This window comes from Manis javanica, chromosome 5 (genome assembly GCF_040802235.1).
Source record: "Manis javanica isolate MJ-LG chromosome 5, MJ_LKY, whole genome shotgun sequence".
In the NCBI taxonomy this organism is placed as follows: domain Eukaryota; kingdom Metazoa; phylum Chordata; class Mammalia; order Pholidota; family Manidae; genus Manis; species Manis javanica.
Genome location: NC_133160.1, coordinates 146,360,917 through 146,433,005, shown reverse-complemented (window position 1 = coordinate 146,433,005; position 72,089 = coordinate 146,360,917). Strand labels below are relative to the sequence as shown.

Below are 72,089 nucleotides of genomic sequence, written 5' to 3'. Positions count from 1 at the left end.
TGATTTTTGTACTTGATTTATATGTTGATCCCACATTTCTCCCTTTATTATTATTATTTTTATTTTTAATAAAATGCTGAAGTGGTAGGTAGATGCAAGATAAAGGTAGAAAACATAGTTTAGTGCTGTAAGAAGGCAAATGTAGATGATCAGGTGTGTGCCTATGGACTAAGTATTAATCTAGGCTGGACAAGGGCAGCAAAACATCCACGGATGCAGAAGATTTCTCTCAAAGCAGGGGGGGTGAGGTTCTGAGCCTCACCTCTGTTGATCCCCAAATTCTCACCTGATGGCCCCCCTGCGACTGTGCCTGTCTTAAGTTGTTCCTCCCTTGAGGAATCTTACCCGTCTCTGGCTTACCAGTCATCTTCAGGGGCAATACAGGGAAATGTAAAGTTGGTAAGTGAGATAGAAGCCATATTGTTTGAAAAGGTTAGCTTTTTACTTCTTTGCAGATTTATGCCCTGTGGCTTCTATGCCCAGCACTTGTCTCGAGGTATCTTTACCACCTGGAGGAATTATGATACTCGGTAAATTCGATATGAGGCACGAATTCTATTTAAGGGTTGTAATTAGGAAGAAAGAAGAAAAGCTACAGATGTAGCATATGGAAGGAAACATGGGAGGATTGATTATTTCTTTGACATATCTTCTTGTAGAGTACCTTAAGTATGTATAGGTTTTAAACTACTAACTAATTTGCACACACATATTAACATAATAGGAATACGGTGACATAAACAAAGCAAATCTATAATTACCATCCATCTCCAGTGAAGCCAGGAAAACCATTTAGGCACCCTAGGCATTTGTGAAAATTTTTCTATGATATAATGGATATTGTCCAACTGTACTTGAACAGTCTGAGAGAAATCAGACAAATTAAAGCAGCTCATTTCTGGGATCTGTTCACATCCCATATGTTCTTTTAACCGTAGATAGTCTATAGTCATAAGATTTTGGAGTGCTACACCTTGCACCCCTCCCAACTCCTGGTTGAGTTCCAACAATACAGATCAGGTCAAATTCATTGTCTCACTGTATGCACATGCCAGCCTAGACATCTCCCTCCTCAATCCTATGGAAAGTCCAGGAGACGGTGGGCTGGATGCAGCCACAACAGCAGCATCGTCTGGATCCCTGTGGAGGCTTTTTGATGATCATCCCCCGGCACAAGTCCTCCAGAGAGTGCTGATGCCGGAAGCTCCTCCTCATATCATATCTTAGTTCATTTTCTGGGTATCCAAGCTAGGCCTTGATCTTCTGCATAGAAACAAACAGACCCTTTGCCCACACTTTGACATGCCCTCTATACCACTGTGCAGAACTCATTGGAGGTCAGCACACAGTAACTGCTTTTTTTTTTTTTTTTATTAAGAGAAAGGAATATTATCAGAAAAGAGTACCTCCATAGCTGATCATCTGACACCCTTTAAGTGATCAACATTAAAAATATTTAAAGCATGCGTTGATCTTTGATTTACCAATAGTTTTATCCTATCAAGGAGTAATCCCCCTTTTCTTTCTTTCTTTCTCTCTTTTTTTTTTAATTTTTAATCTACACTTACCTGAAGAATACTATGTTTACTATGCTCTCCCCTATATCAGGTCCCCCCTAACAACCACATTACGGTTACTGTCCATCAGCTTAGCAAAATGTTGTAGAGTCACTACTTGTCCTCTCTGTGTTGTGCAGCCCACCCTCCCTTTTCTCCCTCCCCCCCATGCATGCTAATCTTAATACCCCCCTTCTTCTTCACCCCCCTAATCCCTCCCTGCCCACCCATCCTCCCCAGTTCCTTTCCATTTGGTACCTGTTAGTCCATTTTTGGGTTCTGTATTTCCGCTGCTGTTTTGTTCCTTCAGTTTTTCCTTTGTTCCTATACTCCTCAGATGAGTGAAATCATTTGGTATTTCTCTTTCTCCACTTGGTTTATTTCACTGAGCATAATACACCCCAGCTCCATCCATGTTGCTGCAAATGGTTGGATTTTTCCACTTCTTATGGCTGAGTAGTATTCCATTGTGTATATGTACCACATCTTCTTTACCCATTCATCTACCGATGGACATTTAGGTTGCTTCCAATTCTTGGCTATTGTAAATAGTGCTGCGATAAACATAGGGTTGCATCTGTCTTTCTCAAACTTGATTGCTGCATCCTTAGGGTAAATTCCTAGGAGTGGAATTCCTGGGTCAAATGGTAAGTCTATTTTGAGCATTTTGAGGAACCTCCATACAGCTTTCCACAATGGTTGAACTAATATACATTCCCACCAGCAGTGTAGGAGGGTTCCCCTTTCTCCACAACCTCACCAACATTTGTTGTTGTTTGTCTTTTGGATGGTAGCCATCCTTACTGGTGTGAGGTGATATCTCATTGTGGTTTCAATTTGCATTTCTCTGATAATTAGCAATGTGGAGCATCTTTTCATGTGTCTGTTGGCCACCTGAATTTCTTTTTGGAGAATTGTCTGTTCAGTTCCTCTGCCCATTTTTTATTGGATTATTTGTTTTTTATTTGTTGAGGTGGATGAGCTCTTTGTATATTTTGGATGCCAAGCCTTTATTGAATCAGTCATTTACAAATATATTCTCCCATACTGTAGGGTACCTTTTTGTTCTATTGATGGTGTCTTTTGCTGTACAAAAGCTTTTCAGCTTAATATAGTCCCACTTGTTCATTTTTGCTTTTGTTTTCCTTGCCCTGGGAGATATGTTCAAGAAGACGTCACTCATGTTTATGTCTAAGAGATTTTTGCCTATGTTTTTTCATAGAGTTTTATGGTTTCATGACTTACATTCAGGTCTTTGATCCATTTTGAATTTACTTTTGTGTATGGGGTTAGACAATGGTCCAGTTTCATTCTCTTACATGTAGCTGTCCAGTTTTGCCAGCACCATCTGGTGAAGTGATTATCATTTCCCCATTGTATGTCTGTGGCTCCTTTATCAAATATTAATTTACCATATATGTTTGGATTAATGTCTGGAGTGTCTAATCTGTTCCACTAGTCTGTGGCTCTGTTCTTGTGCCAGTACCAAATTGTCTTGATTACTATGGCTTTGTAGTAGTGCTTTAAGTTGGGGAGTGAGATCCCCCCCCCCACTTTATTCTTCTTTCTCAGGATTGGTTAGGTTATTCGGGATCTTTGGTGTTTCCATATGAATTTTTGAAGTATTTGTTCCAGTTTGTTGAAGAATGTTGCTAGTAATTTCATAGGGATTGCATCAAATCTCTACAGTGCTTTGGGCAGGATGGCCATTTTGAGGATACTAATTCTTCCTAGCCATGAGCATGGGATGAGTTTCCATTTGTTAGTGTCCCCTTTAATTTCTCTCAAGAGTGTCTTATAGTTTTCAGGGTATAGGTCTTTCACTTCTTTGGGTAGGTTTATTCCTAGGTATTTTATTCTTTTTGATGCAATTTTGAATGGAGTTGTTTTCCTGATTTTTCTTTCTATTGGTTCATTGTTATTATGTAGGAAAGGCACAGATTTCTGTGTGTTAATTTTGTATCCTGCAACTTTGCTGTATTCTGATATCAGTTCTAGTAGTTTTGGATTGGATTCTTTAGGGTTTTTATGTACAATACCATGTCATCTGCAAATAGTGACAGTTTAACTTCTTCTTTACCAATCTGGATTCCTTGTATTTCTTTGTTTTGTCTAATTGCCATGGCTAGCACCTCCAGTACTATGTTAAATGACAGTGGGCATCCTGCCTTGTTCCCATCTCAGAGGAAAAGCTTTCAGCTTCTTGCTGTTCAGTATGATGTTGGCTGTGGGTTTATCATATATGGACTTTATTATGTTGAGGTACTTGCCCTCTATACCCATTTTGCTGAGAGTTTTTATCATGAATGGATGTTGAATTTGTCAAATGCTTTTTCAGCATTTATGGAGATGATCACATGGTTTATATCCTTCTTTTTGTTGATGTGGTGGATGATGTTGATGGATTTTCGAATGTTGTACCATCCTTGCATCTCTGGAATGAATCCCACTTGGTCATGGTGTATGATCCTTTTGATATATTTTTGAATTTGATTTGCTAATATTTTATTGATTATTTTTGCATCTACATTCATCAGCGATACTGGTCTGTAATTTTCTTTTTTGGTGGGTCTTTGCCTTGTTTTGGTATTAGGATGATATTGGCTTCATAGAATGAGTTTGGGTGTACTCCCTCCTCTTCTATTTTTTGGAAATCTTTAAGGCGAATAGGTATTATGTCTTCTCTGTGTGTCTGATAAAATTCCGGGGTAAATCCTTCTGGCCCAGGGGTTTTGTTCTTGGGTAGTTTTTTGAATACCGTTTCAATTTCTTTCTCATAATTGGTTTGTTTATCTTTTGTGTTTCTTCTTTGGTCAGTCTTGGAAGGTTGTATTTTTCTAGGAAGTTGTCAATTTCTTCTAGGCTTTCCAGCTTTTTGGCAGATAGGTTTTCATAGTAGTCTTTAATAATTCTTTGTATTTCTTTGGAATCTGTCATGATTTTTCCATTCTCATTTCTGATTCTGTTGATGTGTGTTGATCCTCTTTTTCTCTTAATAAGTTTGGCTAGAGGCTTATCTATTTTTTTTATTTTCTCAAAGAACCAGCTCTTGGTTTCATTGATTTTTTCTATTGCTTTATTCTTCTCAATGTTGTTTATTTCTTCTCTGATCTTTATTATGTCCCTCCTTCTGCTGACTTTAGGCCTCATTTGTTCTTCTTTTTCCAGTTTCCATAATTGTGGTGTTAGATTATTCATTTGGGATTGTTCTTCCTTCTTCAAGTGTGCCTGGATCACTATATACTTTCCTCTTAAGAATGCTTTCACTGCGTCCCACAGAAGTTGGGGCTTTGTGTTGTTGTTGTCATTTTTTTCTATATTTTCCCTGATCTCTATTTTGATTTGTTCATTGATCCATTGATTATTTAGGAGCAAGTTGCTAAGCCTCCATTTGTTTGTGAGCCTTTTTGCTTTCTTTGTACAATTTATTTCTAGTTTTATACCTTTGTGGTCTGAAAAGTTGGTTGGTAGAATTTCAGTCTTTTGGAATTTACTGAGGCTCTTTTTGTGGCTGAGCATGTGGTCTAATCTGGAGAATGTTCCATGTGCACTTGAGAAGAATGTATATCCTGTTGCTTTGAATGTGGAGTTCTACAGATATCTATTAGGTCCATTTGTTCTAGTGTGTTGTTCAGTGCCTCCGTGTCCTTACTTATTTTCTGTCTGGTGGATCTGTCCTTTGGAGTAAATGGTGTGTTGATGTCTCCTAAAATGAATGCATTTCATTCTATTTTCTCCTTTAGTTCTGTTAGTATTTGTTTCACATATGCTGGTGCTCCTGTGTTGGGTGCATATATATTTAGAATGGTTATATCCTCTTGTTGGACTGAGCCCTTTATCATTATGTAGTGTGCTTCTTTATCTCTTGTTACTTTCTTTGTTTTGAAGTCTATTTTGTCTGATATTAGTACTGCAACCCCTGCTTTCTTCTCACTGTTGTTTGCCTGAAGTATGTTTTACCATCCCTTGACTTTTAGTCATGCATGTCTTTGGGTTTGAGGTGAGTTTCTTGTAAGCAACATATAGATGGGTCTTGCTTTTTTATCCATACTATTACTCTGTGTCTTTTGATTGGGGCATTAAGTCCATTTACATTTAGGATGACTATTGAGAGATATGTACTTATTGCCATTGCAGGCTTTAGATTCGTGGTTACCAAAGGTTCAAGGTTAGCCTCTTTAGTATTTTACTGCCTAACTTAGCTCGCTTATTGAGCTGTTATATACACTGTCTGGAGATTCTTTTCTTCTCTCCCTTCTTATTCCTCCTCCTCCATTCTTTGTATGTTGTGTGTTTCATTCTGTGCTCTTTTTAGGAGTGCTCCCATCTAGAGCAGTCCCTGTAAGATGCCCTGTAGAGGTGGTTTGTGGGAAACAAATTCCCTCAGCTTTTGCTTGTCTGGGAATTGTTTAATCCCGCCATCATATTTAAATGATAGTCGTGTTGGATACAGTATCCTTGGTTCAAGGCCCTTCTGTTTCATTGCATTAAATATATCATGCCATTCTTTTCTGGCCTGTAAGTTTTCTGTAGAGAAGTCTGATGATAGCCTGATGGGTTTTCCTTTATAGGTGACCTTTTTCTCTCTAGCTGCCTTAAAACTCTTTCCTTGTCCTTGATCTTTACCATTTTAATTATTATGTGCCTTGGTGTTGTCCTCTGTGGCTCCTTTCTGTTGGGAGTCCTGTGTATTTCCGTGGTCTGTTTGATTATTTCCTCCCCCAGTTTGGGGAAGTTTTCAGCAATTATTTCTTCAAAGACACCTTCCATCCCTTTTTCTCTCTTCTTCTTCTTCTGGTGCCCCTATAATGTGGATAATTTTCCTTTTGGATTGGCCACACAGTTCTCTTAATATTGTTTCATTCCTGGAGATCCTTTTATCTCTCTCTGTGTGAACTTCTGTGTGTTCCTGTTCTCTGGTTTCTATTCCATCAGTGGCCTCTTGCATCTTATCCATTCTGCTTTTATCCTTCCAGAGTTTGTTTCACTTCTGTAACCTCCTTCTGGGTGTCTGTAATCTCCCTCCAGACGTCTATAATCTCCTTCTGGACTTCATCCCTTAGCTCTTATATATTTCTCTGCATCTCCGTCAGCATGTTTATGATTTTTATTTTGAATTCTTTTTCAGGAAGACTGGTTAGGTCTGTCTCTTTCTCAGGTGTTGTCTCTGTTATCTTTGTCTGCCTGAAATTTTGCCTTTTCATGGTGATAGAGATAGTTTGCAGAGCTGGAATGAGTGACTGCTGGAAGAACTTCTCTTCTTATTGTTTTGTGGCCTTCCTCTTCAGTGACCTCTAGTGGCTTGTGCTGGGAAGCTTCTCACAGACAGGGCTTCTGGTTCTTGTCTGGCCACTATGGAGTTTATCTCTGCTGTTATGTGGGCGTGGCCTGCCTCGGGCTGCCGCTCCAATATGGTGGAGCTGCGTTGGAGGGGGAACGGCCTGGAGGCTATTTATCTCTGTGAGGGGACTCCATGCTCCCTGCTGCCCAGGGTGTTAGAGTGCCACAACTTCTCCAGATTCCTTGCTGCTTGACCAAGTGTCCCAGTATGCTTCCATCCAGCAGTGGGTTCCCTGTCCCTTTATGTCTTTCAAAAAGCACTCACTTTTCTTTATCCCCAGGGCATCAGCTGCAGGGACCCACTCACAGGTCTTACTGTCCTGTTTCCCTAGTTTTCAGCATCCCACACATGCACTGTGTCTGCGCTCTGGTGTGGATGGCGAGGGCTGTGTCTTTAGCAGTCCTGGGCTCCCTCTCCCTCCCCACTCCGACTCCTCTCCTCCCGTCCGGAGCTGGGGTGTGGGGCGCTCAGGTCCTGCCAGTCTGGGGCTTGTATGTTACCCCCTTTGTGAGGTGCTGGGTTCTCTCAGGTGGGGATGTGGTCTGGCTGTTGTTCTGTGTCTTCTGGTCTCTCTCTTAGGAAGAGTTGTCTTTGTTGTATTTTCAAAAATATATGTGGTTTTGGGAGGAGATTTCCACTGCTCCACTCATGCCGTCATCTTGGCTCCACCTTGATTTTTCATTTTTATCTATGACATTTTTCTATTGGGAAAAAAAATCATTTCCTTACAATAACTTGTAAGATAATTTTTTGAATCCATTGATAATTCTATCTATTCATTTAAAAAATCAATTCATGTGTTTTTATGGAGCACAAGCTATGGTCATGATAATGTTATATTTTGTGGAATTAATAAGTGTAAAGAAAACATAGTCTCTGTTTCAAATGATTTATAGTCTAAACTAAACTAAACAAAATCAAAGACAAGGACAGAGGGACATCAAGGAAGAAACTGAGCTGCATTTTGGTGGAAGGTTGTATCTGTAGACAATTAAGACAAGTATCTCATAAAGTGAAAATTACTTTGGCATTTATTTGCAAGGCATGTTGGTCACTGTAGTATTAATTCTTAACTAAATCAACACAGCCACTTTTTCCTTATTATTTTTTCAGCTGAACACCAAATCAGTTGTTTTGCTTGTATTTGAGGGCCAAGAAGTAAGAAGATACAGTATCTTCAAAGGCTGCTCAATTTGGTTTGAGAGTGGACATGGGCACTGACATTGGCTGAGGGAATAGCAGGCTAACTTCTACCATATCATGTTCATTGGAAGACATCTACTCTCTGAGCAGAATGGCAAGTTGCATGTAGTATTTAAATTGTGCTCTCTAGCTCATTCTCTTTTTCTCTCTGCTTTTCTATTTCTTTTAATTGTTTCATAATTGAATTCCAATAGATGAAAAAAAATATATGCATGTTGCTTCAGTGTTATTGAAAAATAAATCTAAGACTTTCACCCAGAGTAGACAAGTCTGTATGCACCATAAGGACACATATGTAAATATTGGTTATAATTAGCTGAAATATAAATGATGTTTAGGATGAAAGCACCTGACCTCCAACATTTTCTACAAAACCCTGCAAGAATCACCATCAAATTTCACAAAATTATTTCTCTTATCCTTAGTACACATAAATCACTAATACTGATCATAGGGATGATTTCTGAGATAAAAATAACACAAAGCTTTTGTAACAATAAATATCAAAGAGGTTAAAAGGCATAAGTATATTTTCAAAACAATGTAAAAAGATTCCCCCTCTTTTTTATTTTTTAACTTGACACTTACTCATCTCACAAGTTTTCTGATATTGTGCCACACTATCTGTGGACTATCAGTGATCTGTGAAGGTCATCTCTTCAATCTCCTTCTGTTAGGAGAACCCCTAATTCAGACAAGGACATCCCCATACAAAGATGCAATGTAACCATAAGGCATAGTAATAGAGAAATCGCGAAGGAAGGGGAGCTGTAGGAGAAAAGAAATCATAAGAACTGGGGTTCACTGTCCTTTCGAAAATCAAGAGACTCCACTCAATCTGCTTAAAGTATACTTCACTTGTCCTGTGTTCTGGAATTTGTAGAAGGAAGAGGAGGAGGAGGAAAGGTAAGCAGGAGAAAGAGGAGGAGGAGGAGACCTGGATCACTTTGAGAAAATATTAAGTTCAGTAACTGCATTAAGTCTTGTCATAGCCAAAGACACCCCAAACCCCTGCAAAAAAGAAAAAAAATGAAACACAATCCACTACCTTACGACTAAAAACATGCATATGTATAGCACGATATTCACTTGAATAGAAGCTCTCCTTAGCATCTGTGCTAAGCTACTGGGATTAGAAATCTAATAATTAATGGCTAAGTGAAGATGATGCAGCTAAGATAAGCTTAATTAGAGTGACTTGATCCAGCATGTTCCTACTTTGAGTAATACAAGACTATTTTATTCAAAAGTCTAATCATATACAAATATATGCCTAGATATGTGGCTCAAACATTTTAATATCATTTAATAATATTTCTAGGCATATTAATAAATTCAACTTTGATAAAGTTTAAGAAGCCATGCTCAGTACCATAAAATAGAACATGAATAAATCAAGAATGGATTTCAAACTTTATGGCTATTAATTGAATATTCTCTTAATGTTATTTTAAAAAATCCAGGCTCAAATATCAGAGGAGTCAATTTCATGTTTTGGATATAACACTTATGAGAAGTTGAATCTTAGGGGAGTCACAGTACTTTTAATAGCATTAGTGTCTTTTACATGAAATGGGACATGGCACAGAGCTGTTATTGAGACAGTGAGGATCAAGTGTGAATGTTGAGAAACAATTAGGTGTTATTGAGAGGATAAGAATAATTCATAATGTTTTGCAAATGAAGTGTGAAATCCAGTTAATTCTATCATAAGTGAAATACTTGGCAGTAATCAAGTAAGCAATATTCTGTTACTAAATGTGTCTTTGTGGTTGCAGTCATAGTAACCTGAGCACTTTGAAAATATTAAAGATTCTTACTAACAAAATTAGTTAGTAATTCCTTTTGTTTGCTTAGAATCTTCTGTATGGGATTCAGTATTTAGGCTAAAGCCTAGTCTGTTAGTAGAACATAAAGTTCCCTGAACCTATTTAGTTGCTTAGCATATAATGGTTGTTCAGAAATTAGTTTTAATATATAATAAAACAATGAAATAAATAAGCTCAGGGTTTGATTACTTTAAGAAAAATAATTTTTAAAATTTCAATTTAAATATTCTCAAAATACTGATCAAATAAATAAAGAGGCAAACATGCCCAAATCATCAGATTATTCTTTGGCATAGTTCTCCACACAAACTATCTAATGGTACCCATTGGTTCTTCAATATATTTGGTAATATGAAAAGTGTTTCCGTGACTAATACCTTCTCATATAGACTGTTATCAAATTAGGGAAGTCCAGAAATTCTGAGTTACTGGATGCTATAGCACGTGCAAGTGGCAGCATTAATATTGTAACAAATAGAACATTTTTGTAACTTATTTCCGATGAAAGACACAATTGCTTCATAATTGAAACAATATTCCAAGACATGATTCTATTTCATAAAAGTCATAAGGAGCTTCTTACAAGTTCTTAGGACAAAACACCATCTTTCTTATCACTGTGTTCTTCACTTAATCTTCATTGATAGTATGGCTGTAAATGATCTGAAAGGTTCTCTTTGAGCATTCAGTTAATACTCAGTTTGGTGAAGCAATGGTATTATGTTGCAAATTCTTCAAATTCTTCCTGGAATGAATTTAGCTCCACCTTACTTGGAAATATCTCACACACGTACACATACGTGCACACACACACATACATACACATTCTTTCTATTGGGTGAAAATAAAACCAAAGAGAATTTAGCATCTTCTCTCTAATGGAATTAAAAACAATTTCCATACATCATGTATATGCATAAGTGACCCATGAATATATTCTGAATTAATACATCCAGTTTATTTCTAACCAATATTAATATATATACATGTATGTGTATATATCTGCACATATACATATATATGAAATTAATATAAACCTACTACTAAATTGTTAATTTTACTGCTTTTAATCTGAATATTTTATTAAATTTACTGAATCTAATATATACATGCAAGTATTTGTAGAAATACAAAGTAGAACACTTTAGAAAATGCCTATATCATAGGACTATTTTAATAGGCATTATATTATCACCAAACGTTCAAATCTAACATAAAATGAAGCATAGTAACAAAAAAAGTATTCCATTTTGATTTTTTCAGTTTAAATATAGGAGGAAGAGTGAAAAGATAGTTTCACCCTTAAGAATTATCAGTGAGCTTAGTTATTTTAAAAAATTTTACTATTATATAGGTTTTATTTTTGCATACAGAATAAAAGACTTACTAACTACAACAGAACTTGAGTAATGTCTCTTTTGGGAAAAGTAGTAGTGTAATACTTTTGACAGTTCCATGATTTCATTTTGGGTGACCCTGAATTGATAATGAGATCTTATGTTTAAAAAGGATCATCAATCTTGCAGCATCTCAGTGGCAACCTCATTGTCAATTTCTTTATCACATTGGATACGTACCTGAAGCTCTTGAATTTATGCTGAATTAAGAGATCCTGGTAGATTACACAAATAACCACTGGCACAGAACAAAGTCACTCATTCCTTAGAGAAATAGCCACAATTCATCTCAATATGTATAAAAATGTGACTGAAACTATTGGGGAAAATGTCATGGACTCAAAGTATTTATACATTTCATTTTATATCATAGAGAACTGGAATTTTTTTTATTCCATAAGCTAGTCATTTCTCAAAATCTGTTATAAATTTGTAACAATAATAACTATTATTTTTACTAAAGTGTCAAATTTAGAATTATGAATCACTAAATCGTAATTATAATATTGAAAAGGCTGTTGATTAGGATATTAATCGGGTTTTTTAAAAACTGGGCATTATGAATTTATCCCTAAATATTTCTAGAAATTTCAACTTACAGGTTTGAAAAATAAAATCCCTGAAAAGACTTCAGATTGTGTTCTATAATATTTTAAAAGTCACCTTCAATTTAGAGATACTATTTCTGATTTTGCTTTAAGCTAGCATGGGGTATATGCTCAAATCTTCCTTTAACTTTTATTCCATAATTTTCAGTTCATGTTGTCTCTCCAAATTATATCTTCAAACTAGAATTCTATGAACTCCAAACTTTAGACGCAACTGGCTGTTAATGTATCTTCTCTTTCTTTCCTCAAAACAAAATTTCTTTAGAGTTGATTTGTCTAGTGTTACTTTCCTCAAGTAAATGGAATGTCCATTCTTACAATTATATAAACCAAATACTTGGGAACCATTTTTTTTCACTCTTCCTCAGTTCTAAGACCAAGACTTTATCAACTTAGCTTCCAGGCATTTCCCAGGTCAGCTTGTGGTAGTCTGCAGTTTTTCTCCATGAGACATCTGTGTTTTTCAGGAGTCAAGACTGATAAAATAAACCAAACTATGATAGAATCACCCCTGCATTTACTGGGATATTTTTTGTTGTTCAAAAGAAAAAAAACACAATAATTACTTTATTTTTGATGCAAAGAAACTGTATTTACTAAATTCATTCATATCGTTAAATACATTACAGCTCTTGGTAGAAAACCATTCCATTAAAACATCAACAAGTGATATGGATTCAATCCTTAAAATATGAAGACAAATTAAAGTATTCTTATCAGGACTCCAGTTTATTTTCACAGCATACCCACAGAGGGAAACTCTGAATGAAAGTGAGTAATGGAAAGAGAGAAATATGCCTCTGTGCATTGGTCAGGGCCCTGCTCCTCAGTCACCCACATGCCTTCAGCTGGCCACTGCGCAGGTCAGGGAGCAGATGGCCACCCAACCCTGGGCTCCCAGACAGGGTCTGAGCCCTGATGAGCAGGGATATGTTCTCCCCAGGGGCCTTCTGAAAGTCAATCTGCCATCAGACTTGGACTTCTGAGGCTAAAGATAAAGTCCAGTTGCCAAAGTGAACAATTAAAGCATATGCACTCTGAGTTACTTTCCCAAGTCATCATGTGCCCCAGTTGTAATTCTTCAGAAGATTTCATCTGAAATCCATTCACCCAGAGTCATGCACATCCTGTCCAGGAGCTGAGCTTTGGTGCCCAGGTACTGCTTTCCAAATAAATAAGGAATAACCCAGTCCTTTGCCCCGACAGCTGATGGGACCTTTAAAAGAGTGTCTGCATGCCCCAGATGCCAGCTGCAATTGCATGACCTGCCTCATGATACTCCACTGTCTTCTTCTCCCTGGGCTGCAGATTCTGGGATTTTTTTACTCTAAGCCACCAATCACTCATTCAATTGCTTGTTCAAAGTGTTTCTGATTTATGGAATCTGAAAGTATCTCACCGCGATCAAAGCAGCTTCATTAGGAACATCAGCTCTTGAAAACCCTGGCATTGGAGATGTAAGTTTTCTTGACAGTTTCTCCTTCCCCAGGGCACTGTCCAGTTTTAGTGGTCTGAAATGAACTTGAAAAATAGAGGCTCTTCCTTTTATGCCCAGTGATCCATGAATATTTGCCTGTCAAAGCACCCTGGCCTCTTTAGTGCAGGATCTAGGATATTTGGGTGATTGGTGCCTGGCAAAATAAGGATGTTTTGTGCTGTGTTAAAACCATCTATTTCCACAAGCAGCTGGTTAAGTGTATTCTCCTGCTCTCTCTGGTCCCTAAAATTGCATCTTTCTCTCTTGCTTTCCACAGCATCAATTTCATCAGTGAAGAGAATGGGACGTTCTTACCAGAAAGAGGAAATAAGTTGCAGACTTCATCTGGACCCACATCAGCAAACATCTCCAAGAACTCGGATGCACTAACAGTGACGAAAGGGACGTTGGCTTCTCTGGCTGTGACCTTAGCTAGAAGTATTTTACCAGTGCTTGGAGGACCAGTGAGAATGGCACCCTTTAGGATTTTTTTGCTACTAGGTCTTGATACTGCTTTGGGTTTTTAAAGAAATTCACAAATTCCATTATCTCTAGCTTGGCCTCCTAGCAACCAACCGCATCTTTGAACTTCCTTTCTATCTTATACGGTAAGACCTTAGAAGTGGTTTCTCCAGCACTGAAGTGTCCACTCTTCCCTGGCCTGTTTGACAAATGCCTTTAGATCCTCTACATATGCTTTAGAGTAAGAAAGATGATGAGCACCATGGGCAACAGGCTCAGGAGAAACGAAGCATCATTTTCAGCATGGAGACAGCAAGAACCCGGTTCTCCCATTCCATGCAAAATTCCTGCTGTAAAATGTTCAGATTCCACTCAAATGTGTCCACATTGCCAATATTAAATTAATGGCATCAGTCATGGCCATCAGCCATAGGATGATATATATGTATATATATATATATTTTTTTTTCAATTATTATCTTGACTAGAGGGAGGCAGCACATTTCAGAGGTTATGTTTGGTCTTCCCCACTATGATAACTCATTCCAAGGAGCCCATGCTCAAGTTACCCTCCCTGAAACATAACCATCTGGTGGCTCTCTTGGCTTTACGTTATATACCACTACAACATGACCACTTCTTTTAGCCTCTTTATTCCTACCTCTCTTATCATCTGCCAGAACACTTTGGACAACTCTATGTCACGCAGTTGCTAAATGACACCTGGTAGTGAGTTTTCACCAACATCTAGGGCTTCTGTTTGGTAGATTGCCCCCAGGTCAACTAACTATTGATTATCCAGTTATATATTTCAGTCCCCTTGATCACACACTAAAAATCCAATCCCAGGATAACTGCCTTGCCCCCTGACAGTACATGTCTTCAGAACAGGAAACTGGTAAGGCTTACTAAGGAATGATGGGGGCATTTCTGCAATCTCTGAAGGCTCAAGGGACTCTGAAATCCAACATCTTCAGGGGTTCCATACGGATGATCCCCTTCCATGTGTGAGGAACCCATGTTTACCCAGCCAGGGCCCCTACTCTAATATAACAGATCTGCTTTGAATAAGCATTAAAATGCTTCTGAATAGCAGTGGTTCTTTCAGATTCTCAGTCTGATACATAACAATTTTTACTCTTGACCAAAGAGAACTTTGGCCGTCACAGTCAGCCTTTGACTGCTTGGTAACAACCATCAGGTTCTCATCTCATTATGTCTCTTTAATCGGTTAACTTAAGTTAGCAGTAACCAGTCAATATGGCTATCTTTGAGAAGTTGCCACCCTCTTCTCCAGTTATTTAAGATAATAGAATCATTGTACCTGCAAAGATGAAGCTTTCTCCCTTCCCTGAGGAAGCCACAGGGGAAACTTCAGCAGTAGGATGCCAGCTTGTATCATGTTCTATTGGTTCCCTTCCTGCCTTTCAGGAGTGCATCTTTTCTTCTGGGAAATAAATGACCAAGTCCAAAATCTTCATTTTGCCATCTGCTTTTTCAAATATCTTGTTACCATTTGCATTAGTTTAGGACCACCAAATGGCACACATCAAATCGGACTTAGACATTTAAGACGTCTACTGTAGGAGGAGCCCGCAGAGAAGAGCAGAGAAGAGTGGCCGAGACTTCTCCCACTACTTTTTTTTATGATTCACAATCTTAGAATGTCTGTACCTTCACACTAGTCTGATACCTGTGGATGGAAAGCAGGAAGGACAGAGGGTTGGGGTGGAAGGTTCTCGGAGGCAGCATGGTTCTAGTAAAGTTTGGTCAAACTAAAAAGGAGCCCTTAAACTATAGTCTCCTGTTGGGAAACATTTATATCTCATTGTAATATGGCTGCTTTAGTATCCATGCTGTGCTCAGTCATAGGCTCAGAGAAGCTGAGGAGAAACAACATAGCCTTAGTGGGAACATGGTGGTGCTCCAAAGGTGTGACAGCTGGAGCCTTTGGTACAGTCCCCCTGCAGATCTGAGTGGCACATTTCCACAGCCATCCGTATGTGCTTTCACATTCTGTATTTAATTTTTTCGACTCCCCATGTGGTCCTGCTTGAGGGTGTTAAGTAACTTTCATATTGAGACTGAGGCTGGAGAATGGCTATCAAGGCCGCAAGTCAAGAGGAGATGAAAATGTGCCGGGATGAAGGGGGAAGGAGAGGCAAGAACACATTTATTTTGCATCACAGTATTTCCTAGAATCAACCTTGCCTATATCTGAAAGTCATACACCTGTTTAAAATGTTACTCAAAGGAGTCATTTGTAACCCTGAAATATTTTATGTGAGAACTGGGAAAGAAAGACAACACAGTATGAAAAAGTCATTGAATTCAATCTCGCTGTGAGAAAGAACCTATGCATTCCTCCCTTAGGAGCCATGCAGCCTTCAGCCTTTTTTACTTTATCTTTGCTTGTCTTAGTTCAGTCTTCCAATGTGTACCCTTTATTTTAACTCTCTGTTTACTTCTTTTTTTCCCTTTTCCTTTTTTTTCCCTTGAAAACCTATCTTACTATTTTCTACATACCTTCAGCATGTTAACAAGAGCGGTGTGATATATTAATCCTGGCAAATAGAAGCAGAAGATTCAGGTAGTTAGAAATCTGTCCTGATGTTGATAAAACGCTAAGCTGGGACTGATTAATGACCTTCTGGATAGTGTCTATGTTCAGATATTCAGCATATAAATGATTGTGGAGATCAATCTCTTGAGATTCATTTTTATATTCTATGTTGAAATGCTGAAAAAAAAATTCTTAGTGCCAGAGGTTGCAAAATGCAAATATTAGTCTGATTCTCCTTTTGAGACATAGAAGTTGTTTTGTTTGGGATAATTTCTGACTTTGGAGAAAAACAAATTTTTGATCTTGTCACTATCTAGAAATAATAGAAACACATTGCCAAGGTTAAAATTCTTACATATATCAAGTTATATTCCAGTTGAGGCTAAAATTGTTCATTTCCACCAAGAATAGAGTTTAATGTGTGGATTTTAAAACAAAACTCTTTCTTACCAGAAATATATAGTGAATTTCATTGGTAAGAATAAAAAACAATAGCAAAAATGTTAGTTATATAGGAAGCTAGAGGCAATAGTTCAGGCCACAGAATCAGAGGTTAGAGCCAGCAGCTGTATGATAACCTGCATCTTCCTGCAAAGCTTATTCTGAGGCTGGCTGTATGAGTGAACTGGACTGGTTGTTAGCTGGTAGATTTAGTCCAAAAGTACAAATGGAAACATTTGAATACAAGGGATGAAAATAAGGACTGAATACAAGGGTTATCTGAGACCTATGGTGCAAAGGACTGTATTGAAAATACTGAGGAACCCTTTTGGTGTCAGTAGGGAATATATTCTGAATGAAAAAAGGCAAAATGAAATGATGAATCAGGATTGGACATAGCAGTCTGACTTTCTAAGGCCCGAAGAAAAATTGGACAAAGTTTACTCCATAATAGTTTTATTGTGTAGTTCAGCAAATTGGAAGCCTGAGGGGTTACTGGAAGGTGTCTAGAAATAGAGGCATCCAAATCAGAGAATTTGTCTCTGAGCTGAAAATGTCTTCTCTTTGCTTGCTGTGGAAGCTACACATTAGCTGTGCTCTTTTGTCTTACATATTTCTCTCATTAGAAGGAAGCTGTAGTGATGTTCACTGTAGCCTTTTTTCTAGGGCTTCCTTAGACCAGGATAATATGCCCTAAGCAACATGTGTAGTGTGCTTGCCAGAACTCCTGGAGGGATGCGGAGTTTGACTTGATTGCAATATACTGGCATTTATTTTAGTCTTGAGTTTGGTCCATTTAAAGGCTCTAAATATATTTTCCTTGCAATTTCCTCCATTTTCCATGCCAAGAAATTCTCTCAGATGTAGCAAAGACACATCATTGATTATTTCTACCTATGATAGTCTGATTTTGTAAAAGTTAACATGACCAAAATATAACTCCTAATTCTTTTTCTCTTTTCAAATCTATTTTATCCCCCTAATCTTTCCCATTCTGGAAAAAAGCACCCCATGTCCAGTTGATCAAGTCTTTATTTCCTATTCCCACATGCATTATCCTAGAAAGTCCTGTGGCTCTATTGTCAAAATAAATTTTATAATCTTTACTCCACCTCTGTCATCCCATTTCTACCATCATCTCCCATTTGTAATATAAAAGTAGCTACCTAGCTAATCCTTGTAGTTCTGGTGTTTCCCTGTCTCAGTCCATTCTCCAAATAGCAATAAGCTATTTAAAACACTGATCAGCCACATCCTTTCTTAATTAAGTACCTCTAATAGTTTCCCATTACTTTTAGAATTCTAAATTCTTTATTATGGCCAACATGAACCTGACTGATTTGCTTCTGTTTAGGCTTTTGACCTTATCTTCTAGTTTATCTCTCACTAAGTAAGTAAGATTCTGCCTCTCTGATCTTTCAACTCCTCCTGTTAAATTCCAGATTATTAACTATTTTGAAACTATTTGTCATTCCCTTTGCCTGGAATACTTTTGACCCAGCACTTCTAGTGGTTCATTCTTCCTCAGAAAGTAGCATTCTTCCCATATGTCACTCAGAAAGACTTTCCTATGTCATGAGGGATGTCTAGGAATGTCAGTAGGATGCTAATCTATCCTGGGGCAGTCTTTGGAGGCAAGAAATACAATTTAACTGATGGCTCCTGCCTAACTTGTGTCTTTCATTGGTCACAGACTAACAAGGCAGCAATTTTCCCACTCAGCCACTCTCCGACTGTGTTACCTGGTTATCTGGGCACCATTGGGAAGGCATAGTTCTATCAGGTATGATGTCACTATTGTACAGGTTTAGCAGTCTTTCTTTGTAAGTCACTGTGAGTGTGTAACTTGCTTAAATCTATACAGAGGTACCTGGATTTTATGAAGACAGAACAGTTGCTGTGAGAGTATAAGCAATTACTAGGGTCATCCCAGCCATTCCGGAAGCTAGCAAGTGCCTGAGGCATGGGGAGTTGGTGGAAACTAGCAGATCTGGGGAGATACAAATCTTAATTCCAATACAGTGAATATCTTTATTGTCTCTAGGTACATGTATACATTGAAAATTATTTTTTCAATATATTTTCTAAATAAAAACTAAAAGTAATATTCAACTAAATTGTAGCCAAACACTATAGATGTCAAAAAAAAATGAAATGAGGAAATTTCCATACAAAACTTTCTGATTTAATTAACATTAAGTGTTCTACATTTTAATTATTCCCTACATCTGAAAAATTTTAAAAGCATGTGATAATCATAAAACATTTTAAATCACATTTAATTAGATCTCTCCAACTTACATGTAGAGTTTTATATATTCAATGATTTTTAAATCATAATCACGAAAATTTAGGAGTATCATACAAATGAAAGTTCAGTCCAATATTCTTGAAGAAAAATTTAAATACACATCCAAGGGCACTTAATTAGATGATCATGCCCTGTTTCATGTTTTTGCAAGACAAGTAAATTTCCTTTTGTGATTAATATAAGTATATTGCAAATGAATATTTATGTACATACAATATAAAAATGATTAGGAAAATTCACTCTATTCTGGCCAGGTATACACTTTTATTTAGGTGCACTTCATGGAAGCTACGGCTGACAGTCTACCAACACAAGGTGTAACACAGGAAAGGCAATCTTATTGATGACTTGGCCTGCTTGACATCAGAGGTCTCTAACTTTTATATTTTATTAATAGAATTTAAACGAAGTAGCTTCCATCTCTGATGCAATTAATTTTTCTCTTCTCTGGTGAAGTTTTGCTGCATTTAAAAATATATAATTAATTTGATTTAGTGATTAATTGAGATAACTTTTGACTGAGAAGAAAGAAGGAATAGATATGTAATCTACCAGAAATAGACTTTAAAATTTATCTCATCTTCAAAAACATAGCAATATTAGCTAATTGGAGATTTTCTTTCTTTTTTTATTCCCCTTTCTCATACTGAAGATATTGTGATTTATAAAGTGGCCAAAAGTTAAGAATCTGATGGATAAATCATTGAATCAAAAATCTTGAGTACTTTGTGAGCCAAATAATGTATCATTAGAAAATTTCCATTTAAATCATGAAGAAACAGTACACAAAATATTTTGTTTTGTTTTGTTTTTTTAGTATGGATTTAATTAAACATTTAGTTAGTATTTGTTTTTACTATAAGCATTTAGTTTTATTTTCCTAAAGAAATCCAGAACCTTTAATTTCTTAATTTTCTCAAGTACATGCTTAAGTTTGACTTAAACAAGAACTTTTTCAGAGGATTCTAATATTTGGCCAAACATTATTTCTGGGTATAGCTAGGAGGGTGTTTCCAAATGAGATTAGCACTTGAATTGATAGTAAAGCAGATTTCTCTTGGCAACATGTGTGGGCAGCATCCAATCTGTTGAGAGGCTGAATAGAACAAAGGCAGAAGAAGGACTTCTGGAGCTGGAACATCCATTTGTCTTCCCCTGCACTCAGATCAAGACTTACACCTTTGGCTCCCGTTGTTATTGGCCCTGGACCTTTGCCTGAGATTTACATCATAAGCTCTGCTAGTTCTCAAGCCTTCCAGCTTGGTCTAGAAGTACACAACTGGCTTTCTTGGGCATCCAGCTTGCAACCTCCAAATTCTTATGAAACAATCTCTATCTATCTAGTTGGATAGACAAGTAGGTATTTAGATAGATAGACAAATAGATAGATGATAGATTACCAATAGAGAGAGAGATAAAGAAATACATAAATTGGTTCTGTTTCTTTGAAGAACCTTAACTAATACAAATTTGGGTACTGTGAGTAATCTAAAAGGACAGAACTTTAAGGAGTTTTCTGAATAGGTTCTTGGTTTCTGGAAGTGACAAACTGGTTAGACTTAAAGATGTTAAAGATTCCATTTCCAGTAATAGAGGAGCACAGATAGTCCATGATGTGAACTGGAATAGAGACACACATAAAATATCTGCATGGATATTCCTATCACTTACAAGGAGCATGAATTTGCTGACTGTGTATATGAAACTTTTGAAAATTGTTGGGCTTGGCTGATTGTTTGAAATGTTGCTGTACAAAGTTGTAAAAGAAAAGTATGAGTTCAGGATTCTAATTCGCAGCTCAAGATCCAGGTAAATGACCTTAACAGAGCTCCATGTCCTGAAGGAGACCCTTATATTCTGTAGCTGCAGGGCTGAGATTGCTGGAAATTAAACAGTCTCATCATTAAAATGTGAGTTGAACTCCCAGCCACCCAGGATGTCTAGTATTAAAGTGAGGACATTGATTGGAAAAGAATGGGCTCCTGTAAGTTAGGATGGAGTCCTGAGGGAGGATCTAAATATGGATGAGTCCTCTTTGCCAGTGGAAGTGGCCTCCCCAAGCCCAATAAATAGTACTGACCTTTTCATCCCCACTGAGGGGATTAACTCTGCATTGCCTGAGGACACTGTGATGTCCACCTGAAGCAGGTGAAAGAAATGCTGATTCTCCTTAGGAAGTGCCCCATCACCTCTTTTTACTTACAACTGGACTGAAATCTCATGGGGCCCCTAAAGGTGAGATGCAAAGTGCAACAACTGAGGATCTGTGCTACACTCCAACAGAACTAGTTTATACAGACAGAAATCTGGGTAATGCGTGGGAATGGACACTATGGAATAGCAGTGGAAGAAGCACGGGGTTAGATCAGGCTGCATCTGTTGATATGGGCTTACTAAGCAGAGTAAGTTTGCAGCTCAGGGAGTTAGGGTTCTGTTTGTTTGCTTGGCTGCAACATGGAGCAAAAGCTGGCCCGCAGAGAATGGATTGGAAATGTCAGACCTGCCACAGCACAACATGAAGGAAAGAATTCAAAAGCTTAAGAATGTCAAGAGTGGCTTTATCATGTGGGACCTACTCACCCACACAGGATAGGGCCAGATAATATAACTTTCACCAATATTGTGAGAAACACTTTTGAAAAGTTGTCCAGTCATCCTTGAAGAGGTCCATGATCACTCTTCTCTAAAGGCCAGACCTTGCAGGGGAGTAGCAGGCACTAAACTGGGAAACCTAAATGCAGTGGGAATGATTGGATCTGGGGGTGGCAGGGGCCAAATGAAGGCGCTCAACCACAAAGGTAAGGTGAGCATGGTTACTGCAATGGACAACGGAAACAGCAGCATTCAGAAGTCTGACTCTCACAGGTCTACGGTATGGCATTGCTAGCTGTTCACTGTGTACGTTTAAATGAAATAGATAGCAACCTACTAATTCTTACCCAATCTGTATAAGCTGAAAATTTCAAGAGAACAAAAGCCTAACCTGAATCATAAAAACAGAGAGTCATTCCCCTCAACCAATTTTAGACTTGAACTGATTTTCAGATTCAAAACCCTTCGAAGAAACAAAAATCTGTGTTCCCTTGAGGAAGGACTCTGGTACATTTCTAAAATTTTATAATGTTATTCCTTCTCCCAGCCTTCCCCAAAATGACCAATAACTTTTTACCAGAGTAAATGTACATTGAGGAAAAGGAAACAAGTCAGACCTTTCAAGGACTACTGGACACTGGCTCTGAACTGGTACTAATTCCATGAGACTCAAAATGTCATTGTGTCCACAATGAGTAGGGGGCTTATGCGGGTCTGGCAATGAAGGAAGTTTTTGCTCAGGTCCCTCTCACAATGGATCCAGTGCTTTCCTGAACTCCTCATATAATTTCCCAAGTTCCAAACAGTGTAATCATAATAGATACAGTCAGCAGCTGACAGAATCCCCACATTGGTTCCCTGACCTGTGGAATGAGGAAGATGATTGTGGGAAAGGCCAAGTAGAAGCCATTATAACTACCTGTACCTGGGAAAAGAGTGTACCAAAAGCAACACCACATTCCTGAAAGGATAGTAAAGATTAGTGTCATCATCAAGGACTTGAAAGATGCCTGGGTGGTGACTCCTATCACATCCCCACCTAACTGACCTGTTCGGTTTGGGTAGAAGGTGGATGATTTTGGAGAATGACAGTGGATTGTCACCAACTTAACCAGGTGGTGATTCCAATAGAAGCTTCAGTAGCAGATGTGGTTTCATTATTGAGTGAATTAACACAACCCCAGTACCTCAAATGAAGCTACTGATCTGGAAAATGCCATTTCTCCATTCCTGTCAGTAAAATCCAGAAGCAGGTTGCCTTCAGCTGGCAAGGCCAACGATATACCTTCACTGTCCTACCTCAGGGATATTTCAACCCTTCAGCCCTTTGCTATAATTCAGTTTTCAGAGATCTCGATCACCTTTCCCTTCCACAGAAATAACAGTGACCCATTACATTGATAATTTTATCATAACTGGGCCAAGGAGTAAGAGGTAGTGACTTCTCTAGATTTATTGGTAAGACATTTACACACCAGAGGGTTGGAAATAAATCCAGGAGACTTCTGCCTCAGTGATAATAGGGTTGAAGTAACATAGGTCATGTTTAGATATCCTTTGTTAGGTGAAAAATAAATTATTGTATCTGGGACTTCTTAAAACCGAAAGAGAGGTACAACTCCTATTGGATCTCTTTGGATTTTGGAGACAACCTGTTCATAATTTGGATATGTTATCACAGCCCATTTGCCTGGTGACCTTAGGAGCTGCTAAACATGAGTGGGGCCATGAATAAGAGAAGGTTCTGCAGTAGAGTCAGGGTCTCATGTAAGCTTCTCTGTGGCTTGAACCATAGTTGTAATCATGCTTGATGTGTCAGTGGCAGACAGAGATTCTCTCTGGAGCCTTTTACAGACTCCTACTCATGAATCACAGCACAGACAAAGCACTGCTCTCTTCCACAGATTACTATTCCCCTTTTGAGAAATACCTCTTAGCCCACTACTATGTCTTAGCAGACACTGAATGCTTAACCATGGGCTTCCAAGTCACCATGCAACCTTTGCTGTCCATCATGAACTGGGTGTTATCTGATCCATCAGGCCAAATATTGGGAATGTACAGCAACACTTCATCATGAAATGGAAGTTGTGTATCTGTGTTTGAGCCCAAACAGTTTCTGAAGGCACATGTAGGTTACATGAAGAAGTGACCCAATTGCCCATGGTGCCCACTCTTGCTACACTGCTTTTTCTTCCAGCTTGCACCTATGTCTTCAAAGAGATCAACTGAGAGGAAGAGAAAATCCAAGCCTGGTTTTTATAAGTTCTGCACAATATGCAGGCACCACCTGAAAGTGTAAAGATAAAGTATTTACAACCCCACTCTGGAACATCCATCTATACAATCAGGGCAATACCTATCAAAATCCTAATGACATTTTTCACAGAAATGGCAAAAACAATGCTGAAATTGGCACGAAACAACAAAAGACTCCAAATAGCCAGAATAATCATTAGAAGAGGAACAATGCCAGAGGCATCCCGTTTTCTAGGGGTGAAGTATTCAACAGAGCTATAGTAATCAAAACAGAATGGTACTAGCAAAAAATAGACACACCAAACAGTAGAAAAGAATAGAAATTTCTGAAATAAACAGCTACACATATAACCAACTAATATTTGACAAGGGACTCAAGAATACTCAATGGGAAAAGCATATTTCCCTCAATAAATGGTGTTGGGAAAACTGGATAATCACATTCAGAAGAATGAAACTGGACACACACCATTCACAAAAATTAACTTGAAATGGATTAAAGACTTAACCATAAGACCTGAGATATTAACACTCCTAGAAGAAAACAGAAGGAAAATCTTTGACAGTGGTCTTGGCAATGATTTTATTGGATAGGACACAAAAATTACAAGCAACAAAAGCAAAAATAAATAAATGGAAGTACATGAAATTATAAAGCTTCTGCACAACAAAAGAAACAATCAACAAAATGAAAAGTTCTAACAAACAGAATGGGAAAAAATATTTGCAAGCCATGTATTAGATAAGGGGTTAGTACCTGAAATATATGAAGAAGTCATGTAACTCAATGATAATAACAACAAAAAATCCTATTTGAAAGTGGGCAGAGGATCTGAATGAACTTTTTTTTCCAAAGGAGTCATTCAAATGGCCAACAAATATCTGAAAAGATGCTCAATATCACCAATCATCAGGGAAATGCAAACTGAAGCCATAATGAGATATTACCTCATACCTGCTATCATTAAGAGGATAAGAAATAACAAGCATTGCTGAGGATGTGAAGAAAACGGACTGTTTGTGTACTGTTGCTGAGAATGTAAATTGGCACAGCCACTATGGAAAACAATATGGAATTTCCTCAAAAACTTAAATATGGAACTACCATATGACCCAACAACACTACTTCTGGGTACATATTCAAGGAAGATGAGAACAGAGTATCAAAAAAATATATGCACTTCCCTGTTAATTGCAGCATTTATTCACAATGGTCAAGATCATGGAAACAAGTTAGTGTCCATCAATGGATGAATGGATAAAGAAGAGTGGTGTAAATGTATAAACAGTGGAATATTATTCAGCCATGACAAAAAAGAAATCCTGTCATTTGTGACATGGATGGATGGAACTTTAAATCACTTAGCTAGGTGAAAGCAAGAGAAAGACAGATAAATATTGTATGACCTCACATATATGGTATCTAAAAAAGCTGAACTCCTAGAAACAGAGAGTAGAATGGTCATTGTCATGAGCTTGCAGGGAGTGGGGGAAATGGGAAGATGTAACTCAAAGGGTACAAACTCCCATTTATAAGATAAAAAAGTTCTTGGAATTTAATGTACAGTATTGTGAATATAGTTAACAATATTGTATTATGTACTTGAATGTTCCTAAGAGAGTGGATCTAAAAGTTCTTACCACATTATGATAATTATATGAAGTGTTAACTAATCTTACTGTAATAATTGTTCCACAATATATAGATGTATCAAATCAACATGTTGTAAATCTTAAACTTACACCATGTTGTATGTCAATTATAATCTCAATAAAAATGGGGAAAAATGTAATGCATGTATTATTTGACCCAGTAATTCTAATTGTGATATATTCTTTGGAGGATCATTTATATATGCTAATCATGAAGTTTATACAAAAAAGAATATTACATGGAACAGTAGTTTGTATTAATAATGACAATAAAAAGTAAAAACAAAACAAAGCAAAAATATAAAAAAGATCCTAAATGCTATCAGTAATGATGTGGACAAATAAATGATATCCATTTGTGGCATATTATATAGTAGTTAAAAATATGTATGTTTTCAATGGACTAATATAGAAAATTTAAAAGATATAATAGCCAATGGAAAAAATCAAGTTATGAACAAAGTGTATAAAAACATGCCTTCTGTAAAACATGCAGTTCTATTATACATTATATACCTGCACATATATCTTAATCTGTGTCTATATCCATATCTTTCTATTAATTTATCTATTCACATATATTAATCTGGATGGATATAAACTGAAGTAATGACTATGGTTAATTCTGAGGAGAAACTGAAATTGAGGATGGTTGTGAAAGGGAAATTTACCTTTATGTACCATATTTAAATTTTCCTTTTCTTAAGTGGATAAAATATTCATGTATGATTTATATAATCAAAGTTAATTTTTAAATTAGAGAATATATAAGTGACTTGCCCAAGGTTAAAAAGCTAATTATTATACAAGTGAAGATTAAAGCGTAGGAATTCTGACACTTATGATATTCATGGATTTTCTTCTGCTGCATTCTAGCAAATGACCAACTTTCATTAAACATTTCAATGAAAAAAAAATTAAATATTAATTACATCCAAGTTAAAATGAGGTGAAAGCACTGTCTTCCATCTGTGGCATATTTTGTATTAATTACATGACTTTGCTAGTATTAAAGTTGGGTTTTGGAAGAGGGTTAATGAGGTATTCCCACAAATTTGTAATGAGCATGGGATAGGTAACTTCAATCTTCCTCTAGGCTAGAGGTTTTCAAGCATTAATACACGTAAAATCATTGAAGTGTTTTTTAAAATGAGAGGTTCCCATGTCCAATTTGAGTAATGTATAAAGTAGTTGATTTAGAGACTCCCAAGGGGGCCACACAACTATTAATCAGTGCAGATGATTCTGATATGATTAACTAAAAGCCCTACTCCCACATAGGCTCAGAACTCCTAAGAGCTACCACATCAATGGAAGGGAAAGGCTTCCCAGGGGAAACCAAACAGTATTACAGAAACAGGGAGCTGGAGGAAGCAGTGAAATTTCTCAAGAATGACTGAGTCCTACTCTTCCAAAATTATTTTTCAGAGATTATTACCTGTATAAGCCAGTATGATCTCAATTTATGAAATCACTTTCATGTTGGGACATTCTCACATTTGGTTAAAAACAAAAACAGAGAGGCGGGGCCAACATGGCGGCATGAGTAGGACAGTGGGAATCTCCTCACAAAAACATATATATTTTTGAAAATACAACAAATACAACTAATCCTAAAAGAGAGACCAGAAAACACAGGACAATAGCCAGACTACATCCACATGTGCGAGAGCCCAGCACCTGGTGCAAGGGATAAGATACAAACCCCAGCCTGGCGGGACCGGAGCACACCTCCCCACAGCTCCCGGCAGGAGGGAGAGGGAGCCCAGGACGGCTAAACACCCAGCCCCAGCCACCCGCACCAGAGTCCAGACACAGTGCATGCGTGGAGGGCTGGAAACTAGGGAAACAGGACAGCAAGACCTCTGAGAGGGTTCCAAAGCTGATGCCCCTGTGACAAAGAAAAACGAGTGCTTTTTGAAAGTCTTAAAGGGACAGGAACATAACAGCTGGATGGATACAACACAGGTCACAGCCCAGTGGCTGGAAATTACAGCCAAAACCGGGCACACTAAACCCCTGGGCAACAGCTCTGAGACCCCTCACGGAGGTAAACAGCCAAACAACTCCCCAGTCGATTACCCCTCCGGGCGCTGCGAAAGCAGAGAAACAGCCTAAGGCAGACCATGCCCACAGAAAGGGAAATTCCTCCACATCATCCAGGCAAGACACAGACCCAGTCTACACGCAGTTACCCAACACAAGCCACTAGGGGTCGCAGTTGTCCCAGTAAAGAAAGGTCAGCAGCAAGTAAAAAGTTTGGCCCTCCCACCTGACAGTCAACAGCACCTGTCAACATGAAAAGGCAAAAAAATATGATCCAGACAAGACTAACCCAGACAGCTTCGGCATCTGCTACATCTTCCCCTGAGAAGGAACCTGGGGAGATAGATTTAACCAGTCTTCCTGAAAAAGAATTCAAAACAAAAGTCATAACCATGCTGATGGACTTGCAGAGAAATATGCAAGAACTAAGGAAGGAGAATACAGAAATAAAACAAGCTCTGGAAGGACTTCAAAACAGAATGGACGAGATGCAAGAGACCATTAATGGACTAGAAAACAGAGAACAGGAATGCAGAGAAGCTGATGCAGGAGAGATAAAAGAATCTCCAGGAATGAAAGAATTCTAAGAGAGCTGAGTGACCAATTGAAATGGAACAATATCTGCATTATAGGGGTGCCAGAAGAAGAAGAGAGAAAAGGGGATAGAAAGTTTCTTTGAAGAAATAATTGCTGAAAACTTCCCCAAACTAGGGGAGGAAATGGCCTCTCAGACCACAGAGGTACACAGAACTCCCATGACAAGGGATCCAAGGAGGGCAACACCAAGACACATAATAATTAAAATGGCAAAGATCAAAGACAAGGACAAAGTATTAAAGGCAGCCAGAGAGAAAAAAAAGGTTAAATACAAAGGAAAACCCATCAGGCTATCATCAGACTTCTCAACAGAAACCCTACAGGCCGGAAGAGAATGGCATGATATACTTAATGCAATGAAACAGAAGGGCCTCGAACCAAGACTACTGTATCCAGCATGAATATTATTTAAATATGAGGGAGGGATTAAACAATTCCCAGACAAGCAAAAGTTGAGGGAATTTGCCTCCCACAAACCACCTCTACAGGGCATCTTACAGGGACTGCTCTAGATGGGAGCACTCCAAAAAGAGCACAGAACAAAACACCCAGCATAGGAAGAATGGAGGAGGAGGAATAAGAAGGGAGAGAAATAAAGAACCATGTTTATTATAGCTCAATAAGTGAGTTAAGTTAGACAGTAAGATAGTAAAGAAGCTAACCCTGAACCTTTGGTAACCACAAACTTAAAGCCTCAACAGCAATAAGTACGTACCTTTCAATAATCACCCTAAATGTAAATGGACTAAATGTGCCAATCAAAAGACACAGAGTTATAGAATGGATAAAAAAGCAAGATCCATCCATATGCTGTTTACAAGAGATTCACCTCAAACCCAAAGACATGCATAGACTAAAAGTCAAGGGATGGAAAAAGATATTTCATGCAAACAACAGAGAGAAGAAAGCAGGTGTTGCAATTCTGGTATCAGACAAAACAGACTTCACAATAAAGAAAGTAACAAAAGACAAAGAAGGACATTACATAATGATAAAGGGCTCAGTCCATAAAGAGGATATAACCATTATAAAAATATATGCACCCAATACAGGAGCACCAACATACCTGAAACAAATACTAACAGAACTAGAGGAAATAGAATGCGATGCATTCATTCTAGGAGACTTCAACACACTACTCACTCCAAAGGACAGATCCACCAGAAAGAAAATAAGTAAGGATACAGAGGCACTGAACAACACACTGGAACAGATGGACCTAATAGACATGTATAGAACTCTACATCCAAAAGCAACAGGATACACATTCTTCTCAAGTGCACATGGAACATTCTCCAGAATAGACCACATACTAGCCCACAAAAAGAGCATCAGTAAATTCCAAAAGAGTGGAATCCTACCAACCAACTTTTCAGTCCATAAAGGCATAAAACTAGAAATAAACTGTACAAAGAAAGCAAAAAGGCTCACAAACACATGGAGGCTTAACAACACACTCCTAAATAATCAATGGATCAATGACCAAATCAAAATGGAGATCCAGCAATATATGGAAACAAATGACAATAACCACACAAAGCCCCAACTACTGTGGGATACAGCAAAAGCAGTCTTAAGAGGAAAGTATATAGCAATCCAGGCATAGTTAAAGAAGGAAGAACAAACCCAAATGAATGGTCTAACATCACAATTATCGAAATTGGAAAAAGAAGAACAAATAAGGCCTAAGGTCAGCAGAAGGAGGGACATAATAAAGATCAGAGAATAAATAAATAAAATTGAGAAGAATAAAACAGTAGCAAAAATCAATGAAACGAAGAGCTGGTTCTTTGAGAAAATAAACAAAATAGATAAGCCTCTAGCCAGACTTATTAAGAGGAAAAGAGAGTCAACACACATCAACAGAATCAGAAACGAGAAAGGAAAAATCACGAAGGACCCCACAGAAATACAAAGAATTATTAGAGAGTACTATGAAAACCTATATGCTAACAAGTTGGGAAACCTAGGAGAAATGGACAACTAGCTAGAAAAATACAACCTTCCAAGACTGACCCAGAAAGAAACAGAAAATCTAAACAGAACAATTACCAGCAACGAAATTGAAGTGGTAATCAAAAAACTACCAAAGAACAGAACCCGCGGGACAGATGGATTCACCTCGGAATTTTATCAGACATACAGGGAAGACATAATACCCGTTCTCCTTAAAGTTGTCCTAAAAATAGAAGAGGAGGGGATACTCCCAAACTCATTCTATGAAGCCAACATCACCCTAATACTAAAACCAGGCAAAGACCCCACCAAAAAAGAAAACTACAGATCAATACCCCTGATGAACATAGATGCAAAAATACTCAACAAAATACTAGCAAACCGAATTCAAAATACATCAAAAGGATCGTACACCATGACCAATTGGGATTCATCCCAGGGATGCAAGGATGGTACAACATTCGAAAGTCCATCAACATCATCTACCACATCAACAAAAAGAAAGACAAAAACCACATGATCATCTCCATAGATGCTGAAAAAGCATTTGACAAAATTCAACATCCATTCATGATAAAAACTCTCAGCAAAATGGGAATAGAGGGCAAGTACCTCAACATAATAATGGCCATTTATGATAATCCCACAGCCAACATTATACTGAACAGCAAGAAGCTGAAAGCTTTTCCTCTGATATTGGGAACTAGACAGGGATGCCCACTCTCCCCACTGTTATTTAACATAGTACTGGAGGTCCTAGCCATGGCAATTAGACAAAACAAAGAAATACAAGGAATCCAGATTGGTAAAGAAGAAGTTAAACTGTCACTATTTGCAGATGACATGATACTATACATAAAAACCTTAAAGACACCACCCCAAAACTACTAGAACTGATATCGGAATACAGCAAAGTTGCAGGATACAAAATCAACACACAGACATCTGTGGCTTTCCTATACACTAACAATGAACCAACAGAAAGAGAAATCAGGAAAACAACTCTATTCACAATTGCATTAAGAAACATAAAATACCTAGGAATAAACCTAACCAAAGAAGTGAAAGACTTCTGAAAACTACAAGTCACTCTTAAGAGAAATTAAAGGGGACACTAACAGATGGAAACTCATCCCATGCTCGTGGCTAGGAAGAATTAATAACGTCAAAATGGCCATCTTGCCCAAAGCAATATACAGATATGATGCAATTCCTATCAAACTACCAGCAACATTCTTCAATGAACTGGAACAAATAATTCAAAAATTCATATGGAAACACCAAAGACCCCGAGTAGGCAAAGCAATCCTAAGAAAGAAGAATAAAGTGGGGGGGGATCTCACTCCCCAACTTCAATCTCTACTATAAAGCCATAGTAATCCAGACAATTTGGTACTGGCACAAGAACAGAGCCACAGATCAATAGAACAGACTAGAGAATCCAGACATTAACCCAGACATATATGGTCAATTAATATTTGATAAAGAAGCCATGGACATACAATGGCGAAATGACAGTCTCTTCAACAGATGGTCCTGCAAAACTGGACAGCTACATGTAGGAGAATGAAACTGGACCATTGTCTAACCCCATATACAAAAGTAAACTCAAAATGGATCAAAGACCTGAATGTAAGTCATGAAACCATTAAACTCTTGGAATAAAACAAAGGCAAAAACCTCTTAGACATAAACATGAGTGACCTCTTCATGAACATATCTCCCCAGGCAAGGAAAACAACAGCAAAAAAGAACAAGTGGGACTATATTAAGCTGAAAAGCTTCTGTACAGCAAAAGACACCATCAATAGAACAAAAAGGAACCCTACAGTATGGGAGAATATATTTGAAAATGACAGATTCGATAAAAGCTTGACATCCAGAATATATAAAGAGCTCACATGCCTCAACAAACAAAAAACAAATAACCCAATTAAAAAATGGACAGAGGAACTGAACATACAGTTCTCTAAAAAAGAAATACAGATGACCAACAGACACATGAAAAGATGCTCCACATCGCTAATTATCAGAGAAATGCAAATTAAAACTACGATGAGGTTTCACCTCACACCAGTAAGGGTGGCTGCCATCCAAAAGACAAACAACAACAAATGTTGGCGAGGCTGTGGAGAAAGGGGAACCCTCCTTCACTGCTGGTGGGAATGTAAGTTAGTTCAACCATTGTGGAAAGCAGTATGGAGGTTCATCAAAATGCTCAAAACAGACTTACCATTTGACCCAGGAATTTCACTGTTAGGAATTTACCCTAAGGATGCAGCAATCAAGTTTGAGAAAGACAGATGCACCCCTATGTTTATCGCAGCACTATTTACAATAGCCAAGAATTGGAAGCAACCTAAATGTCCATCGGTAGATGAATGGATAAAGAAGATGTGGTACATATACACAATGGAATACTACTCAGCCATAAGAAAAGGGCAAATCCTGACATTTGCAGCAACATGGATGGAACTGGAGGGTATTATGCTCAGCGAAATAAACCAAGCAGACAAAGACAAATACGAAATGATTTCACTCATCTGTGGAGTATAAGAACAAAGGAAAAACTGAAGGAACAAAACAGTAGCAGAATCACAGAACTCAAGGATGGACTAACAGGTACCAAAGGGAAAGGGACTGGGGAGGATGGGTGGGTAGGGAGAGATAAGGGGGTGGAGAAGAAGGGAGGTATTAAGATGAGCATGCATGGGGGGGTGGGAGAAAGGTGAGGGCTGTACAACACAGAAAAGACAAGTAGTGATTCTACAACATTTTGCTATGCTGATGGACAGTGACTGTAACGGGGTTTATAGGGGGGACCTGGTTATACAGAGGATCAAAGCCTAAGTTGACTACCCCAAAAATGAACTAAGATACGATATGAAAAAGAACTTCCAACATCAGCACTCTCTGGAAGACTCATGCCAGAAGATTATCATCAAAAAACCCCAACAAAGATCCACACGCTGCTACAGGTGTAGATGCACTCATCCCGCTGGTTCCTGGTATTGCCATGGGAATGAAGGAGATATCTAAGCTGGCCTGTGCATAAAGTAAAACAACAAATGTGACTGGATCTATACTGTTGGAACTCAACCAAGAATTAGGAGAAGTGCAAATTGTAGCTCTCCAAAATCTTACAGCTACAGACTATTTACTGTTAAAAGAACATATGGGATGTGAACAGTCCCCAGGAATGGGCTGTTTTAATTTGTCTGATTTCTCTCAGACTGTTCAAGTTCAGTTGGACAATATCCACCATATCATAGATAAGTTTTCACAAATGCCTAAGGTGCCTAACTGGTTTTCTTGGTTTCACTGGAGATGGCTGGTAATCATAGGTCTGCTTTGGTTATGTAGCTGTATTCCTATTATGTTAATGTGTGTGCACATTTTAATTAGTAGTTTAAAACCTATACATGCTGAAGTTACTCTACAAGAAGATATGTCAAAGAAATAATCAATCTTCCCATGTTTTCTTCTGCCTGCTTCTTCTACAGCTTTTCTTCTTCCTTCCTAATTACAACCCTAAAATAGAATTCGTGCCTCATATCGAATTTACCATGTATCATAATTCTTCCAAGTTGTAAAGATACCTCAAGACAAATGCTGGGCGTAGAAGCCACAGGGCATAAATCTGCAAAGAAGTAAAAAGCTAACCTTTTCAAACAATAAGGCTTCTCTCTCACTTAACAACTTTACATTTCCCTGTATGGCTCCGGAAGATGACTGGTTAGCCAGAGACGGGTAAGATTCCTCAAGGGAGGAACAACCTAAGACAGGCACAGTCACAGGGGGGCCATCAGGTGAGAAATTGGGGATCAACAGAGGTGAGGCTTAGAACGTTTCCCCCCCTGTTTTGAGAGAAATCTGCTGCATCCGTGGATGTTTTATTGCCCTTGTCTAGCTTGGATTAACACATAGTCTACAGGCACACACCTGATCATCTACATTTGCTCTCTTACAACACTAAACTATGTTTTCTACCTTTATCTTGCATCTACCTACCACTTCAGCATTTTATTAAAAATAATAATAATAAAGAGAGAAATGTGGTATCCACATATAAATCAAGTATAAAAATCAAACGAATATTCATATTTGGACTATTTTTTATAGTTCATAATGCATGATCAAAACCGAAAGTTTCTGTGATGACTACCCTTGTACTGGTCACCATGTAACTTATTCACTATGTAAGAATTTGTTCTCCATGTAAGAACTTGTTCGTTATGCTTCAGAACATTGGAGACTGATGAAAATTAGGCTTGGGTTGGATTAATGATTGTGCATTGAGCATTGACTCCCCTATACAGAATTTTATTGTTGTTAACAACCATTTGATCAATAAATAGGAGAGATGCCCTCACAAAAAAAAAAAAAAAAAAGTACAGACTTCCAATTGTAAAATAAATAAGTAACCGGGATGTAATGTATAGCATAAGGAATATAGTCAAAATATTGTAACAACTTGGTATGGTGATAGCTGGTACCTAGAATTATCATATATATAAATGTTGAATCACAGTGTTGTACACCTGAAACTAATGTAATACTGTGTGTCAACTACCCTTCAATAAAAAATAATTATCTACCAAAAAAAACAAAAACAAAAAACAAAAACAGAAACTTTGCTGAGTCACTCAAGTCTTATTTTTCCTTTTGTATTTGATTTTTTTCTCCTTTTTGTTAACAAATTTTTCAAAAGAATCATTTATTTGTCATTTCATAAATACCTTAAAGAAGAACAGGAAGTAAAATGAAACAGTAAGAGCTCCACTTCTTAGATTATAACTTTACCTGCCCCATCCACTCCTTTAAAATGTAATGATGCAAATCGAGGAAACTTTAAACGGATCTTTTCTTTTCCATCCATTGAGTATGTTCAATGGTCATTTCTTCTAAAAAGGGCTAGTCAGTGAAGAACTACTGTTTACTCCTTTCACCCTGTACCTTGGTGACTGAAATTATTTTATATATTCTTTTCCTCTTTGGAGTAAAGATTGATTACAACTCTTAGTCCTTTGAGATCGTACATAGATTGAAAGAGACAAAAAAGACGTAATAAGATTTTCCTAATTTATTTAAAGAAAAGGAGTAGAAGAAAGTGTTCCCCTAATTTTTGCATGATAAATGTAACTTTTTCATGAGCCATCTTTAATTCCATATACATCTTTTGCTCAGTTTTTGTGCAGTGGAATTATAGCTGTTCTTTGTAAATCCATTTAAAATCAATCATACGTCTGAATATGTTTTATTATAGTACAGATTACCATATTCCTCCCAAAGATTTACAGATTTTCCCCTCTTAAAAAGGCACTTTTCCAAAGCACTTGGCTATACTACTGCAATGCTGATTTAATTACATGCAGTGAAATCTATTGGCCACAGCCTGTTGCCGGCTTTTGTCAGCTCTGCGTGTGTGTGTCTGCAAGGCAAATGCAAAAAGGACAATTTTTATCACTGTCTGATTATGTTGCCATTATATGCAATTAAATATATTGCAGTATTCTGCACCAAAATAAAAGAAAATTTACAGTGGATTTATATAGAATGCAAAAACTGTAAGACACCTGAATGAGAGCTCAAACACATCTATGTATTTAGAAATACAAATACTAGAATATTCAAATATATTTTTCAATATTAATGTATACATGTTGAAAAGTATTACAGAGGTGTGGCAATTACAAAACTTTTCTTATTGGTTGTTTTCAAACTTTTCTTAAAGACTGTTAGTTCTTTGAGGATCTGCATCTTAATGTCATGCCTAATCCTTTATTTAAAATGCATTACTATATTTCCAGTTTTAGGCAGACTTTTATTTTTTATTATTGTTCACTGTATATAAAACACATGCATATATTGACTGTATATGCAGAATACATATACTCTGAATATATAAGTAGATGTAAATATATAGGTATGTATAAATACACATATACACACATGCATGTACATATAAATTTACATATCAGTGTACATATATATTGAATGGTATTCTGGATCCATTTGATTTTCAATTGGTAGTTCAAAACTGGTGATGGTAGGAGTATTTATATTATAGAAATCGCAAACATTAAAAATCAGGGTTTTGTGGGGCTTTAAAATTTTTCCTCTGAAAGTTGGTAGTTAAATATTACCAGCATGCCTCTGTATATATTGAATTGCATGTGTTTGAATTCATTTGAAATGAATATGTATATTCCTGATGATTCATATAAATTGTTGCATGAAATAATTTGGGAATTTATTACTTTCCTGATTTTAAACATTTAACAAGTAATGACTCCAGAACATGGGTTCAAAACTTACATTCTGTATCAGTAGATAGCATAACTTCTCACTCGCTGAGCTGCCTCCTATTGTATAGTAACATTAGACATTTCAACACACTTGTTGGGGATATTAGTTTTTTATTAGACATTCTTTCAGAGGAGTTATTATGTTACCACATATTTTAAACACCACAGAACTTATTCAAAGAATTAACCTTTTTTTTTTCTAATTAGGATGTTTGGCTCCTCACAGATAATTCTTGGCTCACAATTTTACCTTGTTTTCATGTCTTTATTTTTTTTTTTCAGGACAAATTAATGAATGTGCAAGGCAGTTTTAACCAGGGACAGGATCTTTCCAGATCACAATGCAGAGAAAACCTGAAGAACTGGCACATTCTTCTTTTCTACCTATTTTTCTTTCCTAAATCTCATAAGTATGGTTCAATGTGAATTTCTTGCTCACAAAATTCAGTCAGAGGTATTAAAAACATCAACCTTTCTGCCTCTAAGAAGCTCATGCTCTGTTGCAGAATTTGGTAGAATGTGGCTTCAGATAGAATTGAACATTTTTAAGTGTTTCTTGATATAGGAACAGGGATTCTCAATTACCAGTATTGAATTCTATCAAGTAAAAACAAATCCAGACTTAGGTATAAGGGAAGACTTTATCCCCAAAGATCATTGTAATAAGAGAAAGGGACTCTAGCATAAGGGAAGGGGCTTCTGAAATCAGGAAAAATCTCCAGTTTACACTCAGCTCTGCAGGGGTGTCAAAGGTAGGGTAGAAAAGATTTTTATTTGATGAGGAGGAGTCAACCAAGCTACAAAGAACCGGATGAGGGGGAATGGGAGTGGTGTGACTGGGCAGCTGATCAGAGAATATGTTTCTCTGTCGCCAGCAGATACTCAGGAAGGCAACTTTGGTAAGGGTTGTTGGAGTTCCATTGCAAGGATTTTTGTCCAAATCAGTCAAGTGGAGTCAAACAGTTGACTTAATCATTTATGAGACACAGAATAAATATTTAGAAGTATGTGTCTGGCCTTGTCGCAGGTGAACAAAGGGGACATTCACAAATTTCTTACTGAACTCACGTGGGGAGGAAACTCTTCATGGTAAAAATGTTTGTTGAGAAACAAAGATTGGGGAGGGGGCAGATTTGTTGATCATACTTACTGTGCTGGAGTACAGGTCCCAGGTAATGTTCAACAGTGTCAGTGTCATTTTTACCAATTTTAAGTCAAGTCAAAATTTTTGTTGTTAACTTGCAGACTTTGATACTTCAAACTTGATATAAAGCATCTCACATATCTCACATTTTTTCATGTCATCATTTGGCATAGGAATAGGTAGGTTCATGGAAATTCTGGAAGATGAGCAGATCAAAGACAATGCTTAAATTTAATGCAACTTATGATTCAAACCTTATTTTTTTTTTGGATTTATTTCTATGGCCTTATTGGCATATCTTGTTGAAAGTTAGCAACTATTAGTGTTCTCATTTCAGTTATCTGGTTATCTGTTGCTGAAAACAAATGGCCTCAGTGGTAGTGATTTAAAACAACAGTTAATTATTTGTACAGAAATCTTCAATTTGGGCACAGCACAGGGAAAGTCTTGTCTATTCCATGCAGCTGTGGCTGAGGCAACTTAATTGAGGATTGGAAGATCCACTTCCAAGATGGATTGCTCACAGAGCTGGCAGGTTGGTATTGCCTAGTTGCTGGGATCTCAGATGGGGCTGAAGGCTTGGAGCTTTGGTTCCAGTCCATGAAGTTTGGACTTTTTTGGAGTATGGTGGCTCTGTTCCAAGGAAAATTATCCCAAGAGAGGAAGATAGGTGGGAACTGTATTGGCTTTAATGACCTAACCTTGGAAGTATATAGTAACTTCTACCAGAATCTTACTGGGTTAATCCCAAAGGTAGACCCAGATTCAAGGGACAAGGACATATTTTGCCTCTTGACATTATGGAGTGGCAAGTTTCTAAAACATCATATGAAACTGAAAATACTTCTATGGCAAGTTTGATAAAATATGAATGAAACATAAATATGTTTCCAAAAATTTTGTAGGAGAAAATATGGTTAAGGAAGTAGAGAATCCATAATAAAAATAAATTTAGATGTGAAAGGCATAGGGTAGATGTGGGAACATCTTTATAAATATGTATTCTCTAGCATATTATTTATTTTGCTTCTGGAGAATAAGATACATAAATTCTCTGTGCCTAATTATGCAATCTGTACATTCCATACCATTTTGGCTTATTAATTAAGTTACATACAAGTCATAGTGGGTTGTCCCAAAATACACACATAGACACATACACAGGGATCCACATATCCCTGAACATAATAATTAGGGGATGTTATTGAAATGATTTCAATAATTTTAAGTCAGTAATATGCATGAAGAAGGTTATCATTGAATACCTCTGTTACTGTTTCTATCTTAAAATTCCATTCCATGAGGGATAAAACAAATTTTCTTTATCATTATCTTTAGGGAGCAGGAACAAAATGTTTCCCATCCTTAAGTTGGAGCTTTTACTTGCTTTCTACTTATCTCATCATCTTCCCTACAATTTCCTAAGCTGAAAAATGAAACCCTCCCAGAAATAAAACACAGCTGTGGTGATTACATTCAAAAAGTCCAAAATAGATATTACCACATTTATTTACTGTAAAGACTCAGTAATGTTTCCAAGAAATCTTTGAGTAGAAGAGAAAATAGAACTAGTGTTAAAATGATTAAAAGTCTGAGTTATAGAACATTATTGATATATGTACATTAATAAAAGAAATGCTAATAATGTGTTTCTGTCTTTATAGTAAGTTAAATATCAAGAATGGGTTAGTGAATATTACTTAGTTATCGACTAGATTCTTAATTTATAACATTAATTTATTACTGAGCACCTATTATGTGTAAGTCACAGTTGAATTGAGTTGACTTTACTGAATAAAAATTTAGGAGACATTTTTAGACCACTACAGATATACTGAAAAGATAGCACAAAGACCATTAAAGGAAGATGAGTACTTTCAAACCTTCAGGAGAAGATATTTTTCTGTTTTTTTCCAACTCTTTTAGGATAGAAAAGAAAAACAGCTTTTCGACTCATCAAGTTAGATTAACTCTGATGCCAAAACTTGCTAAACATAAAAAAAAAATACTATGGGCCAATAAAGTGCATGAGATAATGGTACTTTTTCCTTCATTCTCTCCTGTAATGCACTAATTAATATGTGTTTTTAATAATACAATAGTTTTATAATCAGGAAAACAAATGTAAAGCTACTTGGAAGTTGAGAATAAAATAAAATCAGAACAAACATGGGAAAATTTGGAGTCCTTCAAAACTAACAATGAAGGGAATAAAGGTTATTTAGGCAACTGACAATTTTGTAATATAATATGGAGAAATTCAAAATACATTGCTTTATATTTTTATTTTATTAATATTTATCTATAGAGCTTTGCTATCTACTTACCAGTTAAACTTGGTAACTATATTAGTATTGTTTTAGTAACATTTTCTCAAGTTTTCAATTCAAAAAAATTATAATGTAGTTACATAATTCTTAATCAATTTGCAATAAATTAATAAAGTATAAAGTTATTTTTTCCTAAAATTAGAAAATAAAAAAGTATCCTAAATCCATATAAAAAGGCCTTAATTTAAAATCATAAATGCTACATAACAAAAAGTTTATGGAGCTGGAAATAATTAGTGTGCAATAGGAAACTAGAATTAATTGGGATTTATTTTGCTGTGAGTGACTAATTAAGATAGTAAAATTAATTTAGTGTAAACTAATAAGTAATAAATAACTTACTACAAATTTACATTGAATTGATATTCCTACATAAATAATATGAAGGGGAAATAATTTTAAATAAGGATAGGATTTTAAAGGTCGTGTATGTATCAGTGAGTATTAACTGAATTTTAGCACCAGGATTTAGAGAAATTTGGTACTTGTACTTATAATTCTTGGAATCATCTAATGATAGGCTCATGTAACAATGTCTTCAAATAATAGCTTGTGATGTTTTTTCAATAAAAATGTTAACTTATGTTGTTGCAAGAGGATAGATGAAAACAAGATAGATGAACTCTTTCCTCTGGTAGGAGAGAAGGAAAAAAAAACCCTTTAAAACATAATAAACACTATTTCTGGCCATGATGAAATTGTTGGTATCAGCTATATTCCATATATATAAATAATTGTAACACCGAGCAAAACATACAAAGCTACTATTTTTAGGACAGTGCCAAAATTGGCTGTGAATATTGAACAGAGGAAATATTCAGCATGGATCAGAATAAATATGAGGAGATAATAATCGTTTAGCTATTTTTTCTAAAAGATGTAAACCCACAGATCCAAAAGGTTCATTACAATCCCAAAAGTATAAATATGGAGATCACACCTGGGCAAACAGTTAAATGGATAAGAAAGGTAAAGGAAAAAAAATCTTGTTTTAAAATCATTTCCAAAAAATAATTGATACTATAATCAAGGAAAAAAATGTAATGAGTAATAACTCCCACCTAATTGAAAACAATGGGGGCCAAAAGACAACAAATGTCATGCTTAATGTGTCTAAAGAAAAAACAAATCATCTTAGAAATCTATATTCAGTCAAAATCTCCTTCAAAATTTAGAAGGAAATAAATACATGTTTTTGACAAATAAGAGTTGAGACACTAAGTAAATTTTTTAAGGATATAGGAAAAATTTTAAGTTTCAGGTTTAAAGAGAAATGATTAAGGTAGAAGTTGAGATCGTAAGAAAAATAATGAAAATAACCCTAAATAGGAGGTATTCCTTCAATTAGCATTATATATTGAAAAAATATGCTCTAGTATATAATATACATATATTAAAATATATGAAAACAACAGCACAGAATTGTATGAGAGGAATGTTATAAAAAGAATCAAAGGTAGTCCTAATTTTGCAAGTTGAAACCTTGCAAAGTGTCTAAAAATAAATGGGAAAACTCACAGTTGTTCTTTGACCTCTAAATATTTTATGAAAACATTCAAACTTTTAGTGTCAGTTTTAAAAATATAAGGAAAAGGAATAAAAACTCTAGTATCTATTTAGCACATTGTGATGTACCTAGTGATTTAAAACAGTATGTATTTATTTGTAAAAAAAAAGTACAAATACCCACTCTTCCCACTTTTTTTCAATATAGTTCTGGAGGTCCTAGCCACAGTGATCAGACTACACAAAGAAATAAAAGGCATCCAGATTGGTAAAGAAAAAGTTAAACTCTCCCTGCTTTTAGATGACATGATATTGTACATAAAAACCCTAAAGAATCCACTCCAAAACTACTAGATCTAATATCTGAATTTAGCAATGTTGCAGAATACCAAATTAATATGCAGAAATTTGCTGCATTTCTATACACTAACAATGAACTAGCAGAAAGAGAAATCAGGAAAACAATCTTATTCACAACTGCATCAAAAAAAAATAAAATACCTAGGAATAAACCTAACCAAGGAAGTGAAAGACTTATACTCTGAAAACTACAAGACACTCATGAGAGAAATTAAAGAAGATACCAATAAATGGGAACACATCCCATGCTCATGGATAGGAAGGATTAATATTGTCAAAATGGCCAGCCTGCCTAAAACAATCTATAGATTCAAAGCAATCCCTATCAAAATACCAACAACATTCTTCAACAAATTAGAGAAAATTGTTCTAAAATTCATATGGAACCACAAAAGACTCTGAATAGCCAAAGCAATCCTGAGAAGGAAGAATAAAGCTGGGAGGATTACGCTTCCTGACTTCAAGCTCTACTACAAAGCCACAGTAATGTAGACAATTTGGTACTGGTGCAAGAACAGATCCATAGACCAATGGAACAGATTAGAGAGCCCAGATATAAACCCAAGCATGTATGGTCAATTAATATACAATGAAGGAGCCATGGACATACAATGTGGAAATGGCAGCCTCTTCAATAGCTGGTGTTGGCAAAACTGGACAGCTACATGCAAGAGAATGAAACCGGATTATTGTCTAATCCCGTACCCAAAAGTAAACTCAAAATGGATCAAAGGCCTGAATTTAAGTCGTGAAACCATAAAACTCTTGGAAGAAAACATAGGCAAAAATCTCTTGAATATAAACATAAGCAACTTTTTCCTGAATGCATCTCCTCAAGCAAGAGAAACAAAATAAGAAATGAACAAATGGGACTACATCAAGCTAAAAAACATTCTGTACAACAACAGACACCATCAGCAGAACAGAGGCATCTCAAAGTATGGGAGAATATATTTCTAAATGACATATCCGACAAGGAGTTAACATACAAAATATATAAAGAACTTACATGCCTCAACACCCATAAAGCAAATAACTGTATGAAAAATGGGTGGAGGATATAAACAGATGCTTCTCCAAAGAATAAGCTGAGATGGCCAACAGGCACATGAAAAGATGCTCCACATCGCTAATTATCAGGGAAATGCAAATTAAAATGACAATGAGGTATCACCTCATACTAGTTAGTATGGCCAACATAGAAAAGACTAGGAACAACAAATGCCAGCAAGATGTGGAGAAAGGGGAACCCTCCTACACTGACAGTGGGAATGTAAACTAATTCAACCACTGTGGAAAGCAGTATGGAGGTTCTTCAAAAAACTAAAAATAGAAATACCATTTGACCCAGGAATTCTGCTCCTAGAAATTCACCCTAAGAAGGCAGGATCCCAGTTTCAAAAGTATATGCACCCCTATGTTTATTGCAGCACTATTTACAATAGCCATGGTATGGAAGCAACCTAAGTGCCCATCAGTAGATGAATGGATAAAGAAGAGGTGGTGCATATACCCAATGGAAAACTATTCAGTCATAAGAAAGAAACAAATCCTACCATTTGCAACAGCATGGATGGAGCTAGAGGGTATTATGCTCAGTGAAATCAGTCAGGCAGAGAAAGACAGTTACCAAAAGATTTCCCTCATTTGTGGATTATAACAATGAAGCAAAACTGAAAGAACAAAATATCAGCACACTAACAGACTCTAAGAAGGGACTAGCGGTTACCAAAGGGGAGGGGTGGGGAAGGGCAGGTGGGGGAGGGAGGGAGAAGGGGATTGTATGGTATCATGATTGGTGCACACGGTGTGCAGGAGGGTCACTTGGAAGACAGTGTAGCTCAGAGGAGACAAATAGGGACTCTGTGGCATCTTACTACACTGATGGACAGTGACTCCAATGGGGTATGGGGGGGACTCTATAATAAAGGTGAATGTAGTAGCCACATTGTTTTTCTTGTGAAACCTTTGTAAGAGTGTATATCAATGATACCTTAATCAAAAAAAAGATTGTAATAAAAAAAAGTGCAAATATAGTTGGAACAACTCTTCCAGTTACCTTCTTCTAGTCATATGAATGAGGATATGGAGTAAGCAACTTTCTATGTCTTGGTGGATTGTCAGAATTCTTTCCATGCATGAATTAGTTATCTGTTTTACCCTTTGCTCTTAAGTGTTAGTACTTTTGCGAGTTCCTTTAATGTCAAGTATTTGCCTGAGTCACTCAGTCTGGGATGTTTCTATCCTTTCTGCCATAACGCTTTTCCTCTGTTATGTCAATAATTCATCTTCACTAAATTTCTCAGCAAACTGAGCTATGACACAGATGGTGGCACTGTCAGCATCCCTATGGTCAGCCATTTTTTTCTCAACCTTCATGTCTGTCTTATTCAAATTTAATTGCAATACTATAGCTTTTAATTTTTTATTGCACTTTCAACTTTATTAGTTAATTCTGTCTTTCAGTCATCCACTCTGCAAAATGACACATGGCTTTATCAGCAGAAGACAAGGAAGTAGCCCAGCTACATGCTTTCCTCTTTGTGCATGAACTGAAAAGCAGATGTGCTGTGCTTACTTTTCATGAAGCACATCGGTTATTTACATAGTGTTTTTTGGACTGAAATGTTGGCTAAGTTTATTGTTTACTCACAGCTAGTATGCTGCGGTACATGAAATTTAAACTGTGAGTCCAAGTCTCATGTTACTTAAGTCACAGTATCAGAATTCTTACATATCAGAGTTGTGCAAAGTAAGATGACCTGTATGCTCCACTTTCTCATATTCTTAGAAATCTTACATGATTCCTATATTGCCCACAGACTGACATCAGATTAATTTATGATACACCGTGATATGTAGAGTCTGCATTATAATCCTTTCAGCAGCCACTATGTAATATAGAGATGTATAGTTAAAAATCTCATTTGCAAGTTAAAATAGAATACTAAAAAATAAATTGAAAATATACTTGATTAATTCAAGTGAAGACAGGAAAGATAAAAGTGTGGAAAGTACATATAGAAAATAATTTGAAAAATGATAGTCTTAATATCAATCATGTCACTAAATAAATTAAATTAAGATGCACTAAATGTTACCTTTAAAAGACATGGATTGCCTGAATGTATATAAAAACAACATATAACCATACAGTGCTTACAAGAGATGACATTGTTTTATAAGAGCCCAGAGGAATTGACAGTGACGACTGGAATCAGGCTCAGGTGACTCACTGTGAAACAAATCTGCCCCAGTCATAGGTACATCTATAAGCAAATAAAGAATATACTTTTATTTTGGTAAGTCACTGAGATCTGAGGTGGCTCATTATTCGGTAATATTATAGCAATAACTCTCTAATATAAATGACAATGAGGCATGGTAGTAAATTGTAATGAAGAGTAGGAATTTTACTATGATTATATAACATCAGATGATACTTTAATATACTATATACTATAATATAAACTGTGGTGCTAGACTTTGATAAACATAAGAATCTCCTTGGAAACATATTAAAAACTACATTTAATGGCTTATGCCCCAGAAACTATAAATCATTTGATGTGGTTGGAAGATTAGTAATCTTTTTTTAAATTTTTAAAATAATAACTACATTGATCCTGATGCAACTGTTTATCTAAACACGTTTGTACTAAGTAAGCAAAATATCAAAGTGCATTTAAAAATCATACTATTTGTCTCCATAGTCTTAAAATATTTTATTTCTTAGGCAAACATATGTTAGAAGTGAATATACACTTGGTTCCACTTTCATTTTTGTTTAGGTAAGCATTTGGTGTCACAAAAATGAACATAATATATTATGATTACTTTGGAATAACGACGGGCAACTTCATTTAGCATATTGTTTGACCTTAGTCATCTCTGATCATGCTTGCCTAATAAAATTTCCACGACTGGAATGTAGACTTGAAATGGTATCCTAGCAGGTGTTCTCTTTTGTTCTTTTGGGACTGGGTTAAATCATCTGGCCAACATCATTTACTCCAGATTTGAAAGTCTTACTGTTTAGTCTCATGTAATCTATATTCTTATTTATGAAGCAAATTTTTGCCTAAAATGTGTTCTTGGAAGTTTAACCGGTATTATTTAGAAATGCAAAAAATTTGCCACTTTTTTTCTTTTCATATAAAAAGCTTCTAAGTTTGTGTGATAATTTTTTAAAAATATTCCCATTCTTCCATTTTCTGAGAAGCAACAGGAGTCCCCATTGCTTAATTTTTGTAACAAAAGCCCTTGACTCTCAAATTTGAATTTTGGGAAGTTAGTCACTGGTAGCAAGCTTTTTGTTTCCTATTTTACTAATTCTCTCTTTTTATTTATTACATCATTCTACAATATAGGATGCATATATGAGTTATGTATTAACATACAAAACTGTATCATAGTTTGTTTTCATTGTCTTCTAGTATTTACAACATTTAGTGATTCTGAGTAATGATAGCCAACAGCAGACAAAGTAATGAGTAGAAAGTCAGAGACAGGAATTGCAGTTTGCTTTACAATCACTGTGCCTCTCTTTGCTATTTGACAGTTAATTGACTAAAGCATTTATCACACCCTTTTCTTTATCCATAGCAGTGGTTGAGGATAATAAAAAACATCATCGGGGGCCAGACATTTGAGTCCACAGTGTGAAATATAATGCCAAAGTATTCTGGGTAATAGAATGTGATTATCAAATTCGTTTGAGCTTGGAAAGGATGCTTCATACCTGACCATCTGTTAATAAGCATTAGCCTTTTCAATACTGTAATTCTTAAGAATGATATGCAATCAAGGTAAGGTGCTTGAGATCCTGAAATGCAAATGCTATTTTTAAAATACTGTTTCATTATTTCATTAGTTTTTCTTATTACTACTATAGCATGTGGCCATTTAAAATATTTTCATATGGATGAACATCATTAATCAAGGAAATATATTATATATCAATAGGTTTTGACTGTATTTCCCTTCTATCTTACCCTAATTATTGCTTGTCCCTGGATGTGCATGTGTTTACTTTAGTATCTTCAGGAGTAAAAGAGGTCATCTACTATTCTGTCTGAATTTCACATTAAAGATATTTAACCTAGAAGAACTATAACTGAAGAAAAAAGTCTAGTGTTCTAGCACACTTCTCCGGTAATGATTACAGTATACACTGTATTGAGGTCTGTAACTATCAAGAAGCCCAGACATTAATTCAGACTGAATGCTTTAGACACCAAATGCTTTAGATAAACACCTACTTCACGTCTATAATAGTCGTATTTCCTTTAGAGATAAAGAAGGACTTACACTTCAGAGCAAGGAAATCAAGTTAAAAATTAGTGTGGCCAAGATAGTCTCTCTTGGAAGGGGACTAATTAATTAGTTGCATTCCATGTAGGAAGATAAGAGGAAGTAAAAGCCTATATATATATATATACCCTCCATGAGGTAGAGTATCACAGAAATTCTTCCATATTTACTCTAATCCCTTAGTTACTCCTCCCCAGAAAAGGAGTGAATTATCAGCCTTCTCAAATAACAGCCTTCTCAGTTCAGTATCTATGATCCCATTTATTTTCAAGATAAATATACTTTCATGTTTTATATACATCCACTACTGTTGGGGAACCTATATATTTTCAATCTGTCTCAAAATCCAAAAGGATATAAGAGGATGTGTTTTACTGATTTTTAAAAATCCCAACATTGGTGTCTGGTATCCCACATTAAATGACTCAGTCTGATGGAAAATATTCTTCTATATGTAGGAAATGAAAGGAATTTAACGGACTCATCAAAAGCTAAATCAAGAATTTGCAATTAGGCAATTTATCAATGCCTCAAATGCTAATCACAGATTTTTCCCCAGTTATTTCACACAAAAATTTGTATTCTCAAAAACAGGTGTCTATAGACAAAAGTGGATTATTTTTGTATGCCTGAACTATATCATCACAGATTGCAAAACTTTGCTCTTCTAAACTTATAGTGCTGAGGGCTTTAAGGGGTCATTGATCTTGTCCTCCAGGATTCTGAAGACAGAATTTTTAATCATTTACAACTACACATCCAAATTTGTCATTTTTTTAGTTTTTTAGTATGAAGAAAGTAAGGTAGAAATATCAAATTCTGGAGCCAGATTTAATGAATTTCTCTGTTATTATCTAGCTCATTAACTTTTGGAAGTCATGTTTTGGCAAATGGCCTCATCTGTAAAATGGCTATGATGATAATTATTTTTAATCTTTTTTCTTGTGACTGTTGAATGCATACAAATGTGGAAAGCTCTAATAGCAGCACCTAGCACAAAATATTTGCTCAATAAATGTTAGTTATGATTATCATACACTGAAAGATTTTAGAGATCTCAGAATCAATGCTGGACATTCTTTCAAATGAACAAAAACCCACATGGCATATGAAGGCAGTTTATGTTTTTCCACTTCATCCATAGATAGGCTTGTCACAATATTCATTCTTTAACTAAATAATGAAAAAAAATATTTATTTGAAATAGTTTAAGCCATGTTGAACTGGAAAGTCACATGGTTCCTATTTTAGTTCAACTATTTAGAATGTGATAATTCAAACACCCTTATTTTCCCAGGATTCATTCATGCTTCCTTAATAAGGGCAATTAAAAATTTATCATTTATTAATAACTTCTCAGTAAGCTGTCCCAATATTGTAATTTGAGAAAATGCAATTTCCCCAGAATTTTCCATGAAGATTTAGGAATCATCTGGTTATATTCTATATAGTTCAAAATGAACCATATCCACTCATTATACATGGGGAGGCAAACAATGATACTTGGCCTTAAATGTCCTATCCCATTTCTTCTACTACTTTGCTATTAAATAATTTCCAAGATCAAAATTCCCATGTTTTAATTTGGAGGATCACATGGTGAATTTTTTAACAGAAGAAATAAAAGTATATATATAGATTTCTATTCCATTTGTATCTTTCTGTAATTAATGACATAAAGAAGCTCTATATTTGAGATATCTAGTACCTGCCTGATAAAAACATTAGTGCTTGGAAAGGTGGTGGTTCCTTCCAACCACTGCCAACTTTTCTGGCACATATCTAGGGCCTGGATATTCAGCATCATAATTATCTTCTTAGCTAGTGATAGTACCAGTCTATTACCTCTGAGCTCCAAGTCTGTACTTCATTGTCTGATCTGTAATAATTGAGCTAAATGTAATCATTTTTGCCGGGTGGCATGATGTTAACTTGTCGATAGAGGGCACTGGAGGAACGCTGTGAATGAAGGGCTTGTTTTCATGGATCCAGTATCCTCCCCTGCGCATGTTCCTGCACTGCAGGGCAGCCAGTAGTATGTGGTAGCAAGCAGTCTAAGTCTGCTCCAGATACATGCTATCTACCTGCAGGCAGTTTCTCCCAGTACCCTAGACGGAACCTTCCAAGCTATTCCCACTATGTAGCATCTGAAGGAACTTCTGTATTCTCTGATGAGCCATAATTAAAACTTCTGCAAGGACGTCTGCATCTCAGTTATGGAAAGGTAGAGGAGACTTCCAGATCTTTCCCTTCTAAGATACTCTGCCTCAGCCTTAAAGGATATGGCTGCTCACTCCAAATGTGATTCTGAATTCTTTAGAGTTCTCTTTTCCCCATAGTAACTAATCCCCTATAGACTCTTTCTGTCGAAGTTAGTATGTGCTTTCTGTCTCTTGATTGGATACTGATAGATACAAAAGCAGTATGAGGAAGTGGGATGATCCTTGGAGATAGATCTGAAGAGATGGAATTTGGGAATTGGTTTAGTTCTACTTTGGGCTTCAGCATACTGTGGAAACTCTCACCAAAGGGAAAGAAGGTACTAGTAATCTGTGACATGTAGCAGCATAGCAATTAGTCAAGACATCACCTGCAGTGGATTGTGATTAAGTGACAAGTGAATCAAGTCCCTGGGAACCCACTGGCTGCTGCACTTCAGTGTATGGCAAATAATAGTGACTACAAAGATTGTGGTGGGATTTCTTGAGTTCATTGGAACACTTAAAGTGAGAAGTGACAAGCTGAGCAACTTTAAATCCAGCTCAAGACATAGTCTAAGAAGAGAGCTTCCATGACAACTCTAAAATTATTTCTTTGAGCCAAAAAATAAAAATTCCAAAATCAAATGCAAAATTTAATTGTAAGGGTTACTGAATTCCAAAATCTACATTATCCCATCCCTGAAGGTCAAGCTATAAGTATTGATTATGAAGTAGCATTCAATTGGTTGGCCGGTCCACTTTCATTTGATTTCCTGTTATATTTCTCTATATTTCTAAATATCATTCAGTTTCCCTTTATCTCTCCTCCTTTCCCACTCTTTAAAAGATAATATTAATGGCAATGAAAATGATAATTTATTCCATAGATTATACAATGTCAAGAGGAGAGTATAATTGGAGAGGAACGAATGTCACCCAGAAATAGATGTAGGGCTTGAGTGTTCTGTTCTTTGCTTTTAAGAGAGGATGAGCATTGTTTTTATTAGAAAAGCTGTGTTGTATTAGCAAGGAGAATTTTTGTTTTGTTTTGTTTTGCTCTGGCTGTTTGGAGGTTTGGGTATGGGAAGGAAAGTGTGTGAGTGAGGATATGTTGGGTTGGCTTGCTCAACAACTATTTCAAACTGATTACTGTGTGCTTTCTTACATTTCAGAGGCTAAAAAGCTGAAACAAAACAGAAATAGCTTCCCAGACTCCCTTGAAGCATCAAGATTTGATTTTGGGTTGTTGAACCCAAACATTAGCTGCTTCTGAGAAAAGCAGAAACAGGAGACAATGTATCTGGCCATGTGGTAGTAGCTCTGATTGGGCCGGCAACTTCCTGGCAACTTCCTGACAGTTGCAGAAACTGGGGTTACCTTGGGGGCTCAGGTGTACATTGTGGGCCTTGGAAGTCATTACTAAAAGCTCAGGCTAAGGTCATTCCTTAGCCATCTCAAATATTCTGACAGCTTATTAATATCTGATAAGAAATCCCCCTCTGCTTAACCATCCTGAGCTGGAGGTCAGAATACGTTCTCTGTAAGTTACTTGGATACAATAGATGTGACTTGTGACTATATGCCTGGTATATAACCTGACTCTCCACTCATGTTCTAGGGTATTCTTAACATAGTCTAGGCAGCCTTTTGATGCTTTCTCTGCTTGTCTCGACATCAATCATCATCTAATGCCTAATCACTTTCACGCCTAATTTGATTCTTCATTCATCTGGATTGCTGGGCGTTCGCTCTGTAAACTTTGTCAAATAATCTGGGTATCACGAACCGTGTGCCATATTACTTTGGAGAACATGATTCTTATTCCTTCTATCTTCAAATCCTGGTATTTTCAAATCAGAATGTTTGCTTTCACAATTGTTTATGATATGGGCTTTGAGGCACTGTTTGAAGTCAACAATATATAATAAAATGCAGAAATCATAAATGCTCAGTTTGATGAATTTTAACAATTGCACACAATGGGTAAACACCAATAAAAAGATAAAAACATTGTCATCATTCCATAATTTTTCCCCATGTCTTTTGTATTCACCCCTCCTCCTCCTCCCATCACCATAATCACTGTTTTAATTTCTATCATTATAGTTTAGTTTTGCTTTTTCTTGAATTCAGTGTAAACGTCATCCTACAGTATGACATATACTTTTGTGTATGGCTTCTTCTGTTCAGCATGATATTTTTGAGGTTTATCCATGTGGTAGCATATGTCATTTGTTTCTTTTTTATTGCTGAGTACTATTCTGTGGTATGAATATGCCTGATTTCTTTATCCCACTCTGCTATTGGTGGGCATGCTGCTAACACTATAGGTGGTATAACCAGTTTTGTGGACAGTTCTATAAATACCTAGTAGACACATTAAACAAGTCCCTCTGAAATGCTTTGGGGTTTCGTCTGGAGAAAGGTAATGGCTGCTACAGGCTGGTCAGGATAACAAGGAGGAGAGAGACTGAAGCCCCAAAAGCTGCAAGTAGAGCCAGAGAGAAAAGGGATCTCCCCACCCTACAAGCTGGCGTCCTGGCTATAAATCACAAAGAGTTTCCTGAATCTCATGCTCATGACCCCAGCTCTGCTGAAGGGGAAGTCCCAATTCCACCTTCAAAATACTGGACTAAATCCAAAGAGAAGAAGAGTGGAAATAAAATGAAAGTTCTCTCAGCTTTTCTGCTTGGACTCAGTGAAGACCCAGATGCCTTGTAAGGTCTGTAAGCTCTCCTGCTTTGGTCCAGACTTTAACGGCTGTCCTCTTGGAAGGAAAGACCAGACTCCCTCAGAGGAATTTCTCTTCTCCCGCCTGCTATTCGCCCAGCCTTCAGCAAACACTGCTTTGAACTCAGTCCGAGGCCATTGTGCCTGCGGAGCCTCCTCTCAGCCCTCGTGCCACACTCCCAATATCTTGCGACAGCGGCCTTGCATCCTTTCAAGGTTCCATTATCTGGGTGGCATTTCTCTGTTCTCTCCTGCCTGCCCCTAAGATTTCAGTAGGCCACCGCTTTCCGCTTGGAGGTCATGCAACCTCAGCAGTCTTTCCCCAAGTCCAGCATTTTGCTCACTGCTCCCACCCGCCTGTGAAGGCCAGGCCTGTGAGAAAGTCTGCAGGGTATGCGGTTTCTCCCGGGGTCACGGCCCCTTAGGTTTCTGAACCTTCCCCTCTGCCCACACAGGGTTGCTGAAGGTTTGTGAATGGCTGGTTTCTCCATCACCTGTTTATATTGGGCTTTTTCTCCTCCTGCAGCTCAGCCAGGAATGAAAGCCTCGGAGACTGTTCTTTCTCCTAAAGAGTGTGTGTCACTCTCTGGATTTGTTTTCATTTAGGTTTTATTTTGTTTTTGTGGTTGTTATACCTTCAGCTTCCTGGTTGGGTAAATATATATAAAAAAAATACATGACTTTGTATCTTACTGTTTATTGCTCTGAGTAATATGCTGGGAGTAAGAATGGTTTCTGGTGACTTTCCACATTCCCATCAGAAGTGAGTGTCTCCTATCTATATATTATTTAATATTTCTGGAATAGTTCCTTGTGAATAACAGACTAATTGCTTAGTAACAATACTACCACATGGTAGGTATTCAATAAAATGATTTGGAATGGCAAATTAGTACTTTTAGTCAATTCCTAATGGTCATATTTTTAAAAATAATTCTATCATTCCACCATGAAAATAATTTTTCTGAATATTATTCTATCTATAAGAAACATTTTAAGTCAGTTTTAGGTCCAATGGCATTCTGGAACATTGAACTTCAAGAGTAAAGAGAGTGGCATCTCTTTATTATTTCCTCCATTCTGAATTATAATTCATTTTTTTCTGTAAATTCTTTCTTTTTTCCCATTATTCTAGTTCAGTTAAAATTTCAACTCAACCTTTTTGAGGAATATTCCATCCCTGGCTTTTCCTATAACCTCTTAAGAAAACAAAATGGATACTATCAAGAATTTTCTTTTTAAAATCTCTCTTTCCTTAAGAAGGTTGTAATAAGAATAAAACGATTATTATCTGAAGTTCTCTTTAGCCTTAGAAAAAAAACTTAGTGACCTATTCTCAGATCTTAAGCTCCCCAATTCACTGGGCTCTTGCCTCTGCTGAAAACTTTATTATCATTGAATCTTTTAAATGAGATCTATTGTTATTTAAGTATCATTAAAATATCACTAATAATAGGTGTATTATCACTGAATATCATTAAATGTGATAATATAAAAAAAGCTAGAAATTTCTGGTATAATAAGTGTGCCAGAAGTTTTTATTTTACATATAAACTCATTTAATTCTCACAAACATCTTATGATACAGATACTATCATTATTGAGAGTTTACAAATGCAGGATGTTAATTAATTTGATCAAGGTTTCAGGTCGTTTCAATCAGGACAGGTGGAACCAAGGCAGTAGGGTTTTAGGAACCATAATCTAAAATTCTGTATTTATTTTCCATTTTTATTAATAATATACCCTTATACTCAAAAAAGAAATTGCACTTAACTCTTTGTCAGAAATAATGACTTACCTCCTCATTCAATTGGACTGTAGAAGACTCTTTCCTTGATGTTCTCCATGTATCTTGTCTCAACATGAACAAAATCAAGCTTAATACACCTTTCTTTATTCCAAAGTTTGCAAAAAATTCTGTAAAGGTCAACATTTTAGCACTGTGGACCATGTAGTCATATTACCAGTGCTGGAGCTAATCACTGTGAGAAGAAAGCACGGTAGGTAATATGCAAATGAGTGGACCATGTCTGCTTTAATTATACTTTATTTACAAAAATAGATTGTGGTCAGATATGACACCAAGGCTTCAGTTTTCTTGTGCTTGCTTTATTGCAAACTCAGTTTAAAAAGACACATTAGCTCCAGTCTTTCTTGACTATTTCTCATGCTTTTCGTATCTATTTACCCTATTTCATGGATTCTGTTTATAAATGTCTTTTAACTATAATGGTTTAACAACTATTGAATAAAGCCTTCACCTATTTCTTGTAGCACAGTCATAGGAAAAGAGTCACTTGGCAGACAAATCACAAATGGAGGGTCCAGAACTTGAGTCCATATATGTCTCTCACCAAAATCCATGTTCCCAGATATTACATTGTATTGCCTAGCTTACTTTTTGCTTCATTAATTATAATTCAATACTTAATTTCAGAGGCAAGATATGCTTTTATTTATTTATACAGATACAGGTATATAAAAATAAATGAACATCATGGAAAATGAAATAATAAAGTAATTATTAATATTTACTGAATTACCATTTCCTTGCTAAGTATTTCCTATATTATCTCAATTAACAATAACAGTATTCTTATCTGGTAGGTATTATTATTTTCCTTATGAGGAGGAGTGAGACTCTGAGAAGCCAAGTCCTTTGAATAATGTAACTTAGATACCAAGTAGAACTGCTACAATTGCAACTTTGACTGTTATCCTGTGTTACGAATATTGTTTCTACATAACAAAAAATCCCGGCAGTTTTAAGGGGGTTATGTTTGGAAAAGGAGGTACATAATATACTGAGTCAGATTATCCATGAGATTGTTTGTTTCTGTCATGCCTATTCCCTTTACTATGGGAAGAAGCAATAAATGTTTATGGGTGTAAATTATTTATAATTCATTCCACAATTGCTTGCATACAAGACACAATTGATGTTATTCTCTATTCAATATTCAGCTGGGTATAAATAAATGAAGGGGAAATACATGAGAATGTTGCACAGAAGGGTCAGTAAACAGTGGCAGAATTTCCAATACCTTACTCAGGGGTCTTTCAAGAAGAGGCACAGAGACTGGACGATAACAGCAGAAGCAGGAGAAAGAGTAGAATGAAAGGTTAGAGAGACTCAAAGTCAAGAACTCGGTTAAATTGCATCAGATGCTGTATCTGAAAGGATAACATGTTAACAATACCACTAATGTGGCATAAAGTCAAAAAACGTTTGGTTTCTTACACTTATAAGATGGTCCAGTTTACAACAAAGCCTGATTGTATGGCTGCTGGAAATTTATGTGCCCACTTAAGTTTTTAGTTGTCTAACAAAAGATCCTAATCAAAGGCAGTAAGAAGTTTTCAACTCTTTGAAACTAGGAAGATATTTCTAGAAATGCTGAAATATAGTAGTAAAAAATAAGAAACCAGTTTGGCTATCAATTCTTTAATACTATGCAAGTAACTGCATACATGCTTCAGAATTTCCATTAAAATGTTAATATGACCCTTGGTATGTCCATCACCTTTTCTGAACAGCATTTTGTTATCTGTGAAATGCAGCATATGTATTAAATGCTATCTAACATTACTATACTTTCTCACATTCCATTATACTATTTCTTCATCCTTCTGTAATTAAGTGTTTTCCCTCAATTACTAAATATAACATGATGAAAGCTACAGGCATATGACCTAGATTTTATAACTTTAAAGATCAGATCTCAAAAGCTAGCTATATATATTTGTTAAACTGCATAAAGCCATACAAGTATTTTTCTGTCCTTCACAAAGTTAGAAATAGCAATAAATTGGAAATGACCAAGGAATATGTATCATTCTTACCTGTCACTCCTTTCCTAGTATTTATATATTTTTGACATCTAAGTTCATATATAAACGTATATTCAAATGTTTCTCCTATCAGTTTACATACATTAAGAAAAGTCTATTGGTTTGCATTAAGATCATTTAAATAAAATCATCCAATCTGTATACTCATGTGTCTTAATGAATTTATTTACTTCAGTGCAGATACTTTTCCAAATCCTACTAAATAATTGTTGTGGTGCATCTTCTTACATGTGATTGAAAGCTGCTCTGTAAAAAGCAAAGACATTGAATGCAAGTTTTAAATCTTCAAGCAATAAGTGAGTACTCCTTGGTTCATAAATTATGACCTCTTAATGATTAAATGTTGATATTATTATATTAGCATACAAGGTAGTATTAGGTCCTGAAAGACATAAATGTCAGCACAATTTATTCATGTTTGTATGATATCAATAGCAAATGTATTATAGCTTAATACCCTCCAGGCACTATTTCAAGCATGTTTCAAGATTAATCTTCACAACACTCTATGTGACTGGTCCTATTATTTATTTCCATTTTACAGATGAGGTAATTGAGGAACAGGGCATGAGACAATTCATCTAATATCAGACAGTGACTGCATGATGGGTCCAAAATTTAAATACCCTTAGGGTACTCCACAGTCTTATTCTGAACCATTCCATAATCTATTGTTTATATATATATATATATATATATATATATCTTTTATAAGCTACATACACAGTAGCTTTTTGAATGACATTTAGGTTTCTTTAATGTAAAATATGGATAAATGTGAGTAACAGGAAGATATTTTAGCATTTCTGTGTTTAATTTTAGGGTATGATATCATGGTTCTTATAACAAATAATTATTTATTATTGTAGTTTCTCCTAATGTCAAAAACAAAAATAAATGTGATATTTCTTAGAAATATGTCATGTGAACTATAGTAGTAGTTACAACAATAATAACAGTAATAAATTGATTAAATGAACTATCTACCTTCCAACAGTAATTACTAGGTATATTAAATTTGAATAAGAGTTCTTTCTGTTGTTTAAAAACCACCATAGTGCACCATTCCCAGGGGTAGGGGATGGTATGCCAAAATATGTTAAACCCTTGGCAAAACCATGCTACTTTTTCTTAATACATAAATGTTCCCATAATATTTATGGACTTTACATTGTGTGTGAGTGGAAGGAATCACACTGTGTGTAAAAGGAATCCCCAAAAATCATGAGGTAGAATTTAGATTTTAATTACATTTAGTGTAAAAAGCAGGAGATGGCCAATATCCTCTACATTTTGTGAGGTCACCGCAGATCCACATTCACATCACCAGCTTCACTCCATTTGCAGAAATGCTCTGTTATCTCTGAGGTTTCAGTGGAAAAGTTTGTAAGTTAAGTAACGGGAAGCCTTTTTGTATAGAGGCTTGTTCAAGGATTTGCTCGCTGCCAGGGCATGTTGCACAGCCAGCACTAGATTCAACAATCTTTCTTTTCTTTTCCTTCTGATTCTCTTTCTACCTTACTATTTGTCTCCTATTAATGTATCTATTCAGGGTAGTAGTCCTGAATGTTCATGTGTTCATTCCTTTATTCAGTGACTGCCATCTAAAACTCAGGAGATTGCTGTTGTCATTCCTATCACCGTTCCTCATTCCTATCACCGTTCCTGCTGCCAGAGCCACCCTGTTCCATCAAAAATGCTGACTACAGAGTGAAACATAAGGTCTGACCTTTGCAAACATTCATGCTGTGGAAATCTGCTCATTAGATACCATTGGTACAGCAAGAAGATCAACCTCCTTTGTGCCTTTCTTCTAAGTGCCTCTCTTTGGCTAATCCTATATTGCATCAAGAAACCTAGAAGCAAGGGTGTTAAGGAAATGTCCTTTCTATCCTTTAAATCCTGCAATATGGCAGGGGACAACATAGGAAAGGATAAAAATGGCTGTCATATGGACATTATCTGGCATGGCAAAAGTAAGAAACAAGATAAAAATAATTTAAAATAATCTAAACTAGTCCTGAGATTAACAATAAAAATAGATATGGGAGCAAGCACAATTCTGTATATATCATCAACGATATGCTAAAATCATCACTGAGCAATAGCCAAAACACAGAATGTGTACAAAAACAGTGTGTAAATGGTTAGAAGGGTTTTGATGATCTAACTATAAACTATGAAATAAGGTGGAGAAAAATAATAGCATATGATATCAAAGATTTGGCTAAACAAACAATTATGAAAAACTAAATCAGGGATTTTCTCTTCATTACATAGTTTAAGAGTTATCAGCAGTTGCTCTGTGAGGAGTAATATATATGCATAATCTAGAAGATATAGTGCCTTTCTTAACAAAGACTTGCTTTATAACAAGCTTAAATAATGGCATGTAACCCACACTACATGGAGAATTTTAGGGAAGAAAAAATTTCCTTGCCCTTCAAGGTTCTTCTAGCTGGTCTAGGGACTAAACTGACATGGGACAGACTTAACAGGAGAAGAAAACCAAAGTTTAGTTACATGTGTACAAAGGCCCAATAATGAAATTGGGACCTAAGGAAATGACCAACGCAGGAATTTTTTATGCTTTTTAGACAGAGAGACAATAATACATTTATGAGAATGGCAGGACAAAGGGAACATTCACAGGACCTTCAAATTAGTAAGGAATTCTAAACAGAATTTGGTAGTAGATTAGTAAAAGTAATAGGGTTTGTTTGTGTTGCACTCTCAGTTCTCAATTTCCTATTTCCAATGAGAAGGCTGTCTCTTTACCCCCTGATGCAGGGAGGGTAGCTTTCACATGAGAGGTTCATTTCCTGCTTTCAGGAGAATAAAGAGAGGTCAGACTGTTCTTGCAGTGGTTGTGCCTTAAGTAACTTTTAATTTAAAATAATCATTATGCCAAAGTGGCATATTTTGGGATGGCCTGCCTTGGGCTCCTACAGGAGGAAGAGGGCACTGCTGATTTATCACTGGAGTTTTGGGTGTTAGAAGTGTGCAGACTCACACACACCTATTGTCATATTTTGCTAATGAAATCATTCTTGAACTTATTTTTCACCAATAAAAGAAGTTGTCAGTTCACATTCTTTAGTGATAGATAGAGGTTCAGAGGAGGTACTTCACTGTTATCTCCTACTCTTGAACTTGAGGTATACAGCCTGGCCATTGTGTGCTTTTAATAAAAAATAGTGCATAAAGAGACATAAGATGAGGCAAAATTGTATTTGGATACTACTTACTTGACTATGTTAATTTTCTGGGCAGCAAAATATTAGTCCAACAATCATGGAGGAAAGACTCAGACTACGTATCTATACTTAATGGAAATTTAAATAATTATTTGATTAAACATAATTTTTACTATTTTTTAACTGTCAAGGAAAAAATATAGTAAAAGCAGCAATTCTGTCTACTTATCTATCTAGACTTCTCTAAATGTATTGATGCATCTCTTCATAGCTTTTACTCCAAAAAATATTAGTTACTAGATCTCTTGCAAGCAAAAAAAAAATTCGTTTGCTTTGAGAGATCTTAAATCAATTTCCCGTCAGAAAACTCATTAGAACAACGATGAAATGATATCCTGTTCTGTCATTAAGCATACACACATACATATGCACACACATTATGAAAATGGGAGAAAAACAATAAAAATTATTGAGATGGGAAACAAGGAGATAATCAGTACTGACTTAGCATAACGAACAATTTTGAAACATAAGCCCTTTGAGTAGGTAGCCAAGGTGCAACTTGATTTCTTATATAGAAGCCTACAAAGTTTCAAAGCTTTGCAGTGTTAAGTTCAGATTCACATTGCTTATTTGAATTCCTTGGCAACAGACGAATTTCAAAATGTAAAACTTAATTTTGGGTTTTGGAAATGTCAAAAGGTGCATATACCATAGAAAATGCAATATACACCAGTTAATATTGCAATGAAACATACAAATATACATAGTGAGAATAAAATAAAGATAATATATATAGTCTGGTAAGATTATGCTTTGTTCCAGGCTAATTACGAAAGCAAATGAAGGAAATAAATGAAAAACCTGAAGCATTTGGAAAAGGAGATAAGGTGTGGGCAGCTTTTGTCTCTGCAGTATAGAAGTGTGGTGCTCAACCAAGGGCTGACCAAAGCATTTTAAAAGAGTAAGAATGCGTGATTTCCTGCAAAACTGCTTTTCACCTCTTTGAAGCAGACTAAAACTTTTAAAGAGGATACATTAGACACATTTTGTATGGGGAACACTGGAAATAACTGAGATTGGGGGAGTTGCATTGATAATTGGAACTTAGTGAGAAATTGAAAGACAATCTATGCACTTAAAATTCAAAAGGGAGATTATTTCCAACTAGAATACTACACCTACTTAAACTGTCAATGTAACAAGGAGAGAATAAAGTCATTTTCATACATGTTAGATGTCGTAACACTTTCTATTTTCAGGAAGTTGCAGGAGGATAGGTACAATAAAATGAGACAATATAAAAGAAACCACATAGGTTACAGAATCAGGGAATGAAATATAAGAGTTCAGTTGAAATAACTCCCAGGTTGATGATAAAGGGAGTTAAGAGCATGACCACTGGGTAACAAACCTAGGGAGCAACCTATTCAGCAGGTTATAAGTTTCTAGAGTTATGTACAAGGTTATAAAAGTAATATTCTTGATGGTTTTGAATATGTTGCTTATACTTACATTGAACCAGAGGTGTATGACTTGGTGCTACTGGTGGAAGAAAGGAAATGTTATCCCAGTGTAGTTTATGTCTCTTTGAACAATCATAATATAATGAATTTGTGTAAAATCACAAGTTGTGATACAGCTATTTTTGTGGAAATGGATGAGCAGAAGTACGTTGAGTAATGATGGGAATGGAATAAGGGTGTTAAAGGAGTGATAAATCACTATTTTTCAAGGCATAAAAGTGAAAAAAATAATCATGTTATGAAAAAATAGAGATACAATAAAAAGAATAGAGTTAAAATTGTTCAAAGTGGTTACATACTACTGGTGAGTAAGAGGCTAGGGAAGATCACAAGAGATGTTTTTCCCATTAAATCTCTGTAGAATTACTTAATTCTTTAAAATGTGTGCATCTGTACTACTGTTAAAAACATATCCTACATTTTTAAAAAGAAGAGGTGATGTTAAGTAAAGAAAAGAGGGCATGAAGGTACTGCTAAGGCCTGATCGAGTCCCATGCTGTTAGGCAGACACAAGGTTTATTAGAGGGATAATAGGAGAAAACCTGAGGAAGAGAGTTTAGGGATCAGTCTGTGAAATGCATGTCAAAGTTAAATTCCACAGGCAACAGGAACCACTGAGCAACTTTATATGGAATGTATTTTAACTTCCCAGACCTCCCATTCTGCTCTCTCTGAAGAGAAGCAGTACTGTTCTCCCACACTGGCAAGAACTGATTAAGCAGCATGATTTTCTATTTATGCATCAAGTCTTTCTGGTTACTAATGATTCTAGGGGATGAGGGATAGATGAAAATAAAACAATATTACAGAAGAATTTTATGTTTACCAAAATATTTATCTGAAGTCTTTGGAAATTCTTTTGGGAAATACCACCTTCCCCTGGGTCATGGTGTCTCCATTCAGATCTTTAGTCTTTGATTATGCAAGTGCTTGAAGTACTATAAGCATAGAATCAATTATCACTCTGTTAAATTGAGTGTGTTCTGCAAATTACAGCTGCCTACTTAAATTAAAGCCCCTCTCTGGACTTGCAAAAAAAATGGCTGGATGATGCCCCTGAATATTCTCTTTAACTAGAGTTTTTCAAACATTAAAGCACATTAAAATCAATTGGGAATCTTATTTGAAATGCAAATTACAGTGTCCCATCTCAAGAGATTCTGATTCAGTATTTCTGCTCTGATACTCATGAATCAATCAGTTTCTCTCTTTCTCTCCTTCAAAAGCTACTGTACTTTTTCAGGTACATTGAAGATAATATTTTTTTGGAAAACACAACACTAGGTCTCTGTTATGTTTTTGTCCTTTTTATCGCAGCTGCATTGTCTCTGGCAAATTTTGTTCTCTTGCAGTGATAATAGGAGGAATACTTTGAACATCTTTTGGTAGACAGATTCTTTGACTCTGAATTGGAGCTGGCTATCCTATTGGTGAGAACAGCGTCGTAGCTCTGGGCCAAGGGGGTTCCCAACTCCAGGCAAGTTCACTATGGATTCGGTGAGGCCAAATAATGACAACAGAGCACTGTGGGTAAAAAAGGAGATCATACCAAACTTTATTCTCGTGGCAGTCCCCTGGCTGTCTATAAATGGCAAGCTCATCTTGGTCTCTGCCTCTGGCTCCAGCCTCTGCTCAGGCGCTGCCTCTGCTCCAGGCTCCCCATTCTGCCCTCTTATCTAGACTCCACTCTACTGCATCCCTCTGCCGCTAGCACTGGGCAGAACTCTTCTTATATCAATACTGGCAGTAATGGCTTATTGCCAACAGGTATGCAAGTATGCACCTGTGCAGTAGGCTAAGTAGTACATCATCATGCATATGCAATTGGCAAGATGAGAATCAGATGAGATACCTGGTCATGGAATTTCTAGTTTTCATACAAGTGTCTAAAATAGCACTTCATTTGCTTACATGGTTAAACAGCCTCACAGGAGCAGCTGCAAATGGCCCATACAGCTCAATGATTCCCTACCCAATATTATCTGAATTACAATTATATGTCAATGTCCTGCCTTTGAAGACAAATTTTTAAAAATGTACAGAATTTCGGGGGAGTGATGAGTTTTATAACATCCTGCTAAATAAAAGACAAACAAATAGAGCCCAGCCTTGAAAATTCCCTGAGTAGACAAAAGCCAGTTTAGTCATCCAAACAAAGCTTAATTTAGCTTATTTTGCAAGACTAATTTGACCTGGATCATTTCTTGCTTGTGCCTCTGAAAATCATAAGCAAAACTTAATATCCTAAGGTTGATATAAAGTGGCCACTGACTAATTTCCTATCACTTAGAGAAGTTATAATATAATCTAATAACTGTGAAGAATAAACGGTTACTGCTTTCTCAGTAGATAAGCTGCTTTATAACAATATACTCATATGTCTCATTTTGTGTTTTGGTTTGAGTCCTCCTGGTTTACAAAACTCTCTTATTGGTGTGTGCACAATAAACGTGCACTAATTACTACTGTGGTGACACACTGGTTTTACTGCTGTTATTTCCCAACTTTTGACAATCCTGAATCATATTATTCCTTCATAGTATACAATCCTTGTGGTATATCTAAAAGAGAGAACTCATTATTTATGGTATTATCCATATAGTTTGAACAATCTCAATAATCCCAGCACTCTCAAAGAAAAACTTTTCATGAACAGGTTCTTTTCCTTTTGCAAAATAATTTATGTTACAAAGACAAAATTAGAATGTTTCTGAAGTATGTTAAAGGAAAATTCAACTTGAGAAGAAATTAAGAGAATATGAGAAACAAATCTATAGTAAAAATAAAAATAAAAGTAAAAACAAAAGGCTAAGAAAAGTGCTTCTTTGAAAGTACAATGAGACATTTAAAAAGAAGGCAAAAATAAAAATAAAACAGTCATTGAACAATGTAGAGTTTTCCAGATAATTTTGGGTCAGCTAATTAGTTTGATAATTAGTAACTTCTTACCAAATTTCAGTCCCACCTTGGCTTTGTTTCTTAGCAGCTGACTAAAAAATAGTCTCCCAGAAATGACCACAATGCAGAGCATAGTTGTGGGGAATTCTTTCCAAAATTTTTCATTGTGGTAATACAGCTTGTTGAGCAAAGGAGATATGATTAGTCCAAACTGGAATGTGCTTGAAGTATAAAACACCCACAGGCTTTGAAAGATCTATTATATTTTAAAAAGGTATATAATGTTATTATTCATTTTTATTACATACTTACAAGTAACATTTTAGATATATTATATTAAATAAAATACATTCTTAAAATTAATATATTCCATTTCTTCAATTTTTAAAATATAGCTACTAGACAACAAACGTGAAGTTACATGGCTTGTACCGTATTCCTGTTGAGCAGTGGCTTTGTAAGGATCAAACAGAAATGAGCTCCTTTTCCCTCCAGATACGTTTCTTCATTCTTCCAATCACTTTATCCTGACAGTGAGGTTTTGAGAGAAGACATTAGCTACAACAGAAATGCAGGTACCTACAGCTATTTTCTGTCCTTCCCTGCCTGCCTGTCTTGCTCTTTGGCTTTGGGTCAGTCCTCTGCTCTGCCCTTTCCCTCTACATCTGGCTTCTCTGTGTCTGCCCTTCGAAATGGTGCCTCTGTCCTGGCTTCTGTTCTCCAATGACTCTTCTTTCTGGGTTTTCTGTAATAGTTGTTTCTATAACCTTTTAGTAAAAAAAAAAAAAATTGGTTAACTCAGTTTTATTTTTTACCCTGTGCAAGATTCAAATTAAAAGGCAAGAAAGATGCCAGCTATTCTTAAGTGCAACAAATTGATAATTAGTTTGCATATCTTTATTTGTCTTATATGTCAGTATCAGGCTTAACCAAAATGGTAGAATATTTGGAATTCCTAATTGCAGCGATAAGGATTTTAAAAGACTGAGAAGAGATTTTTTTTTTTTTTTGCTTAGGAGGAAGTAGTTTGCTAAGCAAATTAATAATGTAAAAGTTTTTCAGAGCTAATTACAATTCTTACTTGATTATTAAAGCAGTTTCCCTCTGCTAGGCAATATTTTGTTAACCTAGTTTAGCTACAGTGTGCTGTAATAAACCTGAATTTTTAAAAATATGACCTATTATTCTGACATTGTTTTTGTACTCACAATGAATCATGCTTAAATTATAAAAAGAAAGTAGGCTTAAAAATTACTTGACTTTTTTGCAAAATGCTTTCTTTTAAAAAATAGCTCAGAATAAAATTGCAAGTTATAAGTTTTGTTGAGTACTTAACAAAAATTTGAATATCTTGTCCTGGGGTATAGCCAGAGGTTTGGGTAGAATATGACTTTAACATAATAACCTAGTCCAAAAAATTAAGTTTCAAATGCACTTTTACCTTAATGGATATATAAAGAAATGTAAGTCAGGACTAACATGCATTTTCCTAGATCTCCTTTTTACCTGTAATCCAGATCAATATGCAAAACACATATATAAAGTATGAAATCATCACATTTCAATACATACAGTAATTTTCTTTCTACCAATATAATTGCTAATCCTGCAGTAATTTTGGCAACCAGAAATAGTTTTGCTAGAATCTCCCAAAACTGCTCAGAACCCAGGGGTTTGATAATAGAAAGCTAAAGAGAAGCATAAAAACTGATCTGAGCATGAAATTCCCTGACATGACTCAATTCAGGCTGGAAATTTAGCAGTGAAGGCTGGCCTCAAATTGACAGAAGAGGCCATCGTGCCAGGTGCTGTATGGAAGGTAGGCTGCCACAGGGCGGGTATCAGAATTTCCAGGACACTGTTACAAGCACATGTAAACGTGTCCAACCACTCATTGTAGAGGTCGGCAGCAGCGTGATCAAAGTGCTGTGGGCGGTGGCCCTAAGGGCCTGGGAATTAGTCTGTTACAAGATGGAGAGCTCCTTACAAAACTGGAGAACAAGACTCGGTCTCCAAGGGGAACTGGCTGGCTAATAAGTGGGCAGGCAGGTTGTTCGAATCCTGTACAGGTTCACAATCGTCCATTCCTTACCGGCCGACTACGCTTGACCAAATTTTAGTTAGGGCCTTGCTCCCCACTTCCTCCCAGGGTGGCCTCTGAACTTTGGCTCACCCCCAAACTTTGGCTGGTAAGCAAGCACTAAGGTGTAGAACATGCTCTTTCCAAGAACTACCTGGGCACAGGCAGAAACAATTCCTGTTGAACTGCCCCAAAATCACTGCCATCCTGCTTCTTCCCTACTTATCCTTTTTTTTTTTTGAAGAAAAGAGCCATATATTCTGTTTGTTTGTTTTTGTTTTGTTTTGAGCTACTTGGATATGTTGCGATCAGAACGTTCTCCGTATTGCAATGGCCCTTTGGAATAAAGCCTCGCTTCACCTCAGTCAGGAATCACATTCCTCCGGTGGTCCCAGTAGTGGATGTGTCCTAGTCTTTCTTTCTCCTCACTGTTCTCTTGTCTCACTTACCTTCTTGATGAATTCCATAGCCACCCTAAATGAGGAGCAAATCCAAGAATGAAATTATTCCTCTTAGGTCTGATCTACTGCTGCACATACTGTCATTCCTGTGGGGAAAGCCCTCAAATTCAATACTCTTTTTTTTTCCCAGAAAATTCCTCCTACACCAGGTTTCAGTTTATACACTTCAGAAAGAGTCCTCTGATACATGTGATTGGATCTGATATTGGGTTTGTTGTTTGTTTCCCAGAGCTGTTTATACTTAGCCTCACCACAGTTATTCCCACATGATAATACATCTACCCTCCCTAACTTCCCAAGGGCCAGGTCACTGTCCTGTTCATCATGTCCCAGCACCCAGCACAGAGTCTACCACATAGCAGTGGCTCATAAATGTTCAATTAATAAAATACCAAAAAAATAGATAATGAATGCTCAGAACCCCTCTTCCTCTCAGTTCACTAGGGAACTAAACTACCCCAATAACCAAAGCAGAAGACAAATTACATAAGAAAAACTGTAATCGGTGGCCAGGGAAACTGCCAGAGTAACCCAGTGCAGTGCTCGGGGGTCCAGAGCAGCTAGACTGTGTTGAGAGAAACCTGATGCTGTAATTTGACTAAGGCCACAGAGGCAGTCACTGCCCAGTTTACTCCTAGCTTAGAACCTAAGCAGAACCTTAATTCTCCATGGCAGGCGGTAGCAGAAAATGAGTGTCAGAGGAAAGCATAGAGACCAGAGAGTTTAGTTCTGCTTATTTTAATTAGTAACTTAACATGTGCTTCATGCTGTTTTTAACGACCTGAATGCCATTTCTAAAGCTATTTCATACCTGTTCATTTTAGTTTCCTATGTTCATTATCCCATTTTTCCATCCAGCTTTAATCAATTCAAAAATTTGTGAATAATTCTCAATCCTTATTGTATTCATCTTTTCCTCAGCCTGTGGCTTTTTTAAATTAGTTTAACAGAGATCTAGTATTGAAAAACATGTTGAAATCTTAACCTCCTGAATAAAGACATAAACTTTTAATGAACCTCACCACCCGAGAGACTGCTTTTATTACAGTATCCAAATAATGCAGATTACAAAGCTACAAAATGACAAGAATGGCTGTAGGTTTTCAATGAATTCTGTAAACTGATTAAACTGGGCCACCAGTTTTACGAAGTTCACTTAGCGTAGGTATACATCTATTTAGTAACAACTGCCTGGTTTAATTGCATCCTCATATGATTCTTCTAACTAGGAAAAAAGGCTATGCCATCAGAGAGAAAAAAAATCTCAAAATCTTTATTCCACTGAAAGATAAAACATTCAAAGTATTACTAGAATGACCATTAAAAGTTTTTTCAAGAAAACCCTCTAGATATATGCTCATTATTATAGTTAATGCACTATATTTTGTTGAAAACGTAGCGATAATGTAATTCAAAAAGAGAACATAATTTAAAAACAGATTTTTGAATGCTGAACCATACATTAAATTACTTATCATGAGATTCATTTTGTTCTCTTAGGCTTTTGTTGTATTTTTTTCGTTACTGTTATCTTGTAACAACACAATCTACTCACAAAGAAATGTGCTATTTGTGTTTAGAATGAAGGATTTTTATGATCTGAGTTTACTAGTTTACTATAGGGCATCATGTTATAAATACCAATTATTGGAATTATTCTGATTTTTTTTATTTCCTCTTAATCTGTGTATCAGCCTGTTAATTTGCAAACTGACCAGTTTACACATAGGGCAAGTAGATCAAAAAAAGAGTGGGACCACTCAGATTGGTAGGAGGTAGGTTTAATAAGCAAAGGAACCTGTATCGAAGGGTGGACTTGGGTGGGTGAAAGACCAGGAGATCTCTGTCCCTCAGCCAGAATCATAAATGTTTATACCCAGGCCTTACCTGGGTGAGGTCACATACCACCCACATGGTCTCAACACCAAATCCCTATCTCAAAGCTTTGTCCTTGAGGCAACTTTTAGTTGGGAAAAGCAAATGGAACACACATTGCAGGGACAGAGACGGTGTGAAGTCTGGGTCCAGCTGGTGGGTCAACCAGTGGTCGTGTCTTCTCAATTACTTCCTCCAACACAGCTTTGGGTGGATTATATTTTGAAAAATCCTGCATGATATCTGTTTTGCTTTTTTGAAGATACCTCCAGGGGTCAAACAGTGTGTGGTGGGATGAGGAGGGGATAAAATATCTATGCAATTCTGATTCCTTCCTCAGTTTGTGTCTGGTCATCTAAGCTAATATTCAAGCATAACCCTGGGCTAGATGATGATAAGTAGTATGTCAAGGAAGCCCTGCAGGGAGGGGTTGGGAGATACTGCTGAAAAGAGACATACGCTCTTGATCATGCTCTCTGCCTGTTGCTTGTTCCTCCAGCAAGAACAAAACAGAATGGATTGACTATGTACTGTATGCACCTTATTTATTTATTCAACCAATGCATATTGAGTAGAGAGGCAGTGCTTGACCTAAGCACTAGAAATATATCAGAGAAAAAACACAAAAAGATTATTTTTGTCTCATGAAGATTAGATTTTTCCATCAGCACAACTTAAAGCAGCAGCAACTCCTGACCCAGCCCCAAAGGGGGACTGTGCCAGAAACTGGGTATTTAGCCTCATTCCATGAGGCATTAGAAGTTTGCACTGTGGCTCTATGCCATGGCGAACAGTTTATCTATGGTTAATCGGTGTATTTTATATAACTGTAAGACATTGAAAGCATTTATGCTACATATTCCATCATTATAATTGCAAATTGTAAATCATGGTTAGATGACCTGATTTCTAGTCAGACTTCTAGCAGTTGCTAGTAAGCTGCTTGACATAACTGTTTTGTATATCTACAAAATAAAAATGGGTAATACAGTAAAATTCCATTTTTACTGAGTGAATTAAGATGAAGATCATTTCATAAAAGTTAATCTTCCCCAGCGGTGGTGATATGTAGGGGTGATTTGACCTAATAGTTGTAGAAGGGAAGGGATGGGGAGATCAATCCTCTCTTCTGTTATAATAATGAAGGGGAAAATATACATCTGGAATTTTTTCCTGAGCTTTTTTAAGTTTTGTGAGTAAATTATGATAAAAAACAACTCAGTGAAAAATAATTATTAGAGGTCCATCATTGCCTTGAATTTTGCTGCCTGATCACATATTGTCCAGCTGTTATTTCCATTATGAGAGTTGACAGGCATGGAAGCACCAGCTCTGCTCTTCGTTCCCTCCCTTCCTCTTTTCTCCATCAGTATTCTACTTTCTGTTAATACTGCAGGCTCTTGAGAGATATCAGACTTACTGAGCCAAATTTCCTGAGACACCTGTTCAAAGGTTTCTCCCTCACATCTCTCAGAAAAGGAAAAAAAGCCCCACAGGCCATACACTATTATAACTCAACTCTGTCTGACACATGAAAAGATTTTAAAATATTATTTTTAAAAATGAATTTAAAAAAGAAAATTAATGCATATAAAGAGAGGCCTTTTGTAGAAGAATATGATTTTATTAGAAGTCAGTACTAATGCACCTTCAGTTTTTATTAATGACCTACATAAGGAGAAGTTGTATGTCACTGGGGTATCTAATCAAAACGGATTTCCTGAATTTGCTAAAAATACCAACATTTTTTAAGAAGCCTGCCCTCTTTGAATTCCTGACCAGAATTTAATGGGACACCAAAAAATAGGAAGAGGAAAATAGACCGGGTTGTCATGAAAGGGTTGACATATTAGAAACGTTGTGATATCAAGTGAAACACCATATACTCACACTCACACACAGACACACACTCACAGACACACACACTCACTCTGAAAGTCATTATGTGGTGATTAGGAAGAGAAAGTCAGTTTCTAAGCATGCTGGTGAATATCAATGGTAAAGCAAGGTAATCTGGTTACAGAACTGACAACTCAGGTAAGAAAAATAGTGAGTATGTATATGTTTCTGTAGCTGTTACACAAAGGACAGATAATAAAAATATCTACAAAATTAGGACAGTGAATGAAATATTGGTCCCATACTGCCAAGAGAGTGGGGAAGACCTTAAACATGCCAAAAGATGAGAAATACGGTGATCTTATTGATATCTATGATAATAAAGCTTGTTACATAGACATTTGTATATGGATGAGTGACTTGAGAATAAGGGTACTTTCATCATTTATTCCAGTTGGTCTCTAAGATCTACCATTTACTTATGGGCAATGAAAACACAATAAGATTTGATTTGAAGATCCTGTTGAAATACTGGTCTTGAAAAGATAAAAAGTTAAAGCCTATGATATCACAATTTATTCTGTTTGCAATTATCACAAAGAAAATGTGAGTAGAGCTAGTGTTAATGAGAACTTTAGTTTGTTACTATTTGATAACTTTATAGGTGTCTACAAAAGGTTTATTATTCATAAGGTAAGAGATTGACTAAGGAAGAGTGTGTTGTCTTAATTTTCATTTTCAGTGTTTGAATAGTTGTCTAAGACACTACTTTGGGAAAGAAAAATTTGACTCTGACTAAAGTACAATGCAAAATATTTAAATATTACTACACTCAAAATTGTGTTAGCAGAATCTTAAATGTACTTTTATTTATATTAAAAAAATAACTTACATTAGGTCAGTGTTTCTGTCAAGTTTGCAAAAATCAATTTCTCTTTATTACCATCTCTACTTGTTTAGATAACTAAGGGAAAAAAACTACTTTTGTGTTTCAAAACTCAGATTACAGGAAGAAAATTGACCTCTTACAGAACCAGATCTGTTTAGAATTGTTTTCTCCTACTTGATTCATGTGTACATGAGTGTTTCGGGTATCTTTCTACGAGGTTATGAGCACTTTTCAGGAATGACTACTATCTTCATTTCTTCATGGACTTAATGGAGAACCTAAGGCTGATCCTTTCCCGCTGTAAGCATTTAACCAGCACAGGTTCGCTTGACTTCTCAGGAAATACTGGGGTCTGTTCAAAACTGTGGACATTGCGAGAAAGTGTGATGCAATTGGGTCTAAATTTTATTAAAGCAGATCATACAGTTCACCTCAGGGGATGAGCTCTTAGGATTCTACTTTTGTTTGTGGGGGCAATTTGGTCATTTTCCTCTTCCTATTTTTCAAGTTCACATTAAATGCTAGGTCAGGCATGCAAAGGGAGTAGCCTACCTCAATTAAGAAAGCCCAATGAATTCCATTCATTCATTCTTCCACAACATTAATGTAACTTCTTTCTATACACAAAAGCATATGAATATGTGCATATGCATATATATGCATACATACATAAATTATATATAATACATATGTTGCAGGTACATTACAATATTGCTCTTTGGTTTTATTTCATAGCTTTCCTTTATTTAAATATAGGAACCATTGTATATAGTCCAAAATACTCATTTTTAAAACTTCATTGAAATTCTACTGTTTCTTATTACTCTCATTTCTCTATGCCAAAGAACATTTTTAATTAAGGTTATATGCATCTAGGGTCATTAATAATCTGCAGATTAATTGCCACCACATGATTGTGAGATGGCTACTCCAGAAAGGTTATAAATTATGTTTAAATTCTAAATGCTAGGCCATTCAAACTGAATAAAAGTGGGAACTGATTAGCTAAGAAAATGGAGGGAAAATGAGAGAAGAAAATAAACAGTTAAAAAAGCATTGCTTTTATATATGTATGTCCTTTAGCTTATAAACTATGCTGCCATCTGAAATTTAAAAATCAGTTATATAAAAACACATATAGTTTTAGGTTGTCCCATACTATATGTGTATAATGAAAAGTAATGTTAGCTTTTTTTATTAATTAGAATCTCTCATAAATCATAACTTATCAAATAAAGCTTCTCTAAATTGTATATTCTATTTCTATAAGGTACACAGTGATAAAT

At 36.2% G+C, this 72,089-nt stretch overlaps 1 pseudogene; it reads right to left on the bottom strand.

The window, feature by feature from the left end:
• Positions 1 to 12,902: 12,902 nt before the first annotated feature.
• Positions 12,903 to 49,261, bottom strand: LOC108392238 (mitochondrial inner membrane m-AAA protease component AFG3L2 pseudogene; annotated as a pseudogene).
• Between the last annotated feature and the right edge of the window lie 22,828 nt (positions 49,262 to 72,089).